This window comes from Triticum dicoccoides, chromosome 3B (assembly GCF_002162155.2).
Source record: "Triticum dicoccoides isolate Atlit2015 ecotype Zavitan chromosome 3B, WEW_v2.0, whole genome shotgun sequence".
Classification (NCBI taxonomy): domain Eukaryota; kingdom Viridiplantae; phylum Streptophyta; class Magnoliopsida; order Poales; family Poaceae; genus Triticum; species Triticum dicoccoides.
The window spans coordinates 530652879-530724967 of record NC_041385.1 but is presented as its reverse complement, the minus strand read 5'-3'; positions in this window follow the sequence as shown (position 1 = coordinate 530724967).

Genomic DNA, 72089 nt, shown 5'->3' with positions numbered 1-72089 from the left:
GGGTGGAGTGATTTGGACGTCGTCTGGGACAAAGATTTCTGCACTGATCTGCTAGGATATTTTCACCGGAATTTGGGTCTTCAGAAATTTATTTGGTGGCTAAAGAAAACCTAATCTAATAGAATTTCGAAAATTGAGTTGACCTAATCTATGAAACTTATCTAATCTATGAACCAATCTAATCTTTGATCAAATCGGATGCCGCGCCCCCGGGGAGAGAAAATCAATCTCCCCAGGGGCGGCGTGCTGCGGAAGTGGTAGAGGAACCTAGGATCGGCGTCGTGAGACTAACTGCTCTAATACCATGTAAAAATTGTAGAATGATAATATTATGTGTTGTATGTTGTATTGATCTGACCCAGGTGTGGGATATATATAGAGTACAATATATGAGAGAGACTTGGAGTAGGGGACAAGTCGTACATGATTTAAACCAATCCTATCTCTAACTCCTAATCTCTAACTTAAACATAATTATACTTCTAACACGACCCACATGTGTCAACCAGGCCCAACCGGAGAGCAACACCGACTTATGACAGGCCTTGGGCCCTCTCCCCCCAAAAGACTAGCCTGTTAGGAGGGGACACCCCCGCCCTTATAAGTCGTGTTATGTCTCCCCCCATAACCGATGTGGGACTAAAACTCAACAATCTCCCCCTCACACATCAGTCATCCATGGGCCCGCTAACACCAGCGTTTCCAGCCCACCAACCATGACCGACCACCCGTGAGTCCACCGAGATTCATTCCGGACACCTGGGCTCTGATACCAATTGTTACGCAATCCCGGGTCCGTTATCACTAGCGTTTCCGACCCACATGCGTCAACCAGGCCCAACCGGAGAGCAACACCGACTTATGACAGGCCTTGAGCCCTCTCCCCCCCAAAGACTAGCCTGTTAGGAGGGGACACCCCCGCCCTTATAAGTCGTGTTATGTCTCCCCCCACAACCGATGTGGGACTAAAACCCAACACCTACTACTCCCTCCGTTCTTAAATATAAGTCTTTCTAGAGATTTCAACAAGTGACTACATACGGAGCAAAATGAGTGAATCTCTAGAAAGACAAATTTTTAGGAACGGAGGGAGTAATAAAGTACGCATTGCTTCCGTCAGGTTTATCGTCGTGGCGGTTTCATGAAAAAGTCATTATGTTTTTTTTCTTTGTTGAACACGCGGTCCAGCCAACTGAATTTGTGCGATGTGGCCTAATGAATCTGGCCCACCTAGGCCGAGCGAATGAACTAGCCCTCGCTATCAGTTCCTCTTGAATAATCATATGTTGATAACAGTTCAGACATTGCACTTGGCAAATGTAATCTTTTATGGGATTAGATGTGATTTTCTATTCCGTTATACTTATTGTAACATCAATGGGATATTGCATACAATGTTCTAATGTTAAGCTGTTGTAAGTACCTAGTGTGGTTTCAACATGATGCTTGTTATATGGAGTTTATACCATCAATATGATGCATAAGCCTTTCCAAATTAATTCAACTTGTCTGAATTCCACTTTCCTCTTTTCTCTCCTGCTTAAGTTTCTTGCTCATGTTTAGTATGATGCGCAAGACAGTTGATGCCCGCCGCGTTTTAACTCTGAATGATGTGCATCTCATTTTACCTAAATCACACTCCAAGTAGCAAATCTCGAATGGGATGATGGTTTTTTTCTTTTGCCATCGTCGATTGTTCGGCAATAAGTCACGGCGGGTTCTGGCGTGTGCGCTGGGCGCGGCGAGTCCGGTCTGTGGCAGACGCGGGCGTGTGTGTGCGCGAGCCCGCGGATGTGTGCGTGAGTCAGCGCGTGTGTGCGCGTGGGTGTGTGTGTGTGCGTCTGTTAGCGAGATGGACGGGAGGGAGACCGCGTCGGGCGCTGGAGGTGGCCGCGTAGTGCGCGTGCGTGCGCGCAGGGAGCGCGAGCCGCAGAGCGCGGGACGTGCAGGTCGTGTGAGTGGGGTGCGTTCGAGCGCCGGCTAGCGTGTCAGTGCATGCGGGTATAAAGCCCCTGTTCCCCCTGTGTAGCTTGCTGTGGCGATCGAGTTGTTGCTCGAGGAGAAAAATAGAAAAAGCCGTCCGTGCGGCAGGTGTTTGTGCGCCACCAAATTCTCTGTGTCCTTTTTCTTCCTCTCCGACCTTGTCAACGGTGATCGCCGTGGTTCAGTGAGTAGGGTAGACACCAACAATTGGTATCAGAGCAAGGTGTGAGAGAGGTCGCCGGCCATGGCGCTCGTCCCATACGCCGGAGGATCAGGGAGCTCGGTGTCGCACCCGGTACCCGTGCTCACAGGGGTGAACTACACCACCTGGGCCATCAAGGTGGAGGCTGACCTGGATGCAGCCGGGCTCTGGGAGGCGGTGGTGCCGCCGGTGGACGCGGCCGCGGCGGTGATCGCCAAGAAGGATAAGCCGACGCGGGCTTACCTGCTGCGTGCGCTCGCCGACGACCTATTGCTGCAGGTGGTTGCGAAGAAGACGGCGGCGGAGATCTGGGCGAGTCTCAAGACTCGGTTCGTCGGAGCAGACCGGGTCAGGGCGGTGCGGCTGGCTACACTACGTGGCGAATTTGAGCTCCTTCGCATGACGGACGGCGAGACGCTGGACAACTACGCCGGGAGGATCGGGGCCATGGCGGCTCGCTACGCCGGGCTCGAAGAGACACTTGAAGACGCGGCAATGGTCAAGAAGGTGATGGACACGGTGCCGGATCTCCTGCACGCGGCGGTGGCGGGCATTGAACAATTCTGCACCGTGGAAACCATGCCGTTCGAGGAGGTGCTCGGCCGGCTCAAAGCGTTCGAGGAGCGCCTACGGCGGCGCGGGCAGGCCGACGGCGAGCGGGCGGGTGGGCAGCTCATGATCACGGAGGAGCATTGGCGTGCCCGGGAGCGCCAGCGCGACAGCACACGGGACGACGACGATCGGAGGAGCGAGGCGTCGGGCACCAGAGGAGGATGGCGAGGTCGCTGCTACAACTGCGACCAAAGGGGGCATTTCAAGCGCGACTGCACTCGTCCGAAGAAGGCGGCAGCGGCGGCGGAGTAGGCACTGCTAGCAGACGCCGGCGTGGAGAACGACGGCCTGCTGTAGGCCGTGGCTTAGGAGGTGAATGTTCGGCAATAAGCCACGGTGGGTTCTGGCGTGTGCGCTGGGCGCGGCGAGTCCGGTCTGTGGCAGACGCGGGCGTGTGTGCGCGCGAGCCCGTGGATGTGTGCGTGAGTCAGCGCGTGTGTGCGCGTGGGTGTGTGTGTGCGTCTGTTAGCGAGATGGACGGGAGGTAGACCGCGTCGGGCGTTGGAGGTGGCCGTGTAGTGCGCGTGCGTGCGCACAGGGAGCGCGAGCCGCAGAGCGCGGGACGTGCAGGTCGTGTGAGTGGGGTGCGTTCGAGCGCCAGCTAGCGTGTCAGTGCACGCGGGTATAAAGCCCCTGTTCCCCCTGTGTAGCTTGCTGTGGCGATCGAGTTGTTGCTCGAGGAGAAAAACAGAAAAATCCGTGCGTGCGGCAGGTGTTTGTGCGCCACCAAATTCTCTGTGTCCTTCTTCTTCCTCTCCGACCTTGTCAACAGTGATCGCCGTGGTTCAGTGAGTAGGGTAGACACCAACATCGATTACCGGTCTGTGTTCCAAAAACACAAACAACTGACTACCTTTGAAACCACGAAAGCATCTTATTTAGTTTTTTTAACGCTCCAGATAATGACAATGCATTTATCTACAAGAACTTATCTGATTATTTTGCTTTTATTTTATTGCACTCATGGAATGCGAAAGAACTAAACCAACCAATTTGCAGGGTCAATATTCATTATTTCATGATTTTATGTTCTACTATGCGAAAACTACGATATTGACTTCCTATTTTCATTCAGGATGGTGAGCAGATAAGCAAGCAATTTTTGGTGCACCTACTCAACCACATCAAGAATGAAAAAGCTACACACAACATTCCGGATGTTTAAGAGAACTAGTTGATACGTCTCCAACATATTTATAATTTTGTATTGTTTCATGCTATTATATTATCTGTTTGGGATGTTTTATATGCATTAATATGCTATTTTATATTATTTTTGGGACTACCTATTAACCTAGAGCCCAGTGCCAGTTTCTATTTTTTTCCTTTTGTTAGAGTTTCGCAGAAAACGAATACCAAAGGAGTCCATACAGAATAACACTTCCGCAATGATTTTTCTTGGACCAGAAGACATCCAGAGGACTTGGAGTGCAAGTCAGAGAAGTCACGAGGCGGCCAAAAGGAGGGAGGGCGCGCCCCCCACCCTTGTGGGCCCCTCATGACTCCACCGACCTAGTTTCTTCGCCTATATATTCTCATATATCCCAAAACCAACATAGAGAGCCACGAAAACACATTCCACCGCCGTAACTTTCTGTACTCGTGAGATCCCATCTAGGGGTCTTTTCCGGCATCCTGTCGGAGGGGGATTCGATCATGGAGGGCTTCTACATCAACACCATTGCCCTTCTAATGAAGCGTGAGTAGTTTACCACAGACCTACGGGTCCATAGCTAGTAGCTAGATGGCTTCTTCTCTCTCTTTGATTCTCAATACCATGTTCTCCTCGATATTCTTGGAGATCTATTCGATGTAATACTTTTTTGCGGTGTGTTTGCCGAGATCTGATGAATTGTGGATTTATTATCAGCTTATCTATGAATATTATTTGAATCTTCTCTTAATTCTTATATGCATGATTTGATTTCTTTGCAAGTCTCTTCGAACTATCGATTTGGTTTGGCCAACTAGATTGGTTTTTCTTGCAATGAGAGAAGTGCTTAGCTTTGGGTTCAATCTTGTGGTGTACTTTCCCAGTGACAGTAGGGGCAGTAAGGCACGTATTGTACTATTGCCATCGAGGATAAAAAGATGAGGTTTTCATCATATTGCTTGAGTTAATTTCTCTGCCTCATGTCATCTTACTTAATGCGTTACACTGTTCTTCATGAACTTAATACTCTAGATGCAGGCAGGAGTCGGTCGATGTGTGGAGTAATAGTAGTAGATGCAGAATCGTTTCGGTCTCCTTAACACGGACGTGATGCGTATATTCATGATCATTGCCTTAGATATCGTCATAACTTTGCGCTTTTCTATCAATTGCTCGCAGTAATTTGCTCACCCACCGTAATATTTTCTATCTTGAGAGAAGCCTCTAGTGAAACCTATGGCCCCCGAGTCTATTTTCCATCATATAAGTTTCCGATCTACAATTTTAGTTTCCAATCTACTCTTTTTGCAATCTTTTACTTTCAGATCTATAAACCAAAAATACAAAAAATATTTACTTTACTGTTTATCTATCTCTATCAGATCTCACTTTTGCGAATAACCATGAAGGGATTGACAACCCCTTTTTCGTTCTCTCCTACTGGATTGATACCTTGGTTCTCAAAACTGAGGGAAATACTTACTCTACTTTACTACATTACCCTTTCCACTTCAAGATAAAAACCAACGCAAGCTCAAGAAGTAGCAGGAAGAATTTCTGGTACCGTTGTCGGGGAGATCTATGACAAGTCAAGACATACCAAGTACCCATCATAAACTCTCATATCTTGCATTACATTATTCGCCATTCGCCTCTCGTTTTCCTCTCCCCCACTTCTAAAACGGCTTTTTAAAAGATTTGCCTTTTCTTCGCCCCTCTTCCGTCAGTCTTATTCGCTTGCTTTTTGTGTGCTTGTGTGTTGGATCGCTTGCTTTGTCACGATGACTCAAGAGAATAGCAAATTGTGTGACTTTTCCAACACCAATAACAATGATTTTATTAGTACTCCGATTGCTCCTGCTACTAATGCGGAATCTTGTGAAATTAATACCGCTTTGTTTAATCTTGTTATGAAAGATCAATTTTCCAGCCTTCCTAGTGAAGATGCCGCATCCCATCTTAATAATTTCATTGATTTGTGTGATATGCAAAAGAAAAAAGATGTGGATAGTGATATTATTAAATTGAAGCTATTTCCGTTCTCGCATAGAGATCGTGCTAAAACTTGGTTCTCATCTTTGCCTAAAAATAATATTGATTCATGGAATAAGTGTAAAGATGCTTTTATTTCCAAGTATTTTCCGCCCGCTAAGATCACCTTCCTTAGGGATGATATTATGAATTTTAAGCAACTTGATCATGAACATGTTTCACAATCTTGAGAGAGGATTAAATCGATGATACGAAATTGCCCTACTAATGGTTTGAATTTGTGGATGATTATACAAAAAATTTATGCCGGATTAAATTTTGCTTCTAGAAATCTTTTAGATTCGGCCGCGGGAGGTACTTTTATGGAAATTAATTTAGAAGAATCTACTAAACTCCTAGAAAATATTATGGTTAATTATTCTCAATGGCATACCGAAAGATCTTCCACTAGCAAAAAAAGTGCATGCAGTTGAAGAGATTAATATTTTGAGTGGAAAGAGGGATGAGCTTATGAAATTATTTGCTAGCAAGAGTGCTCATATTGATACTAATGATATACCTTTGTCTACTTTGATTGAGAATAATAATGAATCTATGGATGTGAATTTTGTTGGTAGGAACAATTTTGGTAATAACGCGTATAGAGGTAATTTTAATCCTAGGTCGTTTCCTAGTAATTCCTCTAATAATTATGGTAATTCCTACAATAATTCTTATGGAAATTGTAATAAGTTGCCCTCTGATTTTGAGAATAGTGTTAAAGAATTTATGAATTTGCAAAAGAATTTCAATGCTTTGATTGAAGAAAAATTGCTTAAGATTGATGATTTGGCTAGGAACGTGGATATAATTTCTCTTGATGTTGATTCTCTGAAACTTAGATCTATTCCACCCAAGCAGGATATCAATGAGTCTCTGAAAGCTATGAGAATTTCCATAGATGAGTGTAAAGAAAGAACCACTGATATGTGCGCTAAAAAGGATTGGTTTATAAAAGCGTGTTCTTCTAGTTTTGTGAAAATAATGATGAAGATCTTAAAGTGATTGATGTGACTCCTATTGAATCTTTGTTTCCAATATAGATCTTGATAAAGATGGGAGTGGAGATGAGTCAACTTTAGTTAAAAGGAGTCCCAATGATTCGGAGTTTTTAGATCTTGATGCAAAATTTGATAAAAGCGGGATTGGAGAGGTCAAAACTTTAAGTAGCAACGAACCCACTCTTTTGAATTTCAAGAAATTTAATTATGATAATTGTTCTTTAATAGATTGTATTTCCTTGTTGCAATCCATGTTGAATTCTCCTCATGCTTATAATCAAAACAAAGCTTTTACTAAACATATCATTGATGCTATGATGCAATCTTTTGAAGAGTGGGAACCTACTATTAAAATTAAGATTAAAGATTATGAGTGGGAACCTACTATTAAAAGCTTGAATTGGAAGGTTCTATCCCTAGAAAACTTTATGATGAGTGGGAACCTACTATTAAAATTAAGATTAAAGATTATGAGTGCCATGCTTTATGTGATTTGGGTGCTAGTGTCTCCACGATTCCAAAAACTTTATGTGAGGTGCTAGGTTTCCTTGAATTTGATGATTGCTCTTTAAATTTGCATCTTGCAGATTCCACTATTAAGAAATCTATGGGAAGGATTAATGATATTCTTATTGTTGCAAATAGGAATTATTTGCCCGTAGATTTCATTGTTCTTGATATAGATTGCAATTCTACATGTCCTCACTGGTGCGCGTCGGTCCTAAACAAACGGTTTTTAACCCCTTTCCGTGACGACATCTGGAACCATGGCCAAGTGAGTGTGGGCGATAGGGGGGTCCTTCCCACACGACCCATAAACCGTTGGGGATATGCCCTCCTGGCACACACGTTCGGCAAAATGAGGTCGTGTGCGACCGGCGAGCGCGCAAATACGGAAATACGTATAGTATAGCTAAAAAATTAAATTATACAGCAAAATTGTTTTCGGTCGCAAGTACATCCCACATAGTAAGTCCCCGCTAAACGTTTCCGTTCATATGTACATCCCACATAGTCGCTCCAAGGAAAACGTTTGCGCGAGGTGGTGTAACGCAAACAGCTTTGAAGAGAATGTCGTGTGTGATTGCTCATTGATCAAACATGGTTTATTCCTAGAAACTGTGTGCGTTGCCTGAGGTCATCGCCCACGGTGGTTTCTCATTAACCGTTTGCAATAGGAAAACCCAATTAGCAAGCTAGTTGGACAATTAGCAGGCTAATTGCCCTATTATTAATAATCCATTTACTAATCTAATTGACGTTCATACTAAGCACATAATATATTCCATTTCCATATTAAGGAAGCAGGATTTCATAATTGAAATACATCAGAGTACAACATGATATAGCTTCAGCACTCAGCTACCCCATTACACAACTGCACCAGCAGCAAGTTACACATGCAACATCTAGAATCTTTTGAAATTAGCATCTTAGACGGTACATAGAGAGATGCATCTCATCTGGAAAACTGCTGAAGCGGAAGGCGAATATTGAGCCTTCATTCATGTTGAAGGTCTTTGCAACTTTAGGCCAGTGCCTGTGGATGATTGACCGTCCATCCTTCGACCTCTTCAGGAACACTTCAATATTGAACCATGGGTATTGTATGAAAACTTTCCTCGCCTCCTGACCACAGAGTTGGTTTGAGAGGTAATCATCAGTGAAGCCTGAAAACAAGGATGTGCATAAATATCTTCTCTATATTGGAACTGGGGCAAAGGAATACAAAAAGGCAAGGTATAATAGTTAGTACCAGCTTGTAAACCTCAATGCTTCCCATTGTTTCCCTGCAACACATATAGGTAGTTTTTCATCAGGTTAAGTAAGGGTTCGCATGCTATCAGTAGAATATGTCGATGATGAATAAGCACATTGCAGATTCATCAGATTAATTCAAGCCACATGGAAACCCCATTTATCCAAACCAAGCATGATTAAGAACTAGGAAATATAGCACTTGTATATGTTTCTCATGTATTAAGTGCAGCCAAATTCGATTTACTCCTCACATGGTATACAATAACAGAATGCAGTCACAACAATTGAACATCGCATTGCAGAATTGAACCAAGTAGTTAACTAAACACCACGACAAATGAACCAAATGTTAACTGAGCACCACATTGCATAATATAACATACTCCTAATAGAAGATCAGATAGTTAACCAAACCAAGCATGCTTAAAAACTTGGAAATATAGCAATTGTATTTGTTTCTCATGTATATAGTACAACCAAATTCAATTTATTCCTCACATGGTATACAATAACAGAATGCAGCCACAACAATTGAACATCGCATCGCAGAATTGAACCAAGCAGTTAACTAAACACCACAACAAGTGAACCAAGCCACAGCAAATGAACCAAGCAGTTAAGTAAACACCAATTGAACAATATAACATACTCCTAACAGAAGATCAGACAGTTAACCAAACCAAGCATGCTTAACAACTTGGAAATATTGCACCTTGAAGAATTGAACATCACATTTGCAGAATTGAACCAAGAAGTTAATTGAACACCACATTGCACGACATATAGCACATATACGCTATATCATAAGATTGCATGGTAAAAGTAGATAGCACAATTCACTAGAATTTGTTAAGGAAAGGCAGTAGCTAGCAAACTAAACATGGGTCCTTATAGTGAGCTAATAAGACAAGCTACTCCTCATTGTCGGAGATATCGATGACGATTGGCTCCTTGGACATGGAAGAGGGCGAGGCCACCGCATCGTGGGTGCCCTCGTTGTAGTGGTGAGTTGCCTGAGCCACTCCGGGCACCAACCTGCTGGCTCTTGAGATGAGGTAAGCATGTGCAAGCTGAGAAAACACCTCGTAGTCTTCGTCGAAGGCACCGACGGTGGCCTTGAGAAAACGCCATGAACTGTCGTTTAAAGCAGCCAACCGCGTCGCGGAGTCGGCGCGCGAGGCGTCAATGGTGGCCTTGATGGCGAGGTGATCCTCCAAGATCTGGGGGTGGGCACGAATGGCAGCCATCGCGACCTCATCCGCGCGTGCGGCCGCAATTTGCTTCTTCACTGCCAAATGCTCCTTGAGGTCATGGCTATACTGCGTGCACCATGGCTTAGGCCCGCGCTTATTTGGTGGAGGGGTCGGTGATTTGGGTGGAAGGTGTCGCGCTCGCGCCGGCGGTCGGGCCATGTGGGATGTGGAAGGAGGAGGAGGATGGGGGTCGGGTGTGGATTACTGATAACCCACAAGTATAGGGGATCACAACAGTTTTCGATGGTAGAGTATTCAACCCAAATTTATTGATTCGACACAAGGGGAGCCAAAGAATATTCTTAAGTATTAGCAGTTGAGTTGTCAATTCAACCACACCCGGAAAATTTAATATCTGCAACAAAGTATTTAGTAGCAAAGTAGTATGGAAGTAATGGTAACGGTGGCAAAGGTAACAGTAGCAGTTATGTAGTAATTGTAACAATGGCAACGGAAAAGTAACTAAGCAAAGATCAATATGTGAAAAGCTCGTAGGCATTGGATCAGTGATGGAGAATTATGTCGGATGCGATTCCTCATGCAACAGTTATAACATAGGGTGACACAGAACTAGCTCCAGTTTATCAATGTAATGTAGGCATGTATTCCGAATATAGTCATACGTGCTTATGGAAAAGAACTTGCATGACATCTTTTGTCCTACCCTCCCGTGGCAGCGGGGTCCTATTGGAAACTAAGGGATATTAAGGCCTCCTTTTAATAGAGTACCAGACCAAAGCATTAACACTTAGTGAATACATGAACTCCTCAAAATACGGTCATCGCCGGGAGTGGTCCCGATTATTGTCACTTCGGGGTTACCAGATCATAACACATAGTAGGTGACTATTGACTTGCAAGATAGGATCAAGAACTCACATATATTCATGAAAACATAATAGGTTCAGATCTGAAATCATGGCACTCGGGCCCTAGTGACAAGAATTAGGCATAGCAAAGTCATAGCAATATCAATCTCAGAACATAGTGGATACTAGGGACCGAACCATAACAAAACTAACTCGATTACATGATAAATCTCATCCAACCCATCACTGTCCAGCAAGCCTACGATGGAATTACGCATGCACGGCGGTGAGCATCATGAAATTGGTGATGGAGGAAGGTTGATGATGACGACGGCTGCAGATACCCCTCTCCAGAGCCTCGAACAGACTCTAGATCATCCCTCCCGAGAGAGATTAGGGTTTGGTGGCGGCTCCGTATTGTAAAACGCGATGAATCCTTCTCTCTGATTTTTTTTCTCCCCGAGCGTGAATATATAGAGCTGGAGTTGAGGTCGGTGGAGCCTCAGGGGGCCCACGAGACAGGGGGCGCGCCCAGGGGGGTAGGCATTCCCCACACCCTCGTGGACAGGGTGTGGGCCCCCTGGTCTTGATTCTTTCGCCAGTATTTTTTATATATTCCAAAAATATTCTCCGTGAAGTTTCAGGTCATTCCGAGAACTGTTATTTCTACACAAAAATAACACCATGGCAATTCTGCTGAAAACAACGTCAGTCCGGGTTAGTTCCATTCAAATCATGCAAGTTAGAGTCCAAAACAAGGGCAAAAGTGTTTGGCGAAGTAGATACGATGGAGACGTATCAACTCCCCCAAGCTTAAACCTTTGCTTGACCTCAAGCAATTCAGTTGATAAACTAAAAGTGATAAAGAAAAACCTTTTACAAACTCTGTTTTCTCTTGTTGTTGTAAATATGTAAAGCCAGCATTCAAGTTTTCAGCAAATATTATGAACTAACCATATTCACAATAACACTTTGGTCTCATGTTTACTCATATCAATGGCATAATCAACTAGCGAGGAATAATAATAAATCTCGGATGACAACACTTTCTCAAATCAATCATAATATGATATAAAAAGATGGTATCTGATGTCTACTACACAACCTTCTTCTTGTAGACGTTGTTGGGCCTCCAAGTGCAGAGGTTTGTAGGACAGTAGCAAATTTCCCTCAAGTGGATGACCTAAGGTTTATCAATCCGTGGGAGGCATAGGACGAAGATGGTCTCTCTCAAACAACCCTGCAACCAAATAACAAAGAGTCTCTTGTGTCCCCAACACACCCAATACAATGGTAAATTGTATAGGTGCACTAGTTCGGCGAAGAGATGGTGATACAAGTGCAATATGGATAGTAGATATAGGTTTTGGTAATATGAAAATATAAAAACAGCAAGGTAACTAATGATAAAAGTGCGCATAAACGGTATTGCAATGATAGGAAACAAGGCCTAGGGTTCGTACTTTCACTAGTGCAAGTTCTCTCAACAATAATAACATAGATAGATCATATAACAATCCCTCAACATGCAAAAAAGAGTCACTCCAAAGCCAATAATAGTGGAGAACAAACGAACAGATTATGGTAGGGTACGAAACCACCTCAAAGTTATCCTTTTGTTCTATCTATTCATGAGTCCGTAGTAAAATAACATGAAGCTATTCTTTCTGTTCAATCTATCATAGAGTTCATACTAGAATAACACCTTAAGACACAAATCAACTAAAACCCTAATGTCACCTAGATACTCCAATGTCACCTCAAGTATCCGTGGGCATGAGTATACGATAGGCATCCCACAATCTCATATTCATCTATTCAACCAACACAAAGTACTTTAAAGAGTGCCCCAAAGTTTCTACCTGAGAGTCAAGACGAAAACATGTGCCAACCCCTATGCATAGGTTCATGGGCACAACCCGCAAGTTGATCAACAAAACATACATCAAGTGGATCACGTGATATCCCATTGTCACCATAGATAAGCACGGCAAGACATACATCAAGTGTTCTCAAATCCTTAAAGACTCAATCCAATAAGATAACTTCAAAGGGAAAACTCAATTCATCACAAGAGAGTAGAGGGGGAGAAACATCATAAGATCCAACTATAATAGCAAAGCTCGCGATACATCAAGATCGTGCCATAGAGAGAACATGAGAGAGAGAGAGATCAAACACATAGCTACTGGTACATACCCTCAGCCCCGAGGGTGAACTACTCCCTCCTCATCATGGAGAGCGCCTGGATGATGAAGATGGCCACCGGTGAGGGATCCCCCCCTCCGGTAGGGTGCCGGAACGGGCTCCCGAGAGATTTTTGGTGGCTACAAAGGCTTGCGGCGGCAGAACTCCCGATCTATCTTCGTATTCGATGGTTTTAGGGTATATGGGAATATATAGGCGAAAAAAGTCGGTCGGGGGAGGCTCGAGGGGCCCACGAGATAGGGGGGCGCACCCTCCTATCTCCTGGCCTCCTCGAAGCTTCCTTGGATTGTACTCCAAGTCTCCCTGGTCATGTTCGTTCCAAAAATCACGCTCCCGAAGGTTTCATTCCGTTTGGACTCCGTTTGATATTCCTTTTCTTTGAAACACTGAAATAGGCAATAAAATAGCAATATGGGCTGGGCCTCCGGTTAATAGGTTAGTACCAAAAGTAATATAAAAGTGTATAATAAAGCCCGTAAACATTGAGAACAGATAATAAAATAGCATGAATGCTTCATAAATTATAGATACGTTGGAGACGTATCAGCATCCCCAAGCTTAAGTCCTGCTCGTCCTCGATTAGGTAAATGAAAGAAAGAATTTATGAAGTGTGAATGCTAGCAGGTGCACAAGTTTGATCAATGATAATTTCAGTCACCTTTCCTAGCATGATTATATGTCATAACAGTAGTTCATATCATAAAACTTCTCACAAACAAGTAACAAGCAATTCACATGTTAAAGCATAGACCATAAACTTTCTTGAAAACTAGCAAACTTCATTCTTAGTCATCAAACAATTACAATTCATCTTATTTTCAGGAAGGGTCTACGTCAGAGCTTTGATTTAGCAAACTCCACATACTCAACTATCATATAGTCTTCTACAATTGCTAACACTCACGCAATACTAATGGTTATGGAGTTTTAATCGGACACTGAGAAAGATAGGGGCTTATAGTGTTGCCTCCCAACGTATTCACCTTTGGGTGATGTCAACAATAATAGTTCATGCTAACTTACATCCAATTGGATATATATATCAGGATCTTTCCAACACGAGGTGCTTGCCAAAGGATAAAATGAAAAAGGGAAAGGTGAAGATCACCTTGACTCTTGCATAAAGTAAAAGATAGGCCCTTCGCAGAGGGAAGCAGAGGTTGTCATGCGCTTTTATGGTTGGATGCACAAAATCTTAATGCAAAAGAACGTCACTTTATATTGCCACTTGTATATGGACCTTTATTATGTAGTCCGTCGCTTTTATTGCTTTCATAACAAGATCGTATAAAGCTTATTTTCTTCACACTAATAGATCATACATATTTAGAGAGCAATTTTTATTGCTTGCACCGATGACAACTTACTTGAAGGATCTTACTCAATCCATAGGTAGGTATGGTGGACTCTCATGGCAAAACTAGGTTTAAGGATATTTGGAAGCACAAGTAGTATCTCTACTTGGTGCAAGGAATTTTGGCTAGCATGAGGGGGAAAGGCAAGCTCAACATGTTTGAATGATCCATGACAATATACTTTAACTGAGATGTGAGAAAACATAACCCATTAAGTTGTCTTCCTTGTCTAACATCAACTCTTTAGCATGTCATACTTAATGAGTGCTCACAATTATAAAAGATGTCTAAGATAGTATATTTATATGTGAAATCTCTCTTCCTTCAATATTCTTTCATGAATTTTTCAAATGACCAATACAATGCTTGCTAACCTTCAATAAATTTACAACCTGTACTTCTTAGATGTGAAGTCATTACTCCCCATGGGATAAGAAAATGAGACATATATAATTTCATATTTATGACATTCAACTCATTCAACCATTTACTCATAGAATATAAGTGAAGCACACGAGTAAATGACAAACTACTCCAACAAGATATAAGTGAAGATCAATGAGTAGCTAAATAATTATGTAACTATGTGAAGACTCTCTCTCAATAAAGAATTTCAGATCTTGGTATTTTATTCAAACAGCAAGAAAAACAAAATAAAATGACATTGCAAGGATAGCACAACTCATGTGAAGAAGCAAAAACTTAGGCTCAACCGATACTAGCCGATAGTTGTTGAAGAAGAAAGGTGGGATGCCTAACGGGGCATCACCAAGCTTAGATGCTTGAGACTTCTTGAAATATTATCTTGGGGTGCCTTGGGCATCCCCAAGCTTGAACTTTTGTGTCTCCTTAATTCCTCTCATATCATTGTTTCTCTTTTTATCAAAAGCTTCATCCACACCAAACTCAACAAGAACTCGTGAGACAGGTTAGTATAAACCAATGCAAAACCTTATCATTTTCTACTGTAAAAAATCACTAAAATTATTATTCCACATGGCATACTAAATGTCTCTGCATATTTAATACTCCTATCCTCAAATAGAATCATTAAACAAGCAAACATATGCAAACAATGCAGAAACAACAATCTACCAAATCAGTATAGTCTGTAAAGAATGCAAGATTCATCATACTTCCCTAACTCCAAAAATTATGAGAAACATACTAAGCTGTAGAAGATTTATCAGAGCTCATTATTCAAAAAGTTTCAACATTATATCATGCTCTAACTTTTCTAGGGAATTTTTGCCACAGTGGTAAACTTTCTGTTTTCAAACAGCAACATGTATACTAGCAAAATAAGCAAGGTAAATGCTATCCTTGACATTTTTATTGAAACTAAAGATGCAAAACATTATTATAAATAACATCAAGCTAATACTAACAAAATAAAATGACACTCCAAGCAAAACACATATCATGTGGTGAATAAAAATATAGCTACAAGTAAAGTTACCGATGAACAAAGACGAAAGAGGGGATGCCTTCCGGGGCATCCCCAAGCTTAGGCTCTTGGTCGTCCTTGAATATTACCTTGGGGTGCCTTGGGAATCCCCAAGCTTAGGCTCTTGCCACTCTTTATTCCATAGTCCATCGAATCTTTACCCAAAACTTGAAAACTTCACAACACAAAACTCAACAGAAAACTCGTAAGCTCCGTTAGTATAAGAAAATAAAACCACCACTTAGGTACTGTAATGAACTCATTCTAAATTCATATTGGTGTAATATCTATTGTATTCTAGCTTCTCTATGGTTCATACACTCCGATACTACTCATAGATTCATCAAAATAAGCAAACAACACACATAAAACAGAATTTGTCAAAAACGGAACAGTCTGTAGTAATCTGTATCAAACATATACTTCTTGAACTCCAAAAATCCTACAAAATTAGGAAGTCCTAAGCAGTTAGTGTACCAATCCATAGCAAAAATAATCAGATCAATATCACATTTGTGTGAATTAACAAAACTAATTTACTGGGTGCAAAAGTTTCTGATTCTCAGCAGGATCAACACAACTATCACCGTGAGCTATCCTAAAGGTCTTACCTGGCACTTTATTGAAACAAAAGCTATAAGACATGATTACTACAGTAGCATAATAATGTGGACACATAAAAACAGTAAGGGCAAATATTGGGTTGTCTCCCAACAAGCACTTTTCTTTAATGCCTTTCTAGCTAGGCATGATGATGACAATGATGCTCACATAAAAGATAAGAATTGAAACATAATGGGAGCATCATGAAGCATATGACTAGCACATTTAAGTCTAACCCACTTCCTATGCATAGGGATCTTGTGAGCAAACAACTTATGGGAACAATAATCAACTAGCATAGGAAGGCAAAACAAGCATAGCTTCAAGATTTTCAACACATAGAGAGGAAACTTGATATTATTGCAAGTCCTACAAGCATATATTCCTTCCTCATAATAATTTTCAGTAGCATCATGAATTAATTCAACAATATATCCAGCACCTAAAGCATTATTTTCATGATCTACAAGCATAGAATATTTACTACTCTCCACATAAGCAAAATTCTTCTCATTCGGAATGGTGGGAGTATCATAAGAGACTTGAACACTAAAAATTGTTTCCACATTAAAAGAGTAATGTTCAGAAAAAGGGTAATCATAATCATGACAAGTTTTATAAATAGAATCATCACTACTTTTTATATCATAAGTTTCATCACAATAATCATCATAAGTAGCAACTTCGTTCTCATCATAATCGACTGAAACCTCTTCCAAGGTAGTGGAATCATCACTAAATAAATTTGACACTCTTCCAAATCCACTTTCATATTCATCACAATAAGATTCAACATCCTCCAAAATAGTGGGATCACTACTTCCTAAAGTTGACACTCTTCCAAACCCACTTTCATCAATATAATCATCATAGGTAAAAGGCATGCTATCATCATAACAACTTTGCATTTCAAAACTTGGGAGGCAAAAAATGTCATCTTCATTAAACGTAGCATCCCCAAGCTTGGGACAAACATTAATTTCCGCAAATATATTCTCAAATATGTCATCCTCATCAAACATAGCTTCCCAAAGCTTGGGCCTTTTCATATCATAAGCATAATCACTCTCATCATTAATAGTATGGATAGCACCAATAGTATAGCAATTATCATCATCACAATGAGTAGTAGGAGCAACATCATTCGAGAGAGATACCTTTTTACCTTTGTTGCTCCTTCTTTTCCTTTTCACATTATGTGTGGGTTCAACCTTCTTCTTTGAGCTCCTTATAGATGAGATTGATTGATTAGAAAGCTCCTCCTCGTTACCTGATTCATCATAAGAAATAATAGGAGGATTTTGGGAAGTCTCTTCCCTTTCATTTGTATTCTCATCATCTTCTATTTGCTTTATTTTATTTATGTAATTGGCAATATAAGGATTTTCAATGCAATTCACTGCACAATACATATAAATGTTCTGTAGATCAAAATCAAGACATCTATCAAGATTAAATTTTGGAATACCCTCAGTTATACGTTTCTTTTTTCATACCCCAAAAGAAGACTAAGCTCTTTATGATGCCCAAGGGTAATCAAGCTATCACAATTTTTGGACACGATTCGATCATGAAACAATTTGCATTGGAGATTTAAATGACCATGTTCATTGCAAAGTTCACAAGGAGCACGAAAAATATTGAATCTTTCAGCACAATCATCAAGACTTTCTTGCAAACCTTTAGTTTCCAAATACTTATGCCTCTTGCAATATCTATTTTCCCTATTTGGTGTGTACTTGCAAACCCAATCTACTCCACAAAAATCGACATGCTTATAAGAGATATTTTCATCATAACTAGTGCAATCATCATTAGTACTATGGATATTCAAAGAGTTCATACTAACAACATTGCAATCATGCTCATCATTCAAAGATTTAGTATCAAACATTCTATAGATTTCTTCTTCTAGCACTTGAGCACAATTTTCCTTTTCATCAAACTCACGAAAGATATTATAAAGACAAAGCGTATGAGACAAACTCAATTCCATTTTTTGTAATTTTCTTTTATAAACTAAACTAGTGATAAAACAAGAAACAAAAAGATTCGATTGCAGGATCTAAAGATATACCTTCAAGCACTTACCTCCCCGGCAACGGCGCCAGAAAAGAGCTTGATGTCTACTACACAACCTTCTTCTTGTAGACGTTGTTGGGCCTCCAAGTGTAGAGGTTTGTAGGACAGTAGCAAATTTCCCTCAAGTGGATGACCTAAGGTTTATCAATCCGTGGGAGGCGTAGGATGAAGATGGTCTCTCTCAAAAACCCTGCAACCAAATAACAAAGAGTCTCTTGTGTCCCCAACACACCCAATACAATGGTAAATTGTATAGGTGCACTAGTTCGGCGAAGAGATGGTGATACAAGTGCAATATGGATAGTAGATATAGGTTTTTGTAATCTGAAAATATAAAAACATCAAGGTAACTAATGATAAAAGTGATCGTAAACGGTATTGCAATGATAGGAAACAAGGCCTAGGGTTCATACTTTCACTAGTGCAAGTTCTCTCAACAATAATAACATAGATAGATCATATAACAATCCCTCAACATGCAACAAAGAGTCACTCCAAAGCCACTAATAGCGGAGAACAAACGAAGAGATTATGGTAGGGTACGAAACCACCTCAAAGTTATCCTTTCTGTTCTATCCATTCATGAGTCCGTAGTAAAATAACACGAAGCTATTCTTTCCGTTCAATCTATCATATAGGTCATACTAGAATAACACCTTAAGACACAAATCAACCAAAACCCTAATGTCATCTAGATACTCCAATGTCACCTCAAGTATCCGTGGGCATGATTATACGATATGCATCACACAATCTCAGATTCATCTATTCAACCAACACAAAGTACTTCAAAGAGTGCCCCAAAGTTTCTACCGGAGAGTCAAGACGAAAACATGTGCCAACCCCTATGCATAGGTTCATGGGCGGAACCCGCAAGTTGATCACCAAAACATACATCAAGTGGATCACGTGATATCCCATTGTCACCACAAACAAGCACGACAAGACATACATCAAGTGTTCTCAAATCCTTAAAGACTCAATCCGATAAGATAACTTCAAAGGGAAAACTCAATTCATCACAAGAGAGTAGAGGGGAAGAAACATCATAAGATCCAACTATAATAGCAAAGCTCGCGATACATCAAGATCGTGCCATAGAGAGAACATGAGAGAGAGAGATCAAACACATAGCTACTGGTACGTACCCTCAGCCCCGAGGGTGAACTACTCCCTCCTTGTCATGGAGAGCGCCGGGATAATGAAGATGGCCACCGGTGAGGGATCCCCCCTCCGGCAAGGTGCCGGAACGGGCTCCCGAGAGGTTTTTGGTGGCTACAGAGGCTTGCGGCGGCGGAACTCCTGATCTATCTTCGTATTCGATTGTTTTAGGGTATATGGGAATATATAGGCGAAATAAATCGGTCGGGGGAGGCTCGAGGGGCCCACGAGATAGGGGGGTGCGCCCTCCTATCTCCTGGCCTCCTCGAAGCTTCCCTGGCTTGTACTCCAAGTCTCCCGGATCATGTTCATTCCAAAAGTCACGCTCCTGAAGGTTGCATTCCGTTTGGACTCCGTTTGATATTCCTTTTCTTCGAAACACTGAAATATGCAATAAAACAACAATATGGGCTGGGCCTTCGGTTAATAGGTTAGTCCCAAAAGTAATATAAAAGTGTATAATAAAGCCCATAAACATTCAAAACAGTTAATAAAATAGCATGAATGCTTCATAAATTATAGATACGTTGGAGACGTATCAGTATCTCGCTAGCCCTTTCTGAGACCGCAAAACATAAATGCAGAGCACCACTTGAAGATCAAGGACTTACTAAACATTGTAATTCATGGTAAAAGAGATCCAGTCATAGTCATACTCAATATAGACTAATAATAATGCATGCAAATGACAGCGGTGCTCTCCAGCTAGTGCTTTTTAATAAGAGGGTGATGACTCAACATAAAAGTAAATATATAGGCCATTCACGGAGGGAAGCAAGGATTTGTAGAGGTGCCAGAGCTCGATTTTGAAATAGAGATAAATAATATTTTGAGCGGCATACTTTCATTGTCAACATAACAACCGAGAGATCTCGATATCTTCCATGCTACACACATTATAGGCGGTTCCCAAACAGAATTATAAATTTTATACTCCCCCTCCACCAACAAGCATCAATCCATGGCTTGCCCGAAACAACGGGTGCCTCCAACTAACAACAGTCATGGGGGAGTTTTTTTGCAATTATTTTGATTTGGTTTGAGCATAGGACTGGGCATCCCGGTGACCAGCCATTTTCTCGTGAGTGAGGAGTGGAGTCCACTCCTCTTGAGAATAACCCGCCTAGCATGGAAGATACAGACAACCCTAGTTGATACATGAGCTATTCGAGCATACAAAACATAATTTCATTTGAAGGTTTAGAGTTTGGCACATACAAATTTACTTGGAACGGCAGGTAGATACCGCATATAGGAAGGTATGGTGGACTCATATGAAATAACTTTGGGGTTTATGGAAGTGGATGCACAAGCAGTATTCCCGCTTAGTACAAGTGAAGGCTAGAAAAGACTGGGAAGCGACCAACTAGAGAGCGACAATAGTCATGAACATGCATTGAAATTAATAAACATTGAGTGCAAGCATGAGTAGGATATAATCCACAATGAACATAAATATCATGGAGGCTATGTTGATTTTGTTTCAACTACATGCGTGAACATGTGCCAAGTCGAGCCACTTGAATCATTCAAAGGAGGATACACCCTATCATACCACATCACAACCATTTTAATAGCATGTTGGCACGCAAGGTAAACCATTATAAACTCCTAGATAATTAAGCATGGCATGAGCAAATATAATCTCTAATTTTCATACCAGCTTCTCTCATCTCAGTCAGTCCATCATATATCGTCATTATTGCCTTTCACTTGCATGACCGAACGGTGTGGATAATAATAATAGTGCACATGCATTGGACTAAGCTGGAATCTGCAAGCATTTAATACAAGGGAGAAGACAAGGTAATATGGGCTCTGGGTTAAATCAACAATAATGCATATAAGAGCCACTTCAACATTTTCATCATGGTCTTCTCCTCTCGACCCCAAAGAAAAGAAAGGAAATAAAACTATTTACACGGGAAAGCTCCCAACAAGCAAAAGAAGAACGAGAAATCTTTTTGGGTTTTCTTTTAATTATTACTACTACAAGCATAGAAAGTAAACTAGCTAAAAGCTAAAACTATTTTTTTTGTTTTCTGAAGGTTTTTCAAACACACAAGAAGAAAGCTTAGAAAAGAAAAGAAACTAGCATGGATATTACAATAAAAAAGTATGAGCACCGGCAACTAGAATGAGTGTGTGAACATGAATGTATGTCGGTGAGAAATACATACTCCCCCAAGATTAAGATTTTGGCCTAAGTTGGTTTATGCCCACAGATCAAAGTGGTCCTCTCGAGTGTACTGAGGAGGATCCTCAGGGTGCCACTGGTTGGCGATCTCCTCCGGACCCCACTGATAAACAGACTGCCGATAAGGGTCAAGTGGTGGCTCTGGCTCAGCCTCTGGAGCAGGTGTCATGCTCAAGTATGAATGAACGGCCTCCGGCAAAATGAGGTACGTGCCTGAAAATATGTTAAACAAAGAGGGCGCAGGCAAGGTAATAGTCTCACAATATTTTTTTATCAAATATCAATTTATACTTAAGCATCTTCTTCTTATCTTTAACAATAAAATCATGTGCTACCATACTCTTATAATCTAGAAAAATAGGAGGCAACAACTTTTCCTCTTTCTCATAATGCCTAATAGGTATGTTAAAGTGTGCATCAAGGCGCGAAGCAAATATGCCTCCAAAGATGGGACCCTTTGTACGGTTCAGATTTAACAGTTTAGCAACAATAGCGCCTAAACTGAAAGTAGTATCACGAAACAAGGCATGGCGCAAAATAAAAATATCAGGGGCACTAAGATTTCCACTATTCCCACGACCAATTAAGCATCTACTAGCAAATATTGCAAAGTAACGTAGAACAAGAAAACGTATGATAGTGATTCTTGCATCGGAAACCTTCCTCGCTTCCCCTACAGCAATCATATCAATAAACCCTTCCACATCATTACGATGTGGTTCCTCTATGCTGCCCGCAAAGGGTAACTTGCAAACCGCACAAAAACCATAAAGTGACATCTCCTTAAACTCATCATATAAATTAAAAAATCCACCGAAGGTGGCGATCTCCTATCATCGAAATGAAAATTTTGCACGGAAATATTAGTGAGGAGGAGATACTGTTCGTGCCGATCGCGGAGGAAGTCGATGAGGCTCGCATTCTCAGCCAAATAATAAAAATCATCATGAATCCCGGCTGCTCTCAAGAACTCATCACAAGGCCATTCACACGGACGAACTTCTGCGGTACGAGGAAGATTATATTTGGGCTTCTTATTCTCTTCACTTTGCTTATTCGTCGAGCTTCGGCTCGAAGAGCCCTTCAATAATCTCTTCATCATTTTCTGAAAATTTCTAAAAAAAATTGTGACTCAAAATAAAAGTGAACCAAACTCAACAAGGTTGATAGCAACTACTCCCACAAGTGCCTAGAGGCTATATCGTGCATTAAAACTACTTGGGACCATATAAATTTGACATGCAAGCTCAAGAATAGGGTCACCTAGGCAACAAAAATTTGCAATAAATAAAGCACTAGAACATAAAATAATTGGACCATTGGAGGATTCACATACCGAAGAACAATCCCCCAAAGCAGTTTTGTGAATGGGGCTTTGAGCAAGGAGATCGAAAATGGCAGCAAGATGAGCTAGAACTCGTGCTTGAGCTAGTGGGTGATTTTTTCTGGAGGAAGAAGGAGTGTGTGGGTGCTGGAATAAGTGGAGAGGGGCCACGAGGGGCCCACGAGGCAGGGGGGCGCGCCAGGGGGGTAGGGCGCGCCCTGCACCCTCGTGGCCAGGTGGTTGCCCCCTCTGGTGTGTTCTCAGTGCCAGATATTCTTAAATATTCCACAAAAAATCATATTTCAATTTCAGGGCATTTTGAGAACTTTTATTTTCGAGATATTTTTATTGCAAAGATAATTAAGAAAACAGACAGAAAATACTATTTTTACTTTATTTAATCTAAATAACAAAAAGTAAAAGGAGGGTACAGAGAGTTGTGCTTTCTAACTTCATCCATCCCATGCTCATCAAAAGGAATCTACTAACAAGGTCGATCAAGTCTTGTTAACAAACTCATTCCGAATCGCATGAAACCGGAGAATTTTTGAATAGCACTAGGTTACCTCAACGGGGATATGCACGTCCCCAACAATAAGAATATCATATTTCTTCTTGATAGTAGGAAGAGGAAATTCAAAACCTCCAATAATAATCGATGAAATTTTTCCAATAGAATTGATACTGGACTTGAGGTTGTTTCCTTGGAAAGTGTACCGTATGCTCATTACCATTAACATGAGAAGTGACATTGCCTTTGTTGCAATCAATAACAGCCCCTGCGGTATTCAAAAAGGGTCTATCAAGGATAATCGACAGACTATCGTCCTCGGGAATATCAAGAATAACAAAGTCCGTTAAAATAGTAACATTTGCAACCACAACAGGCACATCCTCACAAATACCGACATGTATAGCAGTTGATTTATCGGCCATTTGCAAAGATATTTCAGTAGCTGTCAACTTATTCAAATCAAGTCTACGATATAAAGACAGAGGCATAACACTAACACCAGCTCCAAGATCACATAAAGCAGTTTTAACATAGTTTGTTTTAATGGAGCATGGTATATTTGGTACTCCTGGATCTCCAAGTTTCTTTGGTATTCCACCCTTAAAAGTATAATTACCAAGCATGGTGGAAATTTCAGCTTCCGATATATTTCTTTTATTTGTAACAATATCTTTCATGTACTTAGCATAAGGATTCATTTTAAGCATATCAGTCAAACGCATACGCAAAAAGATAGGTCTAATCATTTCAGCAAAGCGCTCAAAATCATCATCATCCTTTTTCTTGGATGGTTTAGGAGGAAAAGGCATGGGTTTCTGAACCCAGGGTTCTCTTTCTTTACCGTGCTTCCTAGCAACAAAGTCTCTCTTATCATAATGTTGATTTTTTGATTGTGGGTTATCAAGATCAACAGCAGGTTCAATCTATACATCATTGTCATTGCTAGGTTGAGCATCAACATGAACATCATCATTAACATTATCACTAGGTTCATGTTCATTACCAGATTGTGTTTCATCATCAGAAATAGAAATATCATTGGGATTCTCAGGTGTGTCAACAATAGGTTCACTAGAAGCATGCAAAGTCCTACATTTTTCTTTTTCTTCTTCTTAGAAGGACTAGGTGCATCCACATTAGTTCTCTGAGAATCTTGCCCAATTCTCTTAGGGTGGCCCTCAGGATACAAAGGTTCCTGAGTCATTCTACCCCCTCTAGTCACAACTCTAACAACATTATCATTTTTCTTATAATTTAATTCATTGAGCAAATCATTCTGAGCTTTAAGAACTTCTTCTACTTGAGTGGTAACCATAGAAGCATGTTTACTAATAAGTTTAAGTTCACCCTTAACTGTAGACATATAATCACTCAAGTGTTCAATCATATAAGCATTACGTTTTAATTGTCTACCAACATAAGCATTGAAGTTTTAACAATAAAATTATCAAACTCATCTAAGCATTGGCTAGCAGACTTATTAGAGGGATATCACCTTCATCAAATCTATAGAGAGAATTTACCTTTACTACATGTGTTGGGTTATCAAGACCATGTATTTCTTCAATAGGTGGTAAATTCTTAACATCTTCAGCTTTAATACCCTTTTCTTTCATAGATTTCTTTGCCTCTTGCATATCTTCAGGACTGAGAAATAGAATACCCCTTTTCTTCGGAGTTGGCTTAGGAGTTAGTTCTGGAAGTGTCCACTCATTTTCATTACTCAACATATTATTCAATAGCAATTCAGCTTGATCAACAGTTCTTTCCCTAAAAACACAACCAGCACAACTATCCAGGTGGTCTCTGGAAGCATCGGTTAGTCCATTATAAAAGATATCAAGTATTTCATTTTTCCTGAGAGGATGATCAGGAAAAGCATTAAGTAATCGAAGAAGCCTCCCCCAATCTTGTGGGAGACTCTCTTCTTCAATTTGCACAAAATTATATATTTCCCTTAAGGCAGCTTGTTTCTTATGAGCGGGGAAATTTCTAGCAGAGAAGTAATAAATCATATCCTGGGGACTACGCACACAACCAGGATCAAGAGAATTGAACCATACTTTAGCATCACCCTTTAATGACAACGGGAATAGCTTAAGGATATAGTAGTAATGAACTTTTTCCTCATGAGTGAATAGGGTGGCTATATCATTTAATTTAGTAAGATGTACCACAACAGTTTCAGATTCATAGCCATAAAAAGGATCAGATTCAACCAAAGTAATTATCTCAGGATCGACGGAGAAATCATAATCCTCATCGGAAATATAGATAGGTGAAGTAGCAAAAGCAGGGTCATATTTCACTCTAGCATTCAAAGACTTTTCTTTCAGCTTAGCTAATAATTTCTTAAGATCATATCTATCATTGCAGGCAAGAAAATCTCTAGCAGTTTCTTCATCCATAACATAACCCTCCGGCACATTAGGCAATTCATATCTAGGGGGAGAGTCTTCATCATCACTTTCATCAATATTATCAGTTTCAATAATTTCATTCTCTCTAGCCCTAGCAAGTTTTTCATCAAGAAATTCACCTAATGGCACAGTAGTATCAAGCATAGAAGTAGTTTCATCATAAGTATCATGCATAGCAGAAGTGGCATCATCAATAACATGCGACCTATCAGAATCAATAGCATGTGTAGGTGTCATAAATTTACTCATAACAGAAGGTGAATCAAGTGCAGAGCTAGATGGCAGTTCCTTACCTCCCCTCGTAGTTGAGGGATAAATCTTGGTTTTTTCGTCTTTCAAGTTCCTCATAGTGATCAACAGATATAAATCCCAAGTGACTCAAAGAATAGAGCTATGCTCCCCGACAACGGCGCTAGAAAATAGTCTTGATAACCCACAAGTATAGGGGATCACAACAGTTTTTGAGGGTAGAGTATTCAACCCAAATTTATTGATTCGACACAAGGGGAGCCAAAGAATATTCTCAAGCATTAGCCGTTGAGTTGTCAATTCAACCACACCTGGAAAACTTAATATCTGTAGCAAATTATTTAGTAGCAAAGTAGTATGGAAGTAACGATAATGGTGGCAAAGGTAATAGTAGCAGTTTTGTAGTAATTGTAATAGTGGCAATGGAAAAGTAACTAAGCAAAGATCAATATGTGAAAAGCTCATAGGCATTGGATCAGTGATGGAGAATTATGTCGGATGCGATTCCTCATGCAACATTTATAACATAGGGTGACATAGAACTAGCTCCAGTTCATCAATGTAATGTAGGCATGTATTCCGAATATAGTCATACGTGCTTATGGAAAAGAACTTGCATGACATCTGAGGGAGTCCTGGATTAGGGGGTGTCCGGATGGCCGGACTATAACCTTCGGCCAGACTCCTGGACTATGAAGATACAAGATTGAAGACTTTGTCCCGTGTCCGGATGGGACTTTCCTTGGCGTGGAAGGCAAGCTTGGCGATACGGATATGTAGATCTCCTACCATTGTAACCGACTCTGTGTAAACCGGAGGGTTTTAGTCCGTAGGACGAACAACAATCATACCACAGGCTAGCTTCTAGGGTTTAGCCTCTCTGATCTCGTGGTAGATCTACTCTTGTACTACCCATATCATCAATATTAATCAAGCAGGAGTAGGGGTTTACCTCCATCGAGAGGGCACGAACCTGGGTAAAAACATCGTGTCCCTTGTCTCCTGTTACCATCCGCCTAGACGCACAGTTCGGGACCCCCTACCCGAGATCTGCCGGTTTTGACACCGACATTGGTGCTTTCATTGAGAGTTCCTCTGTGTCGTCATCTTTAGGCCCGATGGCTCCTCCGATCATCAACAACGATGCGGTCCGGGGTGAGACTTTTCTCCCCGGACAGATCTTCGTATTCGGCGGCTTTGCACTGCGGGCCAATTCGCTTGGCCATCTGGAGTAGATTGAAAGCTACGCCCCTGGCCATCAGGTTAGATTTGGAAGTTTGAACTACACGGCTGACGTCCGCGGAGACTTGATCTTCGACGGGTTCGAGCCATAGCCAAGCGCGCCGCACTTTCACGATGGGCATGATCTAGCTCTGCCGCCGAACAGTGCCCTGGAGGCCACACCAGCGTCCGCTCCAAACCTTAGCTCGGAGCCGACTGCGCCCATCGAGGATGGGTGGCTGGACACCGCCTCAGGGGCTGCAATCTCCATGGTGATCGAGCCGAATACCAGCCCTGTCCTTTGCGAAGCTCGTGACTCCAAGGTGCCGGACTCCTCTCCGGACTCCGAACCTTCCGTGCCCCTACCAACCGAATCTGACTGGGCGTCGATCATGGAGTTCACCACCGCGGACATCTTTCAGCACTCGCCCTTTGGCGACATCCTGAATTCACTAAAGTCTCTCTCTTTATCAGGAGAGCCCTAGCCGGACTATGGTCAGCAAGGTTGGGATGCGGACGACGAAGAAATTCAAAGCCCACCCACCATCCACTTCGTAGCCACTGTCGATGATTTAACCAACAAGCTCGACTTCGACTCCGAAGACATCGACGGTATGGACGACGATGCAGGAGACGACCAAGAACCAGCGCCCACAGGGCACTCGAAGGCCACCTCGTCATATGACATATACATGGTGGACACCCCAAAAGAAGGGAACGACGATGTAACAACGGAGGATGACCCCTCCAAGAAACAGCCTAAGCGCCGGCGTAAGCAGCGCCGCTCTAAATCCCGCCACAGCAAAAACGGTGATTCCGGCACGGGAGACAATAACACCCCGGACAGTGCCGAAGACAACCCCCCAGCAGGACTCAGCGCAGGAGGAGGGAGAAGCCAGCCCTCACGAGAGAGCGGCAGACAGAGAGGTAGAGGATGATAATTACATGCCTCCCTCCGAAGACGAGGCAAGCCTCGACGACGATGAATTTGTCGTCCCTGAGGATCCCGTCGAACAAGAGCGTTTTAAACGCATGCTTATGGCCACGACAAGTAGCCTCAAGAAAAAGCAACAACAGCTTAGAGATGACCAAGACTTGCTAGCCGACAGATGGACTGAAGTCCTGGCGGCCGAAGAGTACGAACTCGAACGCCCCTCCAAGAGCTACCCAAAACGCAGGCTGCTACCCTGATTAGAGGAGGAAGCACCTAAACTTACATCACCAGTGCATGATGCGGCCGACCGGCCACCTCGTGGCCGTGACAGAGAGGCCTCTCGGCCCTCCACTCAAGCCGCACCCCGGCGTCGCTCAAAGAATACCAAGGCGCGGGGAAGTGCGCCAAACCTGCGAGATATATTGGAGGACAAGGCAAGGCAAACAAGATCGATCTACGGATCGCGCGGGTGCCCCACGACATGTGATGATAACCGTCACGCCGGATACGGCAATTCCGGCCGGGCCGAACACAGTAGACAAAGCTCACTTGAGCTGCGTCATGATATAGCCCAGTACAGAGGCGCCGCACACCCACTATGCTTCACAGATGAAGTAATGGATCGTCAAATCCTCGAGGGTTTCAAACCCGTAAACATTGAATCATACGATGGCACAACAGATCCTGCGGTTTGGATCGAGGACTATCTCCTTCATATCCACATGGCCCGCGGTGATGATCTACACGCCATCAAATACCTCCCACTCAAGCTTAAAGGACCAGCTCGGCATTGGCTTAACAGCTTGCCAGCAGAGTCAATTGGTTGTTGGGAAGACCTGGAAGCCGCATTCCTCGACAATTTCCAGGGCACCTATGTGCGACCACCAGACGCCGATGACCTAAGCCATATAATTCAGCAGCCAGAGGAATCGGCCAGACAATTCTGGACATGGTACCTAACCAAGAAAAATCAAATCGTCGACTGTCCGGATGCAGAGGCCCTTGCAGCCTTCAAACATAACATCCGCGATGAGTGGCTTGCCCGGCACCTAGGACAGGAAAATCCGAAATCCATGGCAGCCCTCACAACACTCATGACCCGCTTTTGCGCGGGAGAAGACAGCTGGCTAGCTCGTAGTAATAACATGACCAAGAGCCCTGGTAATTCGGATACCAAGGATAACAATGGCAGGTCGCGTCGCAACAAGCATAAGCGCCACATTAATGGCGATAATGCTGAGGATACGACAGTCAATGCCGGATTCAGAGGCTCCAAACCCGGTCAGCGGAAAAGCCATTCAAAAGAAATACTCCGGGCCCGTCCAATTTGGACCGAATACTCGATCGCTCGTGCCAGATACACGACACCCCCGACAAACCAGCCAACCACACCAACAGGGATTGTTGGGTGTTCAAGCAGGCAGGCAAGTTAAATGCCGAAAACAATGACAAGGGGCTGCATAGCGATGACGAGGAGGAGCCCTGGCCTCCGAGTAATAGGGGACAGAAGGGCTTCCCCCCACAAGTGCGGACGGTGAACATGATATACGCAACCCACATACCCAAAAAGGAGCGGAAGCGTGCACTTAGGGACATATATGCGATGGAGCCAGTCGCCCCAAAGTTCAACCCGTGGTCCTCCTGTCCGATCACTTTTGATCGAAGGGACCACCCCACTAGCATCCACCATGGCGGATTCGCCGCATTGGTTCTAGACCCAGTCATTGACGGATTTCACCTCACTAGAGTCCTGATGGACGGCGGCAGCAGCCTGAACCATCTTTATCAGGATACAGCGCGAAAAATGGGCATAGACCCCTCAAGGATTAAACCCACAAAGACGACCTTTAAAGGCGTCATACCAGGTGTAGAGGCCAACTATACAGGCTCAGTTACACTTGAAGTGGTCTTCGGATCCCCGGATAACTTCCGAAGCGAGGAGTTAATCTTCGACATAGTCGAGTTCCGCAGTGGCTATCACACACTGCTCAGACGAACCGCATTGTCAAAGTTCAATGCGGTGCCGCACTACGCATACCCAAAGCTCAAGATGTCAGGCCCTTGAGGAGTCATTACGGTCAACGGAAACACTGAACGCTCTCTCCGAACGGAGGAGCATACGGCGGCCCTCGCGACGGAAGTACAAAGCAGCCTCTTAAGGCAATTCTCGAGTCCGGCTATTAAACGTCCGGACACCGTCAAGCGCGCCCAGAGTAACCTACAACAAGACCGCCTGGCACGTTCCGAGCACGCGTAGCAATGCGGCCCCAACCCCAGCCCTCGTGAAATTGTGAAACCAGTACTACGCGTACATAATTACGCTGTAGAAATACCATGGGCATAGGGGGAGGGGCACGACCACGACATGCCCAAAATGTGGTTCAACCGCACTAGGGGCTCCCGATTGTGTCATTCTTTTTTTTCTTACTTTCAGGACTCCGCTCTCCAGAAGCCCTGTCCGGCAGTAGGATCGCCGAACACACGATGCAACAGCCAGGGAAGCAGATAGCTACGTCGAGTGTCCAGGTGGTCTCTATAATGAGCAGTATACTTGTTTCACATATCATCCCGCAGCTCGCCCCTGTAAGGGGACATGTCAAATAGTCCCGTCCCTTGCTTATCGCACTATTTTTATCGTTCTGCTTTTACCGCAGCCTTTTCGAATAAACAATACATAGCTTTTGTCTATTCTTGCATTCCTTTTTCTTTATATATGTTCATTCACGACATATTGCACCCGTGCACTTTGGTACGGCCAAATACACCAGGGGCTTAAGTACCCCAAAATATGGTGTGATAAGTCCGAACACTTTCACAAGTGCGGTAGCCCGAACTTATAACATTATATGCATCGGCTCTGAATCATGTCTTGGGTCAATAGTTGGGTTTGCCTGGCTCCCATGTTTTGGTACCTTACGTTCCGTCATATCGGCTAAGGTAGCGCTGGGAGAACCACTGCGATTGTGCCCCGGTTGAGCTGGGCTAAGCACCTCAGTGGAGAAAGCTAAAACTGACCGTCATGATAGGGCAAGAGCCGGTCGCTGTTCGAGAGGTTTTCGAGTCCCTAAAGACTTATGCCGCTTAGAGCGAGGAGTCGGCTTTGTCCGGCCTAGGCGTGGAAAGCGCCCCGAATTCGGTCTTCCGAATACTAGGGGCTTCACCGAAATTTAAAATTATAGAATTCTATGGCTAAGTGAGAGTGTTCAAGCATTATAGTCCGATTGCCTTGTTCGTTCTGTTGAGCGCCTCCCTCGAAGGACCCAAGAATGGGAAAAAGAGCGCTCAAGTTTATCCCGAACACCCCAGCACTCGTGGCATGGGGGCAGAAGCCGACGACTCACCATCTCTCAAATTTAATAAACGGCCGCATAGAAGGTAATATTTTAAATTGAAAAGCGTTGCTTAGCGCATATGAACAAGTTTTCAGCGTACAGGATAACAAATGCGAGTTTACTAAAAAATTACATCTTTGGAGCATTCATCTGCTATAAGGCGGGCACCCTTTAGGACGCCCTCATAATACATTTCGGGCTCGCGATGCTCCTTGCCCGGTGGTGGTCCGTCCGTCACAAGCTTCTCAGCGTCCATCTTACCCTAGTGCACTTTAGCACGGGCAAGGGCCCTACAGGCACCTTCGATGCATACGGAGCGCTTGACGACTTCAAGCCATGGACAGGCGTCCACCAGCCGCCTCACCAGCCCGAAGTAGCTCCCAGGCATGGCCTCCCCAGGCCACAGCCGTACTATGAGGCCCTTCATGGCCTGCTCGGCCACCTTATGGAGCTCGACCAGCTGCTTCAGCTGGTTGCTCAAGGGCACCGGGTGTCCGGCCTCAGCACACTGAGACCAGAACACCTTCTCCGTCGAGCTCCCTTCCTCGGCTCGGTAGAATGCGGCAGCATCGGACACACTGCAGGGCAGATCTACGAATGCTCCTGGACAGCTCCGGACTCGGGTAGGTAACAAGTAATTCACTTTCACATGCTTGCTTTGCATAAAGAATGCCTTACCCGCCGCTATTTTCTTCATCGCCTCAATCTCCTGGAGGGCTTTTTGGGCATCGGCCTTAGCAGATCTGGACCTCTCAAGGGCCGAGGCGAGCTCGGACTCTCGAGTCTTTGAGTCAAGCTCCAAACTCTCATGTTTTTCCATGAGAGCCTGGAGCTCTTGTCGCACCTCCGCCACCCGCGCCTCCTGCTTCTCTCGCTCGGTGTGCTCCACGGCCGCATTGTTTTCGGCCTTGGACAACGCTTCCTTCAGGGTCGCCACCTTGTTCGTGGCCCCTGCAATACTCACGTTAGTCCTGTCATTTTTTGCAACCACATCTTTTATATACTTCCATAAGGTATTACTTACCTTCCTTGTCCTCGAGCTGTTTTTTGGCAAGGCCGAGCTCGTTCTCGGACCGCTCGAGGCTCTGCTTCAATGCATCGACCTTCGCAGTCAGTGCGGCAGAGGTCAGCAGCGCAGCCTGCATTCCCATATTGACATACTTATGTTAGACTCCTGCGTACATCTTTTAGATCCTCAGTTCGGCTTTTCTTTCCGAATACCAAACTGGGCATCAGGGGCTACTGTCTATGCGTAATATTTTTACATATCTTAAATACATACCTCAAAGCCTGTTAGAAGGCTGGCACAGGCTTCAGTCAGCCCGCTCTTGGCGGACTAAACTTTCTGGATCACCACACTCATAATAGTGCGGTGCTCCTCGTTGATGGAGGCGCCGTTAAGCGCCTCCAGCAAATTATCCGGTGCCTCCGGTTGGACGGAGGTCACTGGCATCGCAGGCTTGCCCTTCTTATGCGGGGGCCGCCTGCCGGACTCCGGAATCACTGAAGGTTCCGGTGCGGAGTCCGGCCCAGGGTCGGACTTAGAGCCCTTTGGGGTTTTATCCCCTTTGCGCCTGGAGTCCGGGAGGTTGCCTTGTGGCGCCTCCAGGACCACCTCCTCCTGGCTGGGACCCTTTTGGGACTCCACCTTGGCGTCATCCGCAGCGCTAGGAGAGGAGGCGGCCGGAAGTGAGGTGCTATTCACATCCGACGAACCCAGGGAGCCGCTCGTTGAAACATCGAGCCCGGCCTTGTGCGGACTACATGGTTATATTCGGCGTTAGAAGGTACTGTGCGACAAATGGAACGCCATGAGTTATTCTGGTATCCGGGCACTTACGATTTCGCCAGCGGCTTGGCGCTCGGTGGCCACTCTTCTTCGCCGTCGTCGGTGTTGGTGGAGTAGTCTGGAGGAAGGGTTCTTCCCTTCTTGGACCCTCCGGCCTCCCCAGTTGGGGCGGCCTTCCTTTTCTTCTCTCCCTCCGCTGGGGGAGAGGCCTCTCTTCCCTCCTCGTTTTCACGGGAGGAGTCCGCCTCGGAGTCATCGGACGATGAGTCTGACACCATCTGGCGCCGGGCACTCCTTCGAGTTCCCATGGCCTTCTTCTTGGCCTTCTTCTCCGGCACCACGTGAGGTGTCGGAACCAGCAGCCCTGTCAAGCGGGCGTCCGCTGGGTATTCTGGCAAGGGAGCCGGACAGTCAATCTGCCTGGACGTCTTCTGCCAATCCTGTCAAAGGTAAGGGAGTTTAGATCCCGCATAGAATCAAACTATGAAAAACAAGTGTCCTGTAAAGGGTAGAATAGCTTACCGCGTTGGCTTGATGCTGCATGCTGAATCTGCGATCCTTGGTAGCGGATGCGGGAGCCTCGGCGCCCTTGAACAGCACCTTCCAGGCATCTTCGTACGTAGTGTCGAAGAGCCTGCTCAGGGTTTGGTGCTGTGCCGGATCAAACTCCCACAAGTTCAAGGCCGTTGTTGGCACGGGAGGATCCGACGGATGAGCATGACCTGGACTACGTTGACAAGCTTGAGCTTCTTGTTCACTAGGTTTTGGACGCAGGTTTGGAGTCAGGTCAACTCTTCCGAATTACCCCACGTCAGGCCCATCTCTTTCCAGGAGGTGAGCTGTGTAGGGAGGCCAGATTGGAATTCGGGGGCCGCTGACCATTTAGGGTCACGCGGTTTGTCGGCGCTCTGGGAATGGGGGTGCCCAGACTTGCCTGCCTGCGGCCTGTGGCGTGGCTCAAAGGGGGGCCCAGCACGGCCCATCTTCATCAACACAAGCTCAAGACCCTCGCGAGGGGCCAAGCCTCGCGGGGCGGACGACAAGGAGCTTCCTCAGGCACGGCCTGATTAGGCTGGCTCACGAGGAGGCGGAGAGATCAAGGTGGGGTACCTCGCGAGGTGCCACATGATGCAAGCCATGACGACCAAGGGCGCCAGTCGGGCGCCAGCCCGCGCAGTGTCCTCCTTTCCTCTTTGGTGCAAAGGGAGCAAGCGCAGGCGAGAACATCAAGCAAAGGCATCCACTTCGGTGCAACAAGACCAAGACCAGCCCAACGGCAGGAAGGAAGTCATTATGGAGCCCAAGCAAGCGTCACCACCAGAGCCTTTGACAGGCGAGGACCAACTTTAGTCAGGATAAGTGTACCCGATGTTCCCCTTCAAAATGGCCAATTGTTGGCGCCCTTCCCGCTCAATATTTGGGAAGAGGCCCAAGGCCTTTGCCTATAAAAAGGACTAGCCACCCCCAGGGTAGAGGCATCTGGACCTGATCTAGAATCGAAAATCCTCACCAAGAAACTAGTAGAGAGAGCGATTGAACTCCTCCTAGCAGTTCATCGCACCAGCCAAGAACAGACCCTCGCGAGGCTATTCTTCCTTGTATTGTCCATCATTAGCCCAAGAGGCAATCCACCACACCACACACTGGAGTAGGGTATTACACCACCATGGTGGCCTGAACCAGTATAAACTCCCTGTCTCTTGTGTTGTTCCTTTCGTAGTTTAGATCCTCCCGAGTTGGCGTGGAGCAGGTAGGTAGAGGGCGAAATCTCCACGTGCACCCCAGTGTTCGAACCTCAAGGGTCTGCCGGAATCCGAAATCTGACATTTGGCGCGCCAGGTAGGGGTGCGCCGGAATTCGTCTTCCGTCGCCCTGTTCTTTTCCGACCATCGTATCCATGCCTGACGCTCGTCGGGCTCACGCTGAGCGCCGAGCCGCTCTCGCTTCCCGCGTCGCCCAGATGGCTCCCGTCGGCGGGCGCTCTCATCGTTCCCCGTCACCCGCTGTCAACGCCGCCACCGGCCCGGCGGGGAAGAGTAGCAAGCATCGTCCCAGCATCCCTCCATGAGGCAAGACGGCCGCACTGCTACACTCTCGCTCACCCTAGCTGGTTCTTCGTCTCGCGCGTTCCGCGCACCCATGGAGGCTCGGGCTACGCTCATCGCGGCAAACGAGCTCCTGCGCTACCGTCCCGTTGGCGACGTCTATGAAGAATGGCTCGACCGCGTCGCCGAGCTCGTCCGTGCCGCAGGGGGCTCTCCTGCGCCGTCCGTCCCGCTGCACCGCACCCCGCCCTGCGCAGGCGACGAAGCTCCGAGGGCGCCTCAGCCACCTCCCCCTCAAGAAGGTGCCCTGGCCCCAAGGCGTGCGGCCCCTGGGTGGAACCCGCTCCGTCAGGCGCCAGCGCGGCAAGAGCAGAGCTGCCAAGAGGTCCCTCGCCCGCGAGAAGCTACCCAAGCGCTTCTTGCTCCAGCACGTCAAGACCCCGCGCTGCTCCCAGCCACAGCGCATGGGGACCCGCAGGACCAAGCTCTTCGTCACCCAAGGCCTCCCATGGCCATGGCGGGCTTCCGCGCCTTCACCACCGAGCTGCGCAGCGTCACGTGGCCCGGCAAGTTCAAGCCAGACCTGCCTCCTCGCTATGACGGTACGGCTGACCCTGCAGAGTTCCTCCAGCTCTATGAGCTGGGCATCGAAGCTGCCAATGGAGACGAGAAGGTCATGGCGAACTGGTTTCCCATGGCGCTCAAGCATGGGGCCCGCACCTAGCTCCTGAACCTGGCTCCAGGCACGATCTCCTCCTGGGACGAGATGCGCACCCGCTTCATCGCCAACTTCTAGGGTACTCGCGACCGGCCACCCGCCGTGAGCGACATGCGCCGCATCAAGCAGCAACTAGGGGAAACCCTGTAGAAGTACATCCAGCGCTTCAACAGCGCACGCCTCAAGATTCCCAAGGTGACCGAGGAGGCCATCATCTCAGCCTTCTCCGACGGCGTGCGCGACGTCAAGATGAAGGAGGAGCTGGCGATGCATGAAGACCTGTGCACTTCCTTGGAGCTGTTCAACTTGGCGACCAAGTGCGCCAGGGCTGAGGAAGGGCGTCTCTCCCTCCTCGAGCTGCCTGCCGCAGACCCAGAAGAGAAGAAACCCATGGGCAAGGATGTGAAGCGCAAGGGGCTGCTGTGCTCGCGGCAGAACCAGACACCAAGCGGGGCAGAGATCGGCCTGAATCTTCCAAGGGCAGCCGGTACTGCGTGTACCACGACCTCCACACCCACAACACCAATGAATGCCAAGAACTCCGAGCCGTGCGTGAAGGAAGGACCGGCCGACGTCCCGACCGCAGCGACCGGGGCTACGACCGAGGAGGAGGAAGGAACGCACGACGCTGGGAAGACCGCGGCCCTCGCCAAGGGTGGCGCGACCAACCTCGCGAGGATCGCTGGCAGGACCTGCCTCGCGACGGAGACTGGAGGTATCAGCCTCGCGAGGATCGCCCGCAAGGCAACGCAGGCCTCCCTCCACTGCCGCCGCAGCCAAGGAGAAATGAGGACCGTCATCAGGACGAGGGGGCTGGGGGCTTCCAAGAGCCGCGTGCGATCGCCTATATCCTGGGCGGAGCTCAAGCCCCAGCCTCTCAACGCATCTTCAAGCAGTTCGCCCGCGAAGTAAATGCAGTCCTCCCCAAGCTCGAGGCCACACGCCCTCTCAGGTGGTCGACGTGCACCATCACGTTCAGCTCAGCGGATCAACTCAAGTGCGCGGCCACAGCCGGAGTCCTCCCAATGCTTTGTTCCCCAATCATCAGCGACATGCTAGTCACCAAGACCCTCATCGATGGCGGGGCAGGGCTCAATGTCCTGTCCATGGAAACATTCAACAATCTCCAAGTGCCTACAATCAGCTTCAGCCAACCAAGCCTTTCTCTGGAGTCACCGACGGCTCCACGGTCCCGATTGGGCAGGTCCGCCTCCCTGTCACCTTCGGGGCGCGCGACAACTACCGCACCGAGCTAATCGACTTCGACATCGCCCACATTCGCCTGCCGTACAATGCCGTCCTCGGGTACCCAGCGCTGGCCAAGTTCATGGCTGTAACGCACCACGGCTACAACGTCCTCAAGATGCCAGGAAGTGGCGGAGTCATCACGGTGCCCTGCGAAGAGAAATACGCGGTGTGCTCCCTGGAATGAGCCTTCCAGGCCGCATCGCTGGAAGACCCAGACCGCGGAAGTAGGAGGCTTCCCGAGACTGCCCCCAAGAAGAAGAAGACATCGTCTGGCCCGGCCCCTCAGGAGGCAGGCCCCTCAGGGCCCACGCCTGCTCGGGGGGAACCTCCTTCCATCGCATAAGGAAACGCGCCCGGCGCCCTCCTCAGGCAGGGCTCGGGGGCTCTCCCCTGGAGGGCCGCCGACCTCGCCAGGGTCACGAGGGAGGCGCTTGGGCACCACTTGGAGGCGTGTTTCAAAGCACGTTTCCCTCAAGAAGGAGCAAGGCAAGGAGGGCCAAATCCTCAGGAGTTCATCAGCAAGGCCATTCAGGAGCCACAGGAGTCAAGAGTCATGAGAGGCAGCCGCCGCTTACCCGCTGTGGCCCCCCATCCCGGCGAGGATGGTGGGCTGCGCGTCTGCATCGACATACCAGAGCTCAACCGAGCCGCCTCTCAGGAGCGCCTCTGGCCCTCGCAAGTGCGGCGCTGCGAAGGTCCACCCCACAGTTACGTTCGCATGCCTTATGGCTTGCCGAACGCGGCTGCCACGTACCAGCGCCTCATGAGGGGCATCCTGGAGGCTCAAGAGGTCAGGTGTTCTGCAGCCCTAGCGTAGATGGAGATGGCCCGCGAGGAGCCACCAGCGCCTCCGGAGCCTCCCAAGGCCCCAAGGCCTGGGGGCTCGTGAGGATCAGCTCCCGCAGCCCACCGAGTCTACTACACCAACACCCCTTCATCCTCAACATCATCAGGTGACATCTTTCAGGTGTCATTTCCAGCTGGGAGCGCCCTCAGGGCGGCATCATTCCCAGGCCGCGTGGGTCCGTCCCCGCGACGTGTATCCCTTTTGCTAGTTTTCTTAGCTTACCTTGTTGGGGGCGCCCCACGGGCTGCATTATCCCCAAGTCGCTCGGGTCAGACCCAGCGGCGTGTACCCCTCTTGCGTTTATCTTAGGGCCATTCTTTCTGCCCATCATGCTTGTTATTTGGTGCCTGTCCGTGGCACCTTTTCTTCTTGGATGTTGGAAGCTTGCGCCTTAAAGGGGGGGGGGTACCTGAGCATCGCGACTCAGGGCTCCTACCGGCTCTCCAGCCCTCACCCTCTGGCCTTGTCCACGGCATCACGACCTGGCATACCAGCGACGGCTGAGACCAGCTCGAGGGCCGGGACCCGAGGACATAGAGCGCCGGCATCTAACCAAATTTGCAGGAACACATCCCAAGATAAGGCCCAATGCCAGGCGCAACCCGCCTTGGGGTAGGGCCCCGTGAGTCCCGCGCTGGCTCACGGGTGCCCCAATACACCTCGCCAGGCCTTTCGTGCCTCGTCGCCTCTCCAAAGCAACTAACGGTTGACCGCCGCTTGTCATAGCAGACTTTTGCTCTTTTTGTGGTGGGCCTGCATGATCTCTTCAAGGAGCAGCGTCAGGCGAGGCCTTCACGGTGTCTTCTTCACTCTCGTCCGTGCAAACCGCTTGCACATTAAAGGGGGGTACCTGAGCATCGCGGCTCAGGGCTAATACTGGCCTCCAGCCCTCACCCTCTGGCCTTGACCACGGCATCGCGACCTGGCATACCAGCAACGGCTGAGACTCGCTTGAGGGCCGGGACCCGAGGACGTAGAGCAGAAAGGGGAACGAAGGCGAGAAGGGAGAGGCACGTGAGGACCTCGCCAAGCAACCCCTCGCCAGCCAAGGCATGGACCTAGCGCCGCACCAGGGAGCGTTTCCTGACCCTCGAGATAAGTCGCTCTCCGGAAACACTAGCTATCGCAGCACAGTCACCGCACCTAATGCAATCCCGTGTTAGCAGCGTCACATTCCTTCCTCACCGAACGATGGCTGCTTTAGCGCTAAAGGGGACCTCCTGAGCATCGCGACTCAGGGGCTCTTACTGGACCCCTGGCCACTCACCTCCTGGCCTTGACCATGGCATCGCGACCTGGCATACCAGCGACGGCTGGAGCCGCCTTGGGACCGGGACCTGTCAGCGCAGAGCGCAAAGCCCTCGTGAGGTCCGAAAGGAGGGAACTAAGCTAAGACGGAATAAGCATCTCGCACTGCTTCACGATGAGGATCATATTGACAAACGGAGCTACAGACACCTTACAAGCCCCCACGGGGTATATTCTTGGCCTCTCGCAGGAACAAAAGACGCGTATCCTAAGGAGTCCTAACTACAGGAACCATCACGGCAGACGCCATCATCAACAGTGGGCCTCCAGGCACCAGCGCCAACCCCATCCAGATCAGAGGCGGCAACGACCTGACGAGCCCGCCCTGCTCCGGGAGCGGCGCAGGCTCGTCGCTCGTCTCCGGAGTCGTGAAGAGCTCGGCGGAGTCGCTGGATCCTCCGGCGCCTCCATCGCCTGAGGAGCTGCCAAGGGAGCGGTTAGCTGGCCTCGGCCTCGCCGTAGCGGGGCCCCGACCACCTCTCCCGGGGCAGCACTCCAGCCGGCGACCCCACGCATCGAAGACCTTGAAGAACATCACTGAAGCACCATCGTACTCCAGGTGGATTGCGAGGGCGCCCCTTGTCCTGCAGACCTGGGCGATCTCGCCCCAGCCTTGAGTCATGAAGACCTCGCCCGGGGCAACGACCGCGACCTCTGCCCCGGTCGCGAGGGTGCTGCAGTCGGCGTGCTGCAGCCAGAGCCGACCTCCACGATCGCAGATAATCATGACCCGCTGTGCATGCAGGGAGTTGTCAATTCGTGCAGTTGCCGAGGCGTCATGGGGAAGTGGAGACGCCCGCGTCCAATCAACCGCCACACGGCGCCCAAGGCTGCAGGCTGTTAGGGACCGTGGCGCTTCGCACTTGCCCTTCGGCTCTCTGCTCGGCCAAGTCCAGGCACGCCTAGGACCCGGGGGCTACTGTCGGCATTCTGGGAACGGGGGTCCCCAGACTTGCCTGCCTGCGGCCTGCGACGTGGCTCAAAGGGGGGCCCAGCACGGCCCATCTTCATCAACACAAGCTCAAGACCCTCGCGAGGGACAAGCCTCGTGGGGCGGACGACAAGGAGCTTCCTCAGGCACGGCCTCATCAGGCTGGCTCATGAGGAGGCGGAGAGATCAAGGCGGGGTACCTCGCAAGGTGCCACATGATGCAAGCCATGACGACCAAGGGCGCCAGCCCGCGCAGTGTCCTCCTTTCCTCTTTGGTGCAAAGGGAGCAAGTGCAGGCAAGAGCATCAAGCAAAGGCATCCACTTCGGTGCAACAAGACCAAGACCAGCCCAACAGTAGGAAGGAAGTCATTGTGGAGCCCAAGCAGGCGTCACCACCAGAGCCTTTGACAGGCGAGGACCAACTTTAGTCAGGATAAGTGTACCCGATGTTCCCCTTCAAAATGGCCAATTGTTGGCGCCCTTCCCGCTCAATATTTGGGAAGAGGCCCAGGGCCTTTGCCTATAAATAGGACTAGCCACCCCCAGGGTAGAGGCATCTGGACCTGATCTAGAATCGAAAATCCTCACCAAGAAACCAGTAGAGAGAGCGACTGAACTCCTCCTAGCAGTTCATCGCACCAGCCAAGAACAGACCCTCGCGAGGCTGTTCTTCCTTGTATTGTCCATCATTAGCCCAAGAGGCAATCCACCACACCACACACTGGAGTAGGGTATTACACCACCATGGTGGCCTGAACCAGTATAAACTCTGGGTCTCTTGTGTTGTTCCTTTTGTAGTTTAGATCCTAGCGAGTCGGCGTGGAGCAGGTAGGTAGAGGGCGAAATCTCCGCGTGCACCCAAGTGTTCAAACCTCAAGGGTCTGCCGGAACCCGAAATCCGACACGGTTCGGTGATGTAGAACCACCCTGATTGCCACCCCTTTATGGTCTCCACGAAGGAGCCCTCGAGCCATAGGACGTTGGCCATCTTGCCCACCATGGCACCTCCGCACTCCACTTGGCGTCCGCCCACTACCTTCGGCTTGACATTGAAGGTCTTCAGCCATAAGCTGAAGTGGGGCTGGATGCGGAGGAAGGCCTCACACACGACGACGAACGCCGAGATGTTGAGGATGAAATTCGGGGCCAGATCGTGGAAATCCAGGCCGTAGTAGAACATGAGCCCCCGAACAAATGGGTGAAGTGGAAAACCTAGTCCACGGAGGAAGTGGGTGAGGAACACCACCCTCTCATGGGGCCTGGTGGTGGGGATGAGCTGTCCCTTGTCGGGGAGGTGGTGCGCGATGTCATTGGACAAGTATCCGGCCTTCCTCAGCTTTTTGATGTGCCCCTCCGTGACGGAGGAGGCCATCCACTTGCCTCCCGCTCCGGACATGGCTGGAGAAGGTTTAGGTGGGATGTGCGGGCTTGGGCGCTGGAGCTCGAGTGCGCGGAAATGAATGAGCAAAGGAGGAAGAAGGCGTAGGTGAAAAGGTGGATCCTTATCCCCTTATATGGGCGGACGAAGCTATGCGTCCCCACCAGCCTGGTAAAACTCGCTTATCCCCCAAGCGCCGTAATCAATGGCGCAGTTGGGTTACCCACGCCCGTATTGATGAGAATCCCGGGATAAGGGGACACGATCTCTGCTTTGATAGGACATGCCAAGGAAACCGCCTCGCTAGACGCGCTGAGGTGGGACAATAAAAACGATTCGAATAAAGGCTTGGCCGTGGTGTGATGTCACGCTGCGGAATACGTCAGCAGATTGGATTTGTGCAAATATTATTCTCTCTACGGTGGTATGTGGAACTTATTTTGCAGAGCCGGACACTGTCCTTGTGTTCAAAATCTTCTACGAAGTATTCGGAGGAGGAACCCGCCTTGCAATGCCGAAGACAATCTGCACGCCGGACTCGCCGTCATTGAAGCCTGGTTCAGGGGCTACTGAGGGAGTCTTGGATTAGGGGGTGTCCGGATGGCCGGACTATAACCTTCGGCCGGACTCCTGGACTATAAAGATACAAGATTGAAGACTTCGTCCCGTGTCCAGATGGGACTTTCCTTGGCGTGGAAGGCAAGCTTGGTGATACGGATATGTAGATCTCCTACCATTGTAACCGACTCTGTGTAACCCTAACCCCCTCCCGTGTCTATATAAACCGGAGAGTTTTAGTCCGTAGGACGAACAACAATCATACCATAGGCTAGCTTCTAGGGTTTAGCCTCTCTGATCTTGTGGTAGATCTACTCTTGTACTACCCATATCATCAATATTAATCAAGCAGGAGTAGGGTTTTACCTCCATCGAGAGGGCCCGGACCTGGGTAAAAACATCGTGTCCCTTGTCTCCTGTTACCATCCGCCTAGACGCACAGTTCGGGACCCCCTACCCGAGATCTGCCGGTTTTGACACTGACAACATCTTTTGTCCTACCCTCTCATGGCAGCGGGGTACTATTGGAAACTAAGGGATATTAAGGCCACCTTTTAATAGAGTACCGGACCAAAGCATTAATACTTAGTGAATACATGAACTCCTCAAACTACGGTCATCACCAGGAGTGGTCCCGATTATTGTGACTTCGGGGTTACCCGATCATAACACATAGTAGGTGACTATTGACTTGCAAGATAGGTTCAAGAAATCACATATATTCTTGAAACATAATAGGTTCAGATCTGAAATCATGGCACTCGGACCCTAGTGACAAGCATTAGTTATAGCAAAGTCATAGCAACATCAATCTCAGAACATAGTGGATACTAGGGATCAAACCCTAACAAAACTAACTCGATTACATGATAAATCTCATCCAATCCATCACTGTCCAGCAAGCCTACGATGGAATTACTCACGCACAGCGGTGAGCATCATGAAATTGGTGATGGAGGAAGGTTGATGATGACGACGGCGACAGATTCCCCTCTCCGGAGCCCCGAACATACTCCAGATCAGCCCTCCCGAGAGAGATTAGGGCTTGGCGGTGGCTCCATATCGTAAAACGCGATGAATCCTTCTCTCTGATTTTTTTCCTCCCCGAACATGAATATATAGAGTTGGAGTTAAGGTCGGTGGAGCCTCAGTGGGCCCACAAGACAGGGGGCACGGACAGGGGGGTAGGCGCGCACCCACCCTCGTGGACAGGGTGTGGGCCCCCTGGTCTTGATTCTTTCGCCAGTATTTTTATATATTCCAAAAATATTCTCCGTGAAGTTTTAGGTCATTCCAAGAACTTCTATTTCTGCACAAAAATAACACCATGGCAATTCTGCTGAAAACAGCGCCAGTCCGGGTTAGTTCCATTCAAATCATGCAAGTTAGAGTCCAAAACAAGGGCAAAAGTGTTTGGAAAAGTAGATACGATGTTGGCGTATCAATTACCTGCCTAGATAGGCGAGGCCGAGCAGCGTGAAGGAGGGTCGCCGGCGAGAAGGCGGCGGTGCTGCAAGCAAGGAGTGAAAGTTTCAACTTGGAAAGGAAGGCGGAAAGGGGGGAAATGTGGCTTTTGGTAAGGGGGAGGGGGCGGGGAGGTAGATATTTCCGCGGAAGCCAAAAATTTGGAATCACTTCAGATAAAAAACTGGCGCGCAAAGTGTCATCAGAACGGTCCCTTATTCAGACACGGTCCGAAGATATTTTGTGCTGCATCTCACACGGTTGGTTATAATAAACTATGTGGGGTCTACTTGATTTTTGGTCTTGATTTGAATTACATAATGGGATCACAGCGGCCATGGACAGTGTTTGAATTGCTAGACCTTTTATCTGCAGTGATCATAAAAGAATTGGAAATATTCAGGGTTCGTTTGGACATTTTTATGCATTAAGTGAGTTTTCAACGCATTTATGTGCATAATTCAAATTTGAACTACATGCACATGCTCCAGTGCATATAAATTCGTTGAAAATCAAATCTTTGTCCTTGTGTGCATGCTTAGGTCCCATGCAAGAAATGGGAATAAATGTCAAACACCCTGCCACCGTCACTCGGCCGCAAACATTGAGATACCTGGTTTTCAAATTCTAGTAAATCCAAAACTCGTCTGAAATTCATGAAACCTGGCATGCTATCCTGGAGCGGTATCAGCATGCCGTGGTACAAATTTTATCCCATTTCGGGCAGGTTTGGGTATATGCTTCTCACAAACTGGAGCTTCTCACAACAAGCATGATGGTTTTCGGTAGGGAACGTCCCACCTTTGGGGACGAAACGATATCCATTGCCTCTTATTGCTTTCAATTTTTTTTCTCGTGTCAACATAGAACAACAGGAGTGTTGTGTGAATTTTTGTGATTTTTCGGGGTTCGTTTGGACATTTTTATGCATTAACTAAGTTTTCAATGCATTTATGTCCATAATTCAAGTTCGAACTACATGTGCATGCTCTAGTGCATATAAATTCATTGAAAAATCAAATCTTCGTCCTTGGGTGCATCCTTAGGTCCCATGGAAGAAATGGGAATGAATTTCAAACACCATGGCACCGTTGATTGCCAACAAAACAGTGAGGTGCCTGGTTTTTAAATTCTAGTAAATCCAAAACTCGTCTTCAATTCATGAAACTTGGCATGCTATCATGGAGCGGCATCAACATGTCGTGGTACAAATTTTGTCCCGTTTGGGGAAGGTTTGGGTATATGCTTCTCACAAATGGGAACTTCTCACAACAAGCATGATGGTTTTTGGTAGGGAACGTCCCACATTTGGGGACGAAAAGATATCCATTGCCTCTTATTGCTTTCAAGTTTATTTCTCGTGTCAACATAGAACAACAGGAGTGTTGTGTGAATTTTCGTGATTTTTCGGGGTTCGTTTGGACATTTTTATGCATTAACTGAGTTTTCAATGCATTTATGTGCATAATTCAAATTTTAACTACATGTGCATGCTCCAGTGCATATAAATTCGATGAAAAATCAAATCTTTGTCCTTGGGTGCATGCTTAGGTCCCATGCAAGAAATGGGAATGAATTTCAAACACCATGGCACCGTTGATTGCCGGCAAAACAGTGAGATGCCTGGTTTTTAAATTCTAGCAAATCCAAAAGTCGTCTGAAATTCATGAAACTTGGCATGCTATCATGGAGCAGCATCAACATACCGTGGTACAAATTTAGTCCCATTTGGGGCGGGTTTGGGTATATGCTTCTCACAAACCGGAGCTTCTCACAACGAGCATGATGGTTTTTGGTAGGGAACATCCCACCTTTGGGGACGAAACGATATCCATTGCCTCTTATTGCTTTCAAGTTTTTTTCTCATGTCAACATAGAACAATAGGAGTGTTGTGTGAAATTTTGTGATTTTTTGGGGTTCGTTTGGACACTTTTATGCATTAACGGAGTTTTAAATGCATTTATGTGCATAATTCAAATTTGAACTACATGCGCATGCTCCAGTGCATATAAATTCGTTGAAAGATCAAATCTTTGTCCTTGGGTGCATGCTTAGGTCCCATGCAATAAATGGGAATGAATTTCAAACACGATGGCACCGTTGATTGTCGGCAAAATAGTGAGATGCCTGGTTTTTAAATTCTAGTAAATCCAAAACTCGTCTGAAATTCATGAAACTTGGCATGCTATCATGGAGCAGCATCAACATGCTGTGGTACAAATTTTGTCCCATTTGGGGCAGGTTTGGGTATATGCTTCTCACAAACCGGAGCTTCTCACAACAAGCATGATGGTTTTTGGTAGGGAACGTCCCACCTTTGGGGACGAAACGATATCCATTGCCTCTTATTGCTTTCAAGTTTTTTTTCTCGTGTCACCATAGAACAACAGGAGTGTTGTGTCAATTTTTGTGATTTTTTGGGGTTCGTTTGGACATTTTTATGCATTAATTGAGATTTTAATGCATTTATGTGCATAATTCAAATTTGAACTACATGCGCATGCTCCAGTGCATATAAATTGGTTGAAAAATCAAATATGTGTTCTTGGGTGCATGCTTAGGTCCCATGCAACAAATGGGAATGAATTTCAAACACCAGGGCACCGTTGATTGCCGGCAAAACAGTGAGATGCCTGGGTTTTAAATTCTAGTAAATCCAAAACTCGTCTGAAATTCATGAAACTTGGCATGCTATGATGGAGCGGCATCAACATGTCGTGGTACAAATTTTGTTCCATTTGGGGCAGGTTTGGGTATATGCTTCTCACAAACGGGAGCTTCTCACAACAAGCATGATGGTTTTCGGTAGGGAACGTCCCACCTTTGGGGACGAAACGATATCCATTGCCTCTTATTGCTTTCAAGTTTTTTCTCGTGTCAACATAGAACAACATGAGTGTTGTGTCAATTTTTGTGATTTTTTGGGGTTCGTTTGGACATTTTTTTTTGCATTAGCTGAGTTTTCAATGCATTTATGTGCATAATTCAAATTTGAACTACATGCGCATGCTCCAGTGCATATAAATTCGTTGAAAAATCAAATCTGTGTCCTTGGGTGCATGCTTAGGTCCCATGCAAGAAATGGGAATGAATTTCAAACACCAGTGCACCGTTGATTGCTGGCAAAACATTGAGATGCATGGTTTTTAAATTCTAGTAAATCCAAAACTCATCTGAAATTCATGAAACTTGGCATGCTATCATGGAAGGGCACGAGACATGTTGTGGTATTTTTTGTGTCCATTTTGAGAGAAGGCGCACTCGAATAATGACATCCAACAAAGGCATTTTGAAAAAAATAGCTGCGACTTTAATATCTCAAACATTTGTATAATCCAAACCATGTGCATTTGGTTAACCATTCACGTGACGCCATGTGTCTTGGTTTTAATGGCTATAGGAGGTGTCGTGTGGACATCTGCTTGACTGAACGGGAGGCGTGCGACCTCAGTCCGGTGCACAGGCTCACCGGGAAGCATACAAGTTGTTCAACGCAGGATCTGTGCATCTCTTCAACGCAAACAGTTCCGATTACGGTATGCAAATTAAAGCCAGACTTCAGCGCTAAGCCAAGAGACACTGCGATTTGTCAAAATATGCAACTAAAAATCAATATCACCATCTATTTTTTGCAACTAAAATTCAGTAATTAAGCATATATTTCATTCATACTAGAGATTAAGCAGTCGTTCTCACCGGGAAGCGAGACAGCCTTGGACCGCCGCCCGCCTCGCTCCCACTGGTCTATATTAATGGCGCCGCCGAGCGGCCGCACCCCCCCATCCTCGCCACACACAGAATTCCTCTCTTCCCGCCCACATCCTCTATGCCGCTCTGAGTCCTCAAGGCCTTCAGTGTACGAGGATGCCGCCGAAGCGCCCCATCGAAGGGAGTGGTGACGCCGGGGGTGCTGAAGCACCGGAGCACGCCGTGAATATGGGGATAGAGGTTCCCGTCCCCGCCTATGAGGTGGAGAATGAGGCTGCCAACTAGCGGAGGCGGGTCGAGAAAGAACCGCAAGCGACTCCAACAGGCCTAGACTTTATCAACAACCTCCCCGATGATATGTTGATAGTCATCATATCCCTCCTCCCAATCAGAAATCGAGCGAGGACAGTCGCCGTTTCCCGGCGGTGGCGCACCCTATGGCTCCGCACCCGTGTCGACCTCCTCCACGCCCACAAGCTCTACCATGCCTATCATCAAACCTTGGATGCATTCTCCCAGATCCTCAGCAGTCACCACGACCCAATCAAAGGCCTTATCGCAGGCAAGTTTCGTTCCAATGGCAAGGAGCGATCCAAGCTTGACGAGTGGTTCCGATCCCGCACCATAGATTAGCTCGAGAAGCTAAGTTATAATGATGGTCATATGATCTTGCTGCCAACGTCCGTGCTCTGCTTCGCGCCCATGCCGCGCATCGCCAAGTTAATGAACTGCCACCCCCCTTAATGACGTTCCCGCTCTTTTTCTACCACGACTGAAGCACCTCTAGCTCATCGCCGTCCGCATCCCAAAGGACGACATGGTGAAAGTGCAACTATCCCTGGGTGGTTTTGGTAATTCCTAACAACATATAGCTCATTGAGCTAATACTATTTTAAGACAAATATTTCAGGAAAGCTCAATGATTGGCATGACATGGATTAGAAAGTGTACCCCTCAAAATGCTAAGGACAAAGATTGGCTCAAGCTCAAAGCACAAGACTCTACATTTTACTTTTAGTGATCCAAGATCACATTGAGTCCATAGGAAGAGCCAATACTATTAAAAGGGGGTGAGGTGTTGGCTTAATGAGTTACTTGCTCAAAATGCTTAGTGATATGCTCCAAAAACCCTCAACTACTTTCTCCACATATATCCCAAACCAAAAGTCAAACTCGGCCCGACCGAAATCTTCTATCCGGCGCCATCGAGTTCACTTGACATAGCCACTCCCACAAACCCTAGTCACTTCGGTCTCACCGATAGGGATCTCGGTCTCCCCGAGATGGGATTGCAACCTCTCAGTTTCCCTTCGTAGTGTTTTGGTCCAACCGAGATGAGCGATCAGTCCCACCGAGATTGCAATGCAAACTCTCTGTTTCCCCTTTGTAATGTTTCAGTCTAACCGAGATGAGCGAATCGGTCCCACCGAGTTTGCCTGACCAAATCTCTGTTTGTCTATTACCAAAATTGGTCCCACCAAGTTTGTGTAATCGGTCTCACCGAGATTACGTTATGCCCTAACCCTAATGAAATTGGTCCCACCGAGTTGACATGTCGGTCCTACCGAAAATCCTAACATTCACATTTTGAGCTAAATCGGTCTGACCGAGTTTTATAAATCGGTCCCACCGAGTTTGGTGATTTGTGTGTAATGGTTAGATTTTGTGTGGAGGCTATATATACCCCTCCACCCACTCTTCATTCCTGGAGAGAGCCATCAGAACATGCCTACACTTCCAACATACATTTTCTGAGAGAGAACCACCTACACTTGTGTTGAGGTCAAGATATTCCATTCCAACCACATAAATCTTGATCTCTAGCCTTCCCCAAGTTGCTTTCCATTCAAATCATCTTTCTACCAAATCCAATCCTATGAGAGAGAGTTGAGTGTTGGGGAGACTATCATTTGAAGCACAAGAGCAAGGAGTTCATCATCAACACACCATCTATTACCTTTTGGAGAGTGGTGTCTCCTAGATTGGCTAGGTGTCACTTGGGAGCCTCCGTCAAGATTGTGGAGTTGAACCAAGGAGTTTGTATGGGCAAGGAGATCGCCTACTTTGTGAAGATCTACCCTAGTGAGCCAAGTCCTTCGTGGGAGATGGCCATGGTGGGATAGACAAGGTTGCTTCTTCGTGGACCCTTTGTGGGTGGAGCCCTCCGTGGACTCGCGCAATCATTACCCTTCGTGGGTTGAAGTCTCCATTAACGTGGATGTACGATAGCACCACCTATCGGAACCACGGATAAAAGTCTTCGTGTCTACATTGCGTTTGCTCCCTCCAAACTCCTCCCTTTACCTTCAGATGCAATTGTTTTACATTCCGCTGCTATACTCTTAGTATTGCATGTGTAGGTTGATTACTTGATTTGTCCTAAGTTGCTAAAATCTGCCAAGACTTAAAATTGGGAAAATGCTAGATTTTTATTTGGTCAAGTAGTCTAATCACCCCCCCTCTAGACATACTTTCGATCCTACAACTGGTATCAGAGCTTTGGTCTCCATTTGCTTTGATTTCCATAGATTTTGGTGATCATAGCCTTGGTTTCACAACCTAGGAGAGTATGGCGTCTAGCGAGGGAAATTACCACTGTAGAGGTCCTTACTTTGATGGTACTAATTTTGCTAGTTGGAAGCATAAGATGAAAATGCATATTCTTGGACATAACCCCACGTTTGGGCTATTGTGTGTATTGGCTTGCAAGGTGAATTCTTTGATGGGAGAGAACCAAACCGTGAAGCTACCACGGAAGAGTTGAAGATGCTGCAATACAATGCTCAAGCTTGTGATATTCTCTTCAACGTATTGTGCCCCGAAGAATTCAACAAAATCAGTCGTCTTGAGAATGCAAAGGAAATTTGGGATACTTTGATTGATATGCATGAAGGTACCGACTTCGTCAAGGAATCAAAATTGTATGTGCTTCAAAGTCAACTTGACAAGTTCAAAATGAAGGATGGTGAAGGTGTCGCTGAAATGTACTCTAGGCTTGCTGTCATCACAAATGAGATTGCCGGCTTAGGAAGTGAAAAGATGACTGATAGATTCATCATCAAGGAGATCCTAAGAGCCTTGGATGGAAAATATGATACCGTGTGTGATACGTCTCCAACGTATCTATAATTTTTGATTGCTCCATGCTATTATATATTCTGTTTTGGATGTTTAATGGGCTTATTTCTACACTTTTGTATTATTTTTGGGACTAACCTATTAACTGGAGGCCTAGCCCAAATTGCTGTTTTTTTGCCTATTTCAGTGTTTCGCAGAAAAGGAATATCAAACGGAGTCCAAAGGGAATGAAACCTTTGGAAGAGTTATTTTTGGAACAAACATCATCCAGAGGACTTGGAGCGGGTATCAAGAAATCACCGAGGAGGCCACGGGGCAGGGGGTGCGCCTACCCCCCTAGGCGCGCCCTCCACCCTCGTGGGGCCCTAGTGGCTCCACCGACCTACTTCTTCCTCCTATATATACCTAATTCCACCGCCGCAACCTTCTGTACCCGTGAGATCCCATCTTGGGGCCTTTTCCGGCGTCTTGCCGGAGGGGGCATTGATCATGGAGGGCTTCTACATCAACACCATAGCCTCTCCGATGATGTGTGAGTAGTTTTCCTTAGACCTTCGGGTCCATACTTATTAGCTAGATGGCTTCTTCTCTCTCTTTGGATCTCAATACAAAGTTCTCCTCGACTCTCTTGGAGATCTATTCGATGTAATCTTCTTTTGCATTGTGTTTGTCGAGATCCGATGAATTGTGGGTTTGATCAAGATTATCTATGAACAATATTTAAATCTTCTCTGAATCCTTTTATGTATGATTGGTTATCTTTGCAAGTCTCTTCGAATTATCAGTTTGGTTTTGCCTACTTGATTGATCTTTTTTGCAATGGGAGAAGTGCTTAGCTTTGGGTTCAATCTTGCGGTGCTCAATCCCAGTGACAGTAGGGGAAAAGACACGTATTGTATTGTTGCCATTGAGGATAAAAAGATGGGGTTTATATCATATTGCATGAGTTTATCCCTCTACATCATGTCATCTTGCTTAAAGCGTTACTTCGTTCTTATGAACTTAATACTCTAGATGCATGCTGGATAGCGGTCGATGTGTGGAGTAATAGTAGTAGATGCAGGCAGGAGTCGGTCTACTTGTCATGGACATGATGCCTATATACATGATCATACCTAGATATTCTCATAACTGTGCTCAATTCTATCAATTGCTCGACAGTAATTTGTTTACCCACCGTAATACTTATGCTATCATGAGAGAAGCCACTAGTGAAACCTATGCCCCCCGGGTCTATTTTCCATCATATTAATCTCCCATCAACAAGCTATTTCTGGCGCCGTTTATTCTGCTATCTTTACTTTTAATCTTTATCATAAAAATAACAAAAATATTATATTATCATCTCTATCAGATCTCACTTTGCAAGTGTCCGTGAAGGGATTGACAACCCCTTTATCGCATTGGTTGCAACTTATTTGTTTGTGTAGGTACGAGGGACTTGCGTGTGGCCTCCTACTAGATTGATACCTTGGTTCTCAAAAACTGAGGAAATACTTACGCTACTTTGCTGCATCACCCTTTACTCTTCAAGGGAAAACCAACACAGTGCTCAAGAGGTAGCAGTGTGCACATTGATCCAAATGATACCCAATTACAAAGATCTCAAGCCAACGGAAGTCGTTGGAAGAATTGTTGCTCATGAGATGTCACTTAAGGATAAGGAAGAGCTCCACAACAAGTCAAGTGGTGCTTAGAAAACCTCATGTGAAGCTCCCACGTCATCAAGTGAGAAACAAACCTTCAATGAAGATTTGAGCCTAATGGTGAAGAACTTCAACAAATTCTACAAGAGTAGAAGCAAGGAAAGAAGCTCCAAGTCAAGGTCCTACAATGACAAGAGATCTTCAAGTCATGAACGAAATTGACACAATTGTGGAAGACCCGAACATTACTCCAATGAGTGTACAGCTCCCTACAAAAGAAGAGAAAATTCTCCCAAAAGAAGTAGAAGAGAAGAATCACCGCCAAGAGAGAGAAGGAGTAGAGATGGTTGTTATGAACGAAGACCCTCTCGGAGAAGCAAGGATTCGGAGAGGAAGGACAAATCATCGAAGAGCTACACAAAAAGAAGACATCAAGCTCATGTTGGCGAATGGGTATCCGGCTTCGACTCCGACCATCACTCCGAAAGAAGTTATCACTCCGACTTCGAATATACTCAAGATGAAGGTGTTGCCGGCCTAGCACTTGTTTCAACCAACTCCTACGACATATTTGACTCACCGAATGAAGGAATTGGAAGATGCTTCATGGCTAAAGGTCCAAAGGTAACACACCCCGAGTATGTTGATTTTAATAGTGACGAAGATGATTTGCTAGGAGATGATGATTTACTTGTTGAAAACTCTAGCTATGAAAACTATGATGAACTTGCTATTAATAATGATAATCAAGATAAAACGAATGACCATGATAAGAAGGATATTGAGCGTCTAACTAAAGAACTAAACACTCTTAAGTTAGCTCATGAAACTACATTGGAAGATCATCGAGAACTTTTAAATACTCATGAGAAGCTACGGTTTGAAAAGCTGAATCTTGAGCAAGAGCATGAGTTCTTAAAATAATAAATGATGATCTTCGCAAGAAAAGTTCTTCTTACATTTCCAAGCATTTACTCTTGTCTACTTACATGCCACAGGTTAAATCTAGCACCAAGAACAAGAAAGATTCTTCCTCTAGTAGTAACAACAATCATGCTAAATCCAATGTTGTTGTTTCTAGTAGTTCTCTTGATTCCACTAATGATTCTCTTAGCCAAGTTACACTTGAGCAAGAAAATAGCTTATTGAAGGGAATTATAGAGAAAGGTGTTTACAAGAGTCCTGCCGGAAGTAAGAAATTTGAGGAAATTGTACGCAAGCAAGGAAGACACCGGAAGAATCAAGGTGTTAGTTTTGAACGAAAGTTCAATGCCAATGGAGTTGAGTGGGAAGAAGATCAATACCCCAAGACGAAGTTTGTTCCTCAACAAGAGAAGTATGGTCCTACTTCTTTCCAAGGAACACAAGCTCAAGATGATCTTCCACCACAAGACCACAAGCTAAAAGGCAAGGACAATCTTCAAGAGGAGATTGATGCATTTGAAGAAGCACCTAAGGCCTTGGTCAAGTGGGTTCCCAAGACTACATCAAGTTCCACTTCATCAAGTACGACTACAACTTCAAGGATTCCCATCAAGATGGTGTGGATCCCTAAGAAGAAGAACTAGAGAGTTCTTGAGGGTGACTCCGCCAACATTCTTCACTCTTATCATTTTGGCAAGGACAAGTGCAAACAACTTCCATATCTTGCACTAGTTCAAGGAGTCAAAAACCCTCTTGTTGGTAAGACAAGGGACAAGGTAACCTAATGCATTCATGGACATCATCTCATGTGAATATCACTCTATGTCTATGGATATCCTTGTTTGTTCCTTGTGGGACTAACCCGTGTAGGTATTGAAAGTGCAACTCACTCCAAAGGATTGCTCCGAATGATCTACATCAACATTGAGCACCCACATCTTCAACACCTACATGAAGTCATCATCTACAGAACCCAAGGTTAGTTCATCCCTCTTAGGGGGATATCACATCTAGGGGGAGCTTTACTCTAATCAATTGACCTAAAGCAACTCTAATGATGTGAGCACAACAATGCTTTATGTAAAAGTGGCAACCCCACTTATGCTTAAATGATGAGTATGACCTATGATCGAATGTTCTCATTTGACTCCTAAGTCAATGTACTCATATATAGATGACCTAGTCATCGCCAAATTGCTTGATAGATGCTAGAGTGATTGTGCATGCTTTGTCACATATTTATTTTGTCATTTTATTGTGTGAGCATGTTGGATGCATATTTTACTCATTCGAGGACATCCATTTGTTGCTTTGATTGTTTGGCCTTTTATCTTTTGCCAAATGGATGGACAAGAATGCCTAAGAACTCCCTCTAGCTATCTATGCTTTTCTCATCTCAAACTCTATTCATGCTACATCACAAAGTTTGATCAAGTCAGATTCAAACCACTCTGTGTGAGGAGCACTGGGAGTCCCCAATTCGTCATAGAGTTAAACTTCCAAAACCTCTTTGTGCATTTCGGTATGACCGAGTCATACATTTCTGTCACACCGAGACCACTAAGTTGATCTAGGTTTTCAATCTCGGTGCAACCGATTTGAACTTTTCGGTCACACCGAGTTGCAATAACCACTTGTGATTCTGCATCTCGGTGCCACCATGTTGTTCCACTCGGTCACACCGACAGAGTCGGGATATATAAACTCACGGGTCAGATTTTGGAAATTTCTTCAAAACCTCTCAGCCCGCGCATATCCTGCTCTGCCGCCTCGGGTCTCCGAATCATCTTCTCACTGCCAGAGACCTCCCACCGCTGGTTTCCATTGCCGTTAACGGAATTCTGCCCCTCTGTTGCCGCCGTAGCAAACTCCGCCAAACTAGGGTACGAGTTCGATCCTTTGTGCTATTCTTTTACCTCTGATTCATAGCACATTGCTCTGCCATGATCATCACCATGTATGCAAACACTCTATCCACTGAAAACGTCCTTAGGTTAGGTTTGATTTGAAAATTTAGGGTTAGGTCTCCGCAGAACTCATCTCAGACCGACCGAGTTGTAGAAATTGGTCTCACCGATTTGGCTTAGGCCATTGCACTTCCACTTTCGGTCTGACCGAAAACTGCAAATCGGTGTGACCGAGTTTGATTCTCTATGAAACCCTAGGAGTCTCGGTACCACCGAACTATGACTCGGTCTGACCGAGTTCACTAGTTTAGGTTCCAAAAGCTGCTTCGATATCACCGAGTTTACAAATCGATAGATCCGAAATGCTTTTTGTGAAGAACTAAAACTAAGTTTTTAAGTCATCTATTTTGCAAAAACTCTGCACTTTGTGATGCTCATCCACTCTACCTCACCTATATCTATTCACAGGGTCTGTTGTCAGTAAGTTTGTAGAGATGTCTGATCAGAGTGACAGTCAGAACAGGTCAGAGGAACTTGTGCAGATGAGTGAGGGCTCAGATCCCTCTAGGACTTCTGATGATGGTAGCAGGAGCACTCCAAGCAACTTTCCAAAGGCAGCCACCAGATCTAGGAAGAAGAGAACCTCATAATCTGAGGACGAGGATTATGTTGTCACCGAGGAGGAAGTAAGCTCCAAAAAGAAGGTGCTGAAAAAGGAGTATGGCATAGCTGCTGCAAGTAAGCCAAGGCTGAATAAGAAGGCACCAGCAAGGAGAATTCCTATGTCTAAGGCCAGAGCCTGTACTCAAGAGATAATGGAGTTCACTCTTGAACCCAAAGAAGGTGGTGAAGGCAAGAAGAGGAAGGAAAGGGTCAAGAAGACCATTGCCAGAGTTATTGGCAAGCCCTCCATGATGAGAGATCCATCTGAAGAAGAAGAGGAAGAGGAAGAGGATGCTGCACCAGCACCCAAAGCTCAGAAGCTTATGGGAGATGCTATAAAGGCAGGGGCTGCTCCATCTAAGCCCAACTCTGCTCCCAAAGCTCAAGCTCAGAAGCCTCCAAAACCCAAGAGGAACACCAGAAGTATACCTTCTGAGGAAAAGAACAAGGCCCACTGCTTCAAGCTGAAGAAGAGGAAGACGATTCATTATTTTGAGGAATTTGAAGCCCAAGATTCCTGACCATAATGATGCTCATCCAGTAGCTGAAGACATGCGTATCAGAAACGATGCTGGACTGAGATTGTGGAGACAGTCTGATCCTTATGCTGTAAGGAGAAGGACATCAGTTGATTGCAGGTTCCACACAAAGGAACAACAAGACTTCTATGAGACTATTTTGCTCGACAAGAAGCCCATTGTCTGTGACATGAGATGGGTGGATTGGGAATACATCAAGGAAGAAGAAGATCACTATCCAGGTGTTTATGACAGCTTCAAGGCATGTGAAGTTGACAAATTTGTTGTGCAGAAGCTCACCAAATGGAATGATGAGATGAACATGTAGTTTTACTCCACTGCCCACTTTTATCCAGATGGGAGGATAGTATGGATGTCTGAGGGTACAAGGTACCAATCCACAGTTGAGGAGTGGGCCAAGCTGATACATGCCCCTGAAGAACATGAAGACGACTTGGATGTGTATGCCACCAAGAAGAAGGACCACAACACAACGGCAAACATGTACAAGGAGATCCCAGATAAGGCTTTGGAGACTCACACAAGCTTTGATCTGTACATTTCTTGTTGTCTGGTCTGCCTACAATCAACACAATCCTTAGGCACACTCTGCTACCCAAGTCAGGAGACCACAAGATGATCAGAGGGCATTCTATCAACCTGCTCCAGCTTTTTGATGTCCCTCAGAAGTTCAAGGTTATGAGTTTGATTGTAGAAACAATCAAGAGGACTGCTGCTGACCAGAAGAGAAGCTGTGGGTATGCTCCACACATTCAAGAGCTCATCAACTCCAAGATGAGCACATGAACATACTTGTTGGATAAGGAGCACCTTCCTCTGCATCCTGATTTTGAAGATAATACTGTTGTGATGAATGAGGAGGAACCATCATCAGTTCAAGCACAGGAGAAGAGAGTCAAAGCAAAGGCTGAGAAAGCTGCCAAGATGCCCAGTGTTGAAGAGGCATCTCAAGTTTTCCTGAAGAGCAAGCAAGATCAACTTGGATATCTAATCCAGTCTACACCGAGGATTGAGAAGAGCTTGGCCACCTTGACTCAAAACTAGGAGAGCTTGGAGAGGATCATAGAAACCAAATTTTATGATCTTGATCTGAAGGTAACTAAGATTCAAACAGCAGTTGAGCAGCTTCAAGAGGAAGCAGAAGAGAAGAGAGGCAAGGCAACTACTGATGCATTTGAGCGAGTGCCTAGAGGACAGAGGTCTGCTGCAGTGCCAGTGAGAGATTCTAGAGCTACAACATCAGCACCATCAGCTCCAGCTCCAGTGCCACCTCCAGCAGCCACTCTACCAGCTCCAACTACATCGACAGATGCCTTCGTCCTTGGAGTTCTCTCTACACCACCTCCCGAAGACCAATCCTGAGAAACGCATAGCACTATGCATATTTGAACTTTTTGGTAACTTGTTGCCAAAGGGGGAGAAATATGTATAGATCATAGGCTTCGAGAGAGAGTGTCTTTCTTTTTATCTCTCTTGCTTTTGGTTGAACTTTTTGATTGTGTGCTTGTGTGAGATACTTTATGTCCTTGTGAGATACTTGTATGATCATGTGATTTATCATTTGCTACCTTAATGCTTTTTTTGCATGATACTATCTTTTATATCTCATATATTATCATTCACTTGCTTGGTGATGAGTGCATGCTTTTAATTTCTATCATTTTGAGCGCTCCACCAAGATGTATGTGACATGGAAGAGTAACCCATGATCCTAATCGATTGTGCATTTGCATTCAAAAGCAAATTTTAAATAATGCACAAATTTAGGGGGAGCTCTTGCTTATCACATACTTCTCAAAGCGACGATTTTTTTCGATCTTATTATCATTTGTCGAAGCTTTGATCTATATGTTGTCATCAATTACCAAAAAGGGGGAGATTGAAAGTGCAACTATCCCTGGGTGGTTTTGGTAATTCCTAACAACATATAGCTCATTGTGCTAATGCTATTCTAAGATAAATATTTCAGGAAAGCTCAATGATTGGCATGGCATGTGAGGGAGTCCCGGACTAGGGGGTGTCTGGATAGCCGAACTATCATCATCGGCCGGACTCCAAAACTATGAAGATACAAGATTGAAGACTTCGTCCCGTGTCCGGATGGGATTTTCCTTGGCGTGGAAGGCAAGCTTGGCGATGCGGATATGTAGATCTCCTACCATTGTAACCGACTCTGTGTAACCCTAGCCCCCTCCGGTGTCTATATAAACCGGAGGGTTTTAGTCCATAGGACAGAACAACAATCATACCATAGGCTAGCTTCTAGGGTTTAGCCTCCTTGATCTCGTGGTAGATCCACTCTTGTACTACCCATATCATCAATATCAATCAAGCAGGAGTAGGGTTTTACCTCCATCGAGAGGGCCCGAACCTGGGTAAAAACATCATGTCCCTTGTCTCCTGTTACCATCTGCCTAGACACACAGTTCGGGACCCCCTACCCGAGATCCGCCAGTTTTGACACCGACATTGGTGCTTTCATTGAGAGTTCCTCTATGTCGTCACAAATAGGCTCGATGGCTCCTTCGATCATCAACAACCACGATGCAGTCCAGGGTGAGACTTTTCTCCCCGGATAGATCTTCGTATTCGGCGGCTTTGCACTGCGGGCCAATTCGCTTGACCATCTGGAGCAGATCGAAAGCTACGCCCCTGGCCGTCAGGTCAGATTTGGAAGTTTGAACTTCACGGCTGACATCCGCGAAGACTTGATCTTCGATGGATTCGAGCCGCACTGTCACGATGGGCATGATTTAGCTCTGCTGCTGGACAGTGCCCTGGAGGCCGCACACGAGTCCGCTCCGACCCTCAATTCGGAGCCGGCTGCGCAGATCAAGGACAGGTGGCTAGACACCACCTTGGGGGCTGCTACCTCTACGGCGATGGAGCCGAATACCAACCTTGTCCCTTGTGAAGCTCGTGACTCCAAGGTGCCGGACTCCTCGCTGGACTCCGAACCCCGCGCGCCCCTACCAATCGAATCCGATTGGGCGCCGATCATGGAGTTCACCGCTGCGGACATCTTTCAACACTCACCTTTTGACGACATCCTGAATTTGCTAAAATATCTCTCGTTATCAGGAGAGCCCTGGCCGGACTGTGGTCAGGATAGTTGGGATGCGGACGACGAAGAAATTCAAAGCCCACCCACCACCCACTTAGTAGCCACTGTCGACGATCTAACCGACATGCTAGACTTCGACTTCGAAGACATCGACGGTATGGACGACGATGCCGGAGACGACCAAGAACCAACGCCTACTGGGCACTCGAAAGCCACCTTGTCATATGACATATACATGGTGGATATCCCAAAGAATTGGAATGGCGAGGGAACAGCGGAGGAAGACCCCTCCAAGAAGCAGCCTAAGCGCCGGCATCAGCGGCGCCGCCCTAAATCCCGCCACAGCAAGAATGGAGATTCCGGCACCGGAGATAATAACACCCCAGACAGTGCCGACGACAACCCCCTCCAGCAAGATTCAGCACAGGAGGATGGAGAAGCCAGCCCTCATGAGAGCAGACGAAGAGGTAGAGGATGATAATTACATACCTCGCTCCGGAGACGAGGCAAGCCTCGACGACGATGAATTCGTCATGCCTGAGGATCCCGTCGAACAAGAGCGTTTTAAACGCAGGCTTATGGCCACGGCAAGCAGCCTCAAGAAAAAGCAACAACAGCTTAGAGCTGATCAAGATCTACTAGCCAACAGATGGACTGAAGTCCTTGTGGCCGAAGAGCATGAACTCGAATGCCCCTCCAAAAGCTACCCCAAACGCCAGCTGCTCCCCCGATTAGAGGAGGAGGCATATAAACCTGCATCACCAGCACACAATACGGCTGACCGACCACCTAGTGGCCGTGACAGAGAGGCCTCTAGGCCCTCCACTAGAACCGTACCCCGGCATCGCTCGAAAAGCACAAAGCCACAGGGGAACGCTCCGGACTTGCGAGATATATTGGAGGATAAGGCAAGACAATCAAGATCGATCTACGGATCGCGTGGGCGCCCCATGATACGCGAGGACATCCGTCGCGCCGGACACAGCAAGTCCGGCCGGGCCGAACACAGTAGACAAAGCTCATTTGAGCTACGTCGTGATATAGCCCAATACAGAGGCGCCACACACCCACTATGCTTCACAGATGAAGTAATGGATCATCAAATCCCTGAAGGGTTTAAACCTGTGAATATTGAATCCTACGATGGCACAACAGACCCCGCGGTTTGGATCAAAGACTATCTCCTTCATATCCACATGGCCCACGGTGATGATCTTCACGCCATCAAATACCTGCCACTCAAGCTTAAAGGACCAGCTCGGCATTGGCTTAACAGCTTGCCAGCAGAATCAATTGGGTGTTGGGAGGACCTGGAAGCCGCATTCCTTGATAACTTCCAGGGCACGTATGTGCGACCACCAGACGCTGACGACCTAAGCCATATAATTCAGCAGCCAGACGAATCGGCCAGACAATTCTAGACACGGTTCTTAACTAAGAAAAATCAAATCGTCGACTGTCTGGATGCGGAGGCCCTCGCGGCCTTCAAACATAACATCCGCGACGAGTGGCTTGCCCGGCACCTGGGACAGGAAAAGCCGAAATCCATGGCAGCCCTCACATCACTCATGACCCGCTTCTGCGCGGGAGAGGACAGCTGGCTAACCCGCAGCAACAACCTCAGCAAAAATTCTGGCAGTCCGGATACCAAGGACCGCAACGGCAGGTCACGTCGCAACAAGCACAAACGCCGCATTAACGGCGACAATACTAAGGATACGATAGTCAATGCCGGATTCAGAGGCTCCAAACCCGGTCAGCGAAACAAGCCATTCAAAAGAACTACCCCGGGTCCGTCCAATTTGGACCGAATACTCGACCGCTCGTGCCAGATACACGGCACCGCCAAAAATCCAGCTAATCACACCAACAGGGACTGTTGGGTATTCAAGCAGGCAGGCAAGCTAATTGCCGAAAACAATGACAAGGGGCTGCATAGCGATGACGAGGAAGAGACCCGACCACCGAACAATAGAGGACAGAAGGGTTTCCCCCCACAAGTGCGGACGGTGGACATGATATACGCAACCCACATACCCAAGAGGGAGCGGAAGCGTGCACTCAGGGACGTATACGCGATGGAGCCAGTCGCCCCGAAGTTCAACCCATGGTCCTCCTGCCCGATCACTTTTGATCGAAGGGACCACCCCACCAGCATCCGCCACGGCGGATTCGCCGCATTGGTTTTAGACCCAATCGTTGATGGATTTCACCTCACCAAAGTCCTGATGGATGGCGGCAGCAGCCTGAACCTGCTTTATCAGGATACAGTGTGCAAGATGGGCATAGACCCCTCAAGGATTAAACCCACAAAGACGACCTTCAAAGGCGTCATACCAGGTGTAGAGGCTAATTGTACAGTCTCAGTTACACTGGAAGTGGTCTTCGGATCCTCGGATAACTTCCGAAGCGAGGAGTTAATCTTCGACATAGTTCCGTTCCGCGGCGGCTATCATGCTCTGCTCGGACGGACCGCGTTTGCAAAGTTCAACGCGGTGCCGCACTACGCATACCTCAAGCTCAAGATTCTAGGCCCTCGAGGAGTCATCACGGTCAAAGGAAACACTGAACGCTCTCTCCGAACAGAGGAACATACAGCGGCTCTCGTGGCAGAAGTACAGTGCAGCCTCTTAAGGCAATTCTCGAGTCCGGCTATTAAGCGACTGGACACGGCTAAACGCGCCCGGAGTAACCTACAACAAGACCACCTGGCACGTTTCGAGCACGCGTAGCAATGCGGCCCCAACCCCAGCCCTTGCAAAATTGCAAGACTGGTCCTTCGCGTACATCATTACGCTCTGGAGATACCATGGGCATAGGGGGAGGGGCACGACCACGACAGGCCCAGAATGCGGCTTAACCACACCAGGGGCTCCCAAGTGTGTCATCCTTTTTTCCTTTTCTTTTTTTTCTTACCCACAGGACTCCGTTCACCAGAGGCCCTGTCCGGCAGTAGACCTGCCGAACTCACGATGCAACAGCCAGGGAAGGAGAAAGGCTACGACGAGTATCTAGTTGGTCTCCATTACGAGCATTAAATCTGTTTTATACACCATTCCGCAGCCTACCCCTGGAGGGGGACATGTTTAATAGTCCCATCCCTTGCTTACCGCAATATTTGTATCGTCCTGCATTCATGGCAGTATTTCTTGAATAAACAATGCGTCGCCTTTTTGCTTATAACTGCATTCCTTTCTTATACATATGTTCATTTATGACATGTTGCATCCGTACACTTTGGTACGGCTAAATACACCAGGGGTTTAAGTTCCCCACATTATGGTGTGATAAGTCCGAACACTTTCACAAGTGCGGCACCCCGAACTTATAGCATTATATGCATCGGCTCCGAATCATGTCTTGGGTCAATAGTTGGGTTTGCCCGGCTCCCATGTTTTGGTACCTTACGTTCCGTTGTATCGGCTAAGGTAGCGCTGGGAGAACCACTGCGATTGCGCCCCAGTTGAGCTGGGCGAGTGCCTCAGTGGAGAAAGCTAAAACTGACCGTCATGATGAGGCGAGAGCCGGTCGCTGTTCGAGAGGTTTTTTCGAGTCCCTAAAGACTTATGCCGCCTAGAGCGAGGAACCGGCCTTGTCTGGTCCAGGCGTGGATAGAGCCCCGAATTCGGCCTTCCGAACACTAGGGGCTTCGCCGAAATTTAAAATTATAGAATTCTATGGCTAAGTGAGAGTGTTCAAGCACTATAAGTCTGGTTGCCTTGTTCGTTGTGTTGAACGCCTCCCTAGATGGACCCAAAAATGGGAACAAGAGCGCTCAAGTTTATCCCGAACACCCCAGCACTCGTGGCATGGGGGCTGAAGCCGACGACTTGCCATCTCTCAGATTTGATAAACGGCCGCACAGAAGGTAATATTTTAAATTAACAAGCGTTGCTTAGCGCATACGAACAAAGTTTCCGGCGCACAGGATAACAAAATGCGAGTCTACTCAAATATTACATCTTTGGAGCACTCACCCGCAATAATGCGGGCACCCTTCAGGACACCCTTATAATACATCTCGGGTGTGCGATACTCCTTGCCCGGCGGTGGCGCGTTCGTCACAAGCTCCTCAGCATCCATCCTGCCCTAGTGCACTTTAGCACGGGCAAGGGCCCGACGGGCACCTTCAATGCAGGCGGAGTGCTTGACGACTTCAACCCAGGGACACGCATCCACCAGCCGCCGCACCAGGCCGAAGTAGCTCCCAGGCATGGCCTCTTTGGGCCATAGCCGAACTATAAGGCCCTTCATGGCCTGTTCGGCCACCTTGTGGAGCTCGACCAGCTCCTTCAGCTGGTCGCTAAGGGGCACCAGATGTCTGGCCTCAGCATACTGAGCCCAGAATACCTTCTCCGTCGAGCTCCCCTCTTCGGCTCTATAGAAAGTGGCAGCATCGGACACGCTGCGGGGCAGATCTGCGAACGCTCCTGGAGAGCTCCGAATTCGGGTAAGTAACAAGTAATTCACTTTAACATGCTTGCTTTGCATGAAGAATGCCTTACCCGCCGCTATTTTCTTCAAATCCTCGATTTCCTGGAGGGCCTTGTGGGCATCGGCCTTAGCGGCTTTGGCACTCTCAAGAGCCGATGCAAGCTCGGACTCTCGAGTCTTCGAGTCACGCTCCAAACTCTCGTGCTTTTCCACGAGAGCCTGGAGCTCTTGCTGTACCTCCGCCACCCGCGCCTCCTGCTTCTCTCGCTCGGCTCGTTCCGCGGCCGCATTGCGTTCGGCCACAGACACCGCCTCCTTCAGGGTTGTCACCTCGTTCGTGGCCCCTGGAGTACCCACGTTATCCTTGTTATTTCTCTTGCAACCAAATCCTTTTCTGTAAGGTACAACTTTAATACGGTGTTACTCACCTTCCTTGTCCTCGAGCTGCTTCTTGGCACGGCCGAGCTTGCTCTCGGACAGCTCGAGGCTCTGCTTCAAGGCATTGACCTCCGCAGTCAGTGCGGCAGAGGTCAGCAGTGCAGCCTGCATTCCCATATGGACATATTTTTTAAGACTCCTGCGTATATCTTTTTAGATCCTAGTCCGGCTTTTGTTTCCGAACACCGAACCGAGCATTAGGGGCTACTGTCTATGCGGTATTATATTACATATCTTAAAATTCTTACCTCAAAGCCTGTTAGAAGGCTGCTGCAGGCCTCGGTCAGCCCGCTCTTGGCGAGCTGAACCTTCTGAATCACCACACTCATGACAGTGCGGTGTTCTTCTTCGATGGAAGTGCCGTTGAGCGCCTCCAGCAAGTTATCCGGCGCCTCCGGTTGGAAGGAGGCTGCCGGTGTCACAGTCTTGCCCTTCTTACGAAGGGGCCGCCCGCCGGACTCCGGAACCACGGCAGGTTCCGGTGCGGAGTCCGGTGCAAAGTCCGGGAGGTTGCCCTGCGGCACCTCCAGGGCCTCCTCCTCCTGGTGGGTCCCTTCCCGGGATCCCACCTCGGCGTCTTCAGCATCACGGGGGGTGGAGGCGGTCGGAAGAGAATCCATATCCGACGTGCCCAAGGACCCGCTCGACGAAGCGGGAAGATCGTCCTTGGGCGGACTATAGGGTTGTATGCGGCATTAGAAAGACACCATGCGACAGAAAGAAAAATTATAAATCATCTAGGAGTCCAGATACTTACGATCTCGCCAGGGGCTTGGCCCTTGAGGTCCACTCCTCGTCGTCGTCGCCGACGTTGGCGAAATAGTCCGGGGGAAGGGTCCTTCCCTTCTTGGACCCTTCGGCCTCCCTCGTTGGGGAGGCCTTCCTCTTCTTCTCTCCCCCAGCTGGGGGAGAGGCCTCTCTCTTCTCCTCCTCGTCCTCGTGGGAGGAGTCCGCCTCGGAGTCATCGGACGATGAGTCCGATAACACCTGACGCCGGGAACTCCTTCGGGTTCCCGTGGCCTTCTTCTTGGCCTTCTTCTCCGGCACTACGTAAAGTGTCGGGACCAGCAGCCCTGTCAAACGGGCATCCGCTGGGTCTTCTGGAAGGGGAGCCGAACAGTTAACCTGTCCGGACTTCGCCTGCCAGGCTTGTTAAAGGTATTGGGAGTTTAGATCCCGCATAAAGTCAAAACATGAAAAGCAAGTGTCCTATAAAGGATAACATGGCTTACCTCGCCAGCCGGACGCTGCGAGCTGAATCCGCGATCTTCGGTAGCGGATGCGGGAGCTTCGGCGCCCTTGAACAGCACCCTCCAGGCATCCTCGTATGTAGTGTCGAAGAGCCCGCTTAAGGTCCGGTGCTGTGCCGGATTAAACTCCCACAAATTGAAGTCCCGCTGTTGGCAGGGGAGAATCCGGCGGATGAGCATGACCTGGATTACGTTGACAAGCTTGAGCTTCTTGTTCACCAGGGTTTGGAGACAGGACTGGAGTCCGGTCAGCTCTTCCAAAATACCCCATAGCAGGCCCTTCTCTTTCCAGGAGGTGAGCTGCATGGGGATGCCAGATCTGAATTCGGGGGCCGCTGCCCATTTAGGGTCACGCGGCTCGGTGATGTAGAACCACCCCGATTGCCACCCTTTGATGGATTCCACGAAGGCGCCCTCGAGCCAAGTGACGTTGGGCATTTTGCCCACCATGGCGCCTCCGCACTCCGCTTGGCTTCCCTTCACAACCTTCGGCTTGACATTGAAGGTCTTTAGCCACAAGCCGAAGTGGGGTTGGATGCAGAGGAAAGCCTCGCACACGACGATAAACGCCGAGATATTGAGGATGAAATTTGGGGCCAGATCGTGGAAATCCAGGCCATAGTAGAACATGAGCCCCCGGACAAAGGGGTGGAGTGGGAAGCCCAGTCCGCGGAGGAAATGGGGAAGGAATACCACCCTCTCATGGGGCCTGGGGGTGGGGATGAGCTGCCCCTCGTCGGGGAGCCGGTGCGCGATGTCGCTGGACAGATATCCGGCGCCGCGCAGCTTCTTGATGTGCCCCTCCGTAACGGAGGAGGCCATCCACTTGCCTCCCGCTCCGGACATGGCTGGAGAAGGTCGAGGTGAGATGTGCGGACTTGGGCGCAGGAGCTCGAGTGCGCGGAGATGGATAAGCAAAGGAGGAAGAAGGCGTAGGTAAAAAAGGTGGATCCTTATCCCCTTATATATGGGCGGACGAAACTATGCGTCCCCACTGGCCTGGTAAAACTTGCTTATCTCCCAAGCGCCGCTATCAATGGCGCGGTTGGGTTACCCACGTCCGTATTGATGGGAATCCCGGAATAAGGGGAACACGATCTCTGCTTTGACAAGACGTGCCAAGGAAACCGCTTCGCTATACACGCTAAGGTGGTATAATCAAAACGATTCGAGTAAAAGCTTGGTTGTGGTGTGACGTCACGCCACAAAATACGTCAGCAGATTGAACTTGTGTAAATATTATTCTCTCTACGGTGGTATGTGGAATTTATTTTGCAGAGCCGGACACTATCCTGGTGTTCACAATCTATAAATTATTCGGAGGAGGAACCCACCCTACAATGCCGAAGACAATATGCGCGCCGGACTCGTCGTCATTGAAGCCTGGTTCAGGGGCTACTGAGGGAGTCCCGGACTAGGGGGTGTCCGGATAGCCGAACTATCATCATCGGCCGGGCTCCAAAACTATGAAGATACAAGATTGAAGACTTCGTCCCGTGTCCGGATGGGACTTTCCTTAGCGTGGAAGGCAAGCTCGGCGATGCGGATATGTAGATCTCCTACCATTGTAATCGACTCTGTGTAACCCTAGCCCCCTCCGGTGTCTATATAAACCGGAGGGTTTTAGTCCATAGGACAGAACAACAATCATACCATAGGCTAGCTTCTAGGGTTTAGCCTCCTTGATCTCGTGGTAGATCCACTCTTGTACTACCCATATCATCAATATCAATCAAGCAGGAGTAGGGTTTTACCTCCATTGAGAGGCCCCCACTACTAGGAAAAGCCATGCTAGTGGCGCACCAGTTTTGCCTTCTAATGGCGCACTACTGGTGCGCCACTAGCATCACGCCATTAGAATTAAATTCTAATGGCACACCACGGGTGCGCCATTAGTATCTGGTGTTCTAATGGCGCACCACGTAGTGCGCCATTAATATTGCCCAGAGTGCGCCATTAGAATTCTTTCCATGGGGCCATATGTACCCATGTGCTTTGGCATACTAATGGCGCACCAGTGGGCGATGCGCCATTAGTGTGATTATCACAGTGCGCCATTAGTGTCTTGCGTGGTGCGCCACTAGTATGAATATTAGGGATTTTTTTCTTTTCTGATATTTTCACAGGTTACAAAATATATTATTGGACAGAATTTAGACAACACCACACAGCAACAGCAGATTCATCGAATACAATAGAAGATTAGTCTCCGAATACAAATCATCATATTAGTCACTGAATTCAAAAGACCGAACAAAGATAGAACATTACAAGTCTCGAGACCGCGAGTAGCTAGTTTGTCTTCACATTACAAGTCGATATTGACCATCTAAACTACCATCACATATAAGAGAGTTGTGGTCATCATGATGAGCATCATCGCGATCAAACTGGTCTTCATCCGGTTCCTCCAACGCTGCCTCCTCTCTCCTGCTAGATAGCAGGCGTATCTAGATTCGGCCTCCGCCCTAGTGGTGTACCCTTTGTAACTGTTACTGCTGAAACGGTGAACCTGTCTCCAACACTCCTCCCAGTCGTCGTAGACTCCGGGAACCTTACCCTTGTACACGACATACGACGGCATCTCTATGCACAAGCCAAACAACAGACAATACATAAGCAATATGTATGTATGCAACAAAAGGATCGGAAGAGAAAAGCAAGAGCTTAATAGCACGATTCATGGTCCTACTAATAAATAGCATCAATTACATCTAAGTTGAACGACTGTCCAAACCAAAGAGACATACGAATTCATTAAAGTTTAATTACAACATGAGCCAATCAATGTTTCAGAACTACACATCACTACTTTCGACTCGACTCATCGGACAGGAGCGTGGATGAAGCCGCCGTCTGTCGCGATGGTCATGAAATCGCGGTCTTTGTCACCCTGCATTTGTAGCATTCCATCTATCTCATTGTTGGATGGTTGATATCTGAGGAAGAACTGCCCCGACGTATGAAGGACATCTTGATGGATCATGTCCGCAAAGTCTGACTGGATGCGAAAGAATTCTTGTCTGAGGTCCACGTCCTGGATTGCCGACAAGTTCGCGGCCCAATCTTTGAGATTATCTGGTAGCAGAAGTTGATGATGGTCCCTTACGATCGCCCGAATGTGATGGAGGGCGTAGTAGGCATCCTTCTGACCGCCAGGCGGCTGCTTGACGCAGCAGAACTTCGTATTGTGTGAGAACATGTGCTTGCCGTACTTACAAACATTCCTGGTGAAGGTGCCTCCAGATCTGGCGTAGCCGGGGAGAACATCATCAAGAACTTTCTTGACATTTGTGTAGTCTATCTTGGAGTTACGGTTCGGGTCGAAATACGTGGCCATGGAATATTTCGGGCTTAAGAGGATGAGTGTGCAATGTGTGTCACTGCACAGAACATGGAATGTTAGAAAAAAAAGAACGATCGAAATCTAAGAAATCATATGTTACGGGGTGGTTAAGGGATGACTTACTCGGGAAAGTAAGCCACAGGGAAGTTATCCTTATCTGGGTTTGCCAGAATGACGCCTTCGAGGTGTGAACTCGCAACTTGGCGGTCCCCAACGCTGCTCAAGTGCTTGGCACGCATGTAGAAGGGGTCGACTATCACGATGTCCGAGGTCTTGTCTCTAATGGTCCGCATCTCCATACCTAGCGAAAACAGCCGAACGAAGGTGTAGTGCAGCAGATGAAGGTTAAACATAGCAAAGATGTCATCAAACCGCAAGACGATCGTACCCCCGATGTCACCATCCACAAAGCCCTTGCCCTCTGGCACCTTGGCCATGAAAACCGGGTACGCCACATCCTTCTCTCTAAGATGCCGCTTCTCCAAAGAAAGAACACTGTCGTGCAGACTCCGCATAGCACCGGTTGCAGCATTCAGCATATTTGGCGGTAGCATCGCCCTACCCGCCACATGCACCCTCCTCGAGATATCCTTAGGTGAAGGTGGCCCGTCCTGAGCACGGATCGTACTCGGTGCCGGCTGGCTCGCACCGGCGCCCTTGTTAGTCTTTTGTTTCCGTCCCTTCTTCTTGATCTCCTGTAATGGGACCGAGTTCTGCTCACAGACCGCCTTCTTGAGCGTGTTGGGGCTGATAATATTTCGCACCTCAGCTATCTGAGGCTCGGTGAAGGCGGGAGCTGGAGGCGTCTCCTGAGAACTGAACGCCAGACGACGCCTATTGCAATTGGATTTCTCCGACGTACCAGCTAGATTGCGGTCGTCTTGGTTGGGTTCTTGAGAAAGAGGCCCGCAGAACTCGTCAGCATACCCATGTTCGGCAAAGTACTTATCGACTTTGGTAAATGTACCGTCGTCGTTGTCGTCGTCGTCCGGATCCTGTGCCATAGGGATGTCCGACATAGCGATGTCTGGCGGGTCCGGTAGCGTTGCGGCGTTCTTGCCATGGCTTGGCGCCGGCACGACTGGCGGTCTTGTCTGTGGGGTGGTGTCCCCCGCCCCCAAACGAATCTGGCTCTTTGGCCAAAGCAGCGGCTAGCTTACGCAGGCTCTGAGGGTCATCTCATCTTCTTCGTCGGCCCCAGCGGGTCGAACCGGAGGTAACAGCTCGTCGCAGCCTGGCAGCACCCGAACCACTTCAACCCTATACATTGTGGGTGGCATCGGATTACCGTGGAACATGCGGTTGCCCGGTTGAATGATTCTGCCCTTGGCGACATCGACCAGCTCGGTGCCCACGAAGTGCAGAAGAGTGCAAGGAACGTCGGCGGTGCCCTACGAAAACATGTACAGGGCGTCAGGGATGCCCAGTCAAAGGCAAGGAGATGAAGTCATCGGCCGAGAGGCTTAGTTACCGTGATGCCGTCGAGCTCGGCTAATGTCGAGGCACCGCCAACGGCGGGCGTGCAACTTACGGAGGGGGCGCTTGCTGGCGAGGTGCCGGCCGGTGTACACCCGGGTGCATTAAGCTCCAATGCCCGTGCCGGCGCCGGAGACACGAATACCGCCTCCGTCGGAGACACCAATGGCGCCGCCTGCGCGCTGTGCGAGTTGCTGGCCGTGAAGCTGGGAACCGGGGGAGGCCACTGTTGGCCGCCCGCAATCCACGTCGTCAGCCCATGAATCAACGTAGGCACCATGACGTTGAGCTTCGTTCCCAGCTGTTGTTCCACTTGCTCTTGGAAAAGCTCCGGAATCCGCGGCACTTGTGCCTTGAGTGCTTCAACCTCGTGCGTCTGGCTTTCCGAGCTAGCCTTTTTCTCCTTCCGCACACCAGCGGTATAGTATGACCCCCATTTTGTGGACAAGACTTTGCCGGCCACACGACCAGCTGACGTCGGCTTAGTGAGCTTATTCTTGCTTTTCATTATGTTCAACGCCCTATTTAAAGGGGTGTCGAAAGGGGAGCTCTGAGACGACCCCGCACTACTGCTTTCAGTTTCCTGTGAAAAGGAACGTGAACCATTTAGAAATATTGGGGATTAATTAGAGTGCAACCATATGGAGCTAATTACGCGGGGGTGTATTCCTTACCAGAACAAGCTCAAGCGCCCTGGTCTTCGGATCCGTGGTAAGCTCCTTTGTTATCGGGTCCTCTTTGTACCGGGCCCTGACATAGTTCCTGGTCTACTTGTTACCGCTGTATTTCTCAAAGCGGGGCAGTAGGCCTTGCTCGGCACGCTCCGCGTCCTCCTTGTCCCATATAGGCTCCGCCACTCTGTAACCGCCGGGACCGAGTTTGTGTTCTCCTAAGTTCAACTCCCACATTTCTTTCCCCCACTGACTTGATTCGGAGGTTGCGCTGCTCGAGCACTTGATCTTGAACTCCTTGTACTCATCTTCGCTCATCAAAGGATATTTTGCCTTGATCTTCTCATAACTATCACCTTTATCAATCATTCTCTTCACCGTGCTTCTCCAAGTAGACAGGGCCGTGCTCATCTTCGTGAGGGCGGCACTGTTCACTTTATTCCCTGAGAGGCGTGTGTTTTCAAATTCGGCGGGGAACTTGTGTCATTCGTGCAGCTTTGTGAAGAGGAGGTTGCGCAAATTCCCGTGGTCCTTATTCCTAAGGTTATCGGTGTTGATCGAGACGGTGCTCCGGAGAATGCACCCGTGCTGAACCGAGTACCCCTTGACTATATGTTTGGGCTCCGTTGGATTCCTGTCGGAGTCCACTTGAGTGAATTCCTCCTTGACGGTGCGGAGCGCATTCGGACGCCGGTCCTTCCTTTGCTTCTTCGATTGGCCGCCATCTGTGTGTGCGCCGCCATCATCAGTGGTGGCATCCTCGGCAGCACCATCAGTGGTGTCATCCCCGACGCCACTAGGGGTT